This window comes from Leucopleurus acutus (genome assembly GCF_964270905.1).
Source record: "Leucopleurus acutus genome assembly, chromosome: 13".
NCBI classification, from domain to species: Eukaryota; Metazoa; Chordata; class Mammalia; order Artiodactyla; family Delphinidae; genus Leucopleurus; species Leucopleurus acutus.
The window spans coordinates 46255906-46327994 of NC_139155.1; positions in this window are offsets into that span (position 1 = coordinate 46255906).

Sequence of the window (72089 nt, forward strand, 5' to 3'; positions counted from 1 at the left end):
TCCTGTTTCCACCTCTTACATCATTGTCTCAGTATGAGGGTCCGGAGGAGTGGGGGGGAATCCACAGATGGTACATAATGCGTCTCACAGGAGACTGCCGACACCCACACATAGGAAAGAACATGAGTAGAGTCACTACACAGAATTACGGTTCCTGCCCACTTCTAAAACAAAGTAGGGACCACTGACTGTGGGTAGATAAGGAGTAGGTTTTTAGCATCACTTAGGTTTTGCCCACATTTTTAAAGGCAGTATCAGTCATGATTGTAGATTGTTCAAAGTCCTAAAATGAAAAGTGTAATGAACACAGGACTCAGAGAAGATCTGGGCTTTGCTGAGAGATTTAGCCCCTCTGGGTCTTAGTTTCTTCACCTACAAAATTAGGATAACTAGATCTCAAAACACCAAAAATACTATATTTTTGCGAAATTTCATTACAGTATATTTATTTTGCATATAGGTGATATATAGTTTTATCACAACTAATCTAAAACCCAGCCATGGCTATGTTTGTGACTGTGTTTATAATTTTAGGAGATTACATGTGTTTTCGTAACTAGTCAAAGTATCATTTTTCCTTTTCTAAGCAGTTATTTGTCCTATGGTTTTGAAAGGTGAAATAGTTTTGAAAATCATATATTCAGTTAACTTGATTAACTACCAAGAGTTCAAAATTGTGTCTGCAGAACATCTAAGATCATAGTCAATTTGCTTTTCAATTGATTATTTAAGATCCCTGTATTCACCTGTGAAAAGAAAATATCAAGTCAGAAATTCAGGGATTAGGGTTAATGCCTTGAAAATATGCAAGCGAGCACACCCACCATCACAGATACACACAAGGTTTAGACAGCTGACCACTATGGAAAGGAAATTATTATTCAGAGAGAGAGGATAATGATAGTACTGGAGAAAGATGACCTAAAGATTAAAAAAAGAAACTTGAAAGAAGGAAGAATATGGAACAATTGAGGATACAGCTCAAAATAGAGGCAATAGCTCTGATTTCTAGAGAGATAGCCCAGTGTGTGTATTTCCAGGGTGAGCGGGGTTGGAAAGAGAACAGGGGAGTGCAGAGGCCAATGATTCAGAAAAGAAGTACCCAAACAATATTCTAGGTTTAAGGGACGTGAAATGAAAACTAACAATCCAACATGAACACAAAATTAGAAATTGAGATTAAAGCTTAAACAATAAAAAACTGTAAAAACAGGAAATATAAAGGGAGAATGAGTAGTGGCGATTGTGGTTATTTCAAAGGATGTGGAAGGAAATAGCCAGATGGTTGGTCTCACTGTTGATGGGTAACATTGCTCAGACAGTACTGGGTAGTAAGAGACTGTGGGCCGGCCAGAAATCAAAACGTCTGATTGACCCTCAAAACTGTGACAGATTCTGCCCCCAGACAGTCTAAGAATAAATCCTTTGATGCAAAATATTGCTGGTCTGCTTCTCTCCTTGTGTAGGCTATAAGTGTGAGTGTTCTTGGTTTGGTATGCTAGAGTTTCTGTGATTTCATTGCAATTGTTAATTGTTCCCTGGAGCCTTGTGTCGGAATTTTACTGATTTCCAACAAAGGTTTATATTAAATCCCTCAGTTAAGAATGCTGTAAGGGTGATTTATACCACCATCTGTCAGTGCCCTCCATGTGACAGAGTAATTCACTTACATAATAGGGCTAATATCTCTTTCCTGATATGGCATTTCCTGCAGCTCTCTGTCACAAAGTTCTAATTTAATGCTAACGAGGAAAATCCATATTTCCTTTTTCTCTAGGTAACTGCTGGTAGGCTTCTTTCTCCTCTCTATAGATGCTTAACAGGCAGCAGAAGACAGATGGAACATTTTTTCCTGATTTAAATTGCCATCCTGAAAACTAGTCCCATTTTCAGGTGCTTCCTTTCTTCACATGTATGTCTAAGTTATTCATTCATTCCTCTACCCTTTCCATGTATATTACGTCAGTCTCCACACTTAGGCACAGAGACTTAGGCACCGAGAGCTGGTGGCCAGGCCCTCTTAGAGCTGATATTCTAGGACAAACACTGGACAGTTAAACAAATAAATAAACAGTATGATGTCAGTTTGTGACATGTGCTAGGAAGGAAGGATCTGGAGGAGGGGTAATATGGGAGTGAGAAGAATTGGCTGCATTTGATGGAAAACTCAATGAAACCTCTCTGAGGAGGTGATTTTGAGCTGAAATCTGAAGGATAGAGAGTCAGCCAGAAGCATACATGGGGTGAAAACCTTGTAGGTAATTTTGGCTCTCTCAACATACTGACTAAAATCTTCTTTAAAAAAACAAATTTCTGTCTTTTTCTTTTTTCCTAGACAATTGAACAATTTCCTAGACAATTGAACACAAGTAGATATAGAGTAAATGTATATTTAGATGAGTCAAAATATAGAATTGCTTTTAGGTCTCTTGTAATCCTCACTCTGGTAAAATAAAGTTTTGTTGTTATTTTTTAATTCCTGTAAATAAAATGGTTTTATTTTAATTTATTTTATTATTTGGTATATGGAGAAAAATGAGATATGTAATATGTACTGATGATTTAAAAAGCATTGAGAATTGTTGTCCTACTGAATCAGGACCTTGTCATTTCATTGGTCAACTTTGCAACCTCCCTTAGCAGGCAGTATATGGAGTCATAGAGGAGGGCCCAAGTTTTACTAGCAGTCCATGGAACCATAATCTCAATTCAGAATGTTCATAGAAGATGTACATAACTGACAATGTGAAGGGCGCTGTATTGTTTCATAGCAAAAAATGCACCATGGATTGTTCTTAAACAGATCGTCATAATCTCTAATAATATGTCTGGGTAACAAAGAAATCAACTTATTCTCTGAAAAGCAATCATGGAATTCGTAGGGTAATGCAAGGTATTCTGGCTTCTGTGGAAAGTGTGGCATGAAAACATCCACTCACAATTTTCATCTATGGACAAATGCAAATGGTCCACTCACAGCCAAGCTTATTTCTTTCATTCTTAAAGATGCTCTACCAACTGTGTTTCTTATTCTAGTGTCTTCTGTTTACTATCTACCATCTAAGCAGCCACCAGCTGATGGCAATGCCTATCATTTCTGCTTTAGATGACTTCGGTGGTATTCTAAGTGGTATTTTGGTTTGGTTTCATTTTGGTAGCTCCAGATACAGAGGGAGTTAAGAGTGGAAATCCCTTTGGAAGGGCGGGGCTTGGCAAATGTCTTGAGGCTGCATTTGTGGAAGAAGTGAAGTGTAACAAGCACCGAGTTTACTTGGTTCTCTGGTTTGCTTGGGGTAGAGGCAAGTGATTACTGTTGGAGAGGGGTTGTACTTAGCAAGCACTGCTTCACCTTCTTTTCCTGATCCCTCTTCCCTAACAAAACCAGGTTATGTTTCTGTTTTTTTTTTTTTTTCAGGTTATTTTTCTGAAACACAAATTGGATCTCAGTACTCACTGTATAAAACAGCTGAACTTTTTTTCCCTTTGTTTCCTGGAGAATGGTATCCAACCTCCTTAAATGGAGGAAAAGCTGCCTCTAGCTCACCTTCCAGCTTTTCTGTCCACCAGTCCCTCCCTGTTGTCCGGCCTCTGCATCCTAGATGCTCCAGCTGCACTAAATCTCCCACAATTCTCGAATATTTCATGTTTTCTCTTATGTCTTTTGATCTCTGCATGGTCCGCTTTTTTACATTCCTCAAACCTTGCCAGCTACTACTTTTCTTTCAATATTCTTTTCATGGCTGTTTCCTTTGCGAAGCCCCAACTAACTTTCACAGGGAGAGGTAATCACTCCCGAACATGTATTCCCACAGCACTAGTCTATACCTTTGAATAACACTTCTCATAGTGTTGTGGTTACTTATATCTTTTTCTTGCCCTTTTGTCTCTAAACTCTTCAATAAGATGTGTCTTAACTAATTTTCTTATTTCTTCCAACTCATAAATCTTTGTACTGTTTGTGGAACAAAATAAATAGTAAATTAAAATAGAAATCGTAATCATATAGAAATATTTTAAAAGCTTAAATATATCAATTAATTGACATGTTTTAAATTGTACTAATCTTTATGAAGAGGTATATAACACTAAATGGATATTTCTCGCCCAGTAGACAATAAAGAGGCCAAGTTTAGCAGGGCTACCCATGCAAGGACACTCTCACGGACGCAGGTTGACCTCCTAAGTAGGTGGCTTGCCATTCCAGCAGATGGACTCCCACAGTGGCAGCAAGAGAATATGTGTTTATCAATCCTTTTTTGTAATCTCTATTCATTTGCAAACTCTTTGCATGCTCTGTTCATTTTAAACTTTGGTGTCTGGGGTTAAGTGGTTAATTCTGGAAGTGTGATATAACAGCAATAAGTGTAGCTTTGAGAAGAACTTTGGAGATGTTATAAAATAAATTTTGGAGTCTATTAACATGTGTACTTGGGAACAAAATGAGTTACAAAAGGATGTAGCTTATACTCTGTGAATGACGTGCTCATGCATGTATCTTATATATTATCTAATATTACAGCAATGTTTGTTGCCTTCTCCCCTTTCATCCAACCAATGTGCAGATTTCAACTTACCAAATGAGGAAAAATGACATAATAGAGTAACTATGAAGCCAGGATTCTGAGAATTTGAATCATGGCCATGTTTCTGACTGTAAGGAAATAATTTAACTTCTTTGTTTTATCATTTGTATGATAAAGGATTGTAATTAATAAATCCTAAAAACTGTTTCCCACTCAAAAGAGAACTAAAGGTATAGTCTTTAAAAAAAAGTGTGTGTGTGTGTATGTGTTTTTGTGTGTACACTTCATACATCCAGGTGCGATGTATATTACTTCTTTTTACCTTAATCACTGCCTCCTGACTTAACATTTTATCATCACTAAGTTCTGGGTTCCCTGAGGCAGCATTATCTTACACAACTAACTTTTGTATAGTTACTCCTTCACCCAACTCCAGACAATAGTGTAAAACTTTAAAAATAAAAAATGAATAAATAAATAAAACACAGGGTGTGCCTTTGTAAAAATTAAAAAATGATGTGTTTCATAAACAGCAGAACCAGTAAAGTCATCAACATTTGTTTCTATGACATGTATTCAAGCCACTCCATTTCTTTTCTTTTTTTTAAATTTTATTGGAGTATACCTGATTTACAATGTTGTGTTAGTTTCAGGTGTACGGCAAAGTGATTCAGTTATACATGTACATATATTCATTCATTTTTAGATTCTTTTCTCATATAGGTTATCACAGAATATTGAGTAGAGTTCCCTGTGCTATATGGTAGGTCCTTGTTGGTTATCTATCTTATATATAGTAGTGTGTGTGTGTTCATGAACGTGAGGGGAGGGATAGATCAGAAGCTCCATTTCTGAACCCCTCCATTCTCTGCCTTCACTTTTTTTCCTTCCTGTCCTACTTTGCCTTCACCTATTCCGCTTGATAATCTCTTGGTTCTTGGTTTCACATTATCACAGATATGCTTCTACTCCATTACCTTAGAAAACTTATTTAATTTCAAAATTAAGCCCTTCGTGCAGACTGATTCTTTTGGCTCATCTCAGAGACCTGCCCTCAGTAAGTCTCTGTTCGAATTCCATTGCTGACTGAATGAACTCAGATTATTAAAATATCTACTAAGCAGTCACCCAGTTTGGTTATCAAATGAAGCAACACAGTCACCATTCTGTTTCATGATGATTTCCATAAATGTTCACTGTGTGAATAAATACTTTCAGAGGAAGCAACCGAATGGATCTCTGAATAACCAAATATCTAGTAGGTCTAAATGCTCATTTCTAGCTATTAAGAATTCTAGAAATAATCAGAGGGACATAAAAATGCACCTACTTTAATCTTCTAAAATATTTCAAAGTAATATATCATATACAATAACAAACTGCCAAAGTACACATAATATATCTTAAGAAATAAAATTCTGCATCCCGTAAAAACTCCTTGTGAGTCCCACAATTACACACAGTTTCCCTCCCAGCAAGAGATATGGTCCAATGAACATCATCACACAGCCAAAAATAACAATGAAAACACACAAAGCAACCAAATACCATAAGCTAGAAACAACAGAATGAGACCTAAGGTTTCAGATATTAGAATGAGCAGAAAAAATATATAATAATACATGTATTATGTTAATAAAGAGAGGAACTAAAAAGTATATGAGGGATTATAAAAATGACCAAATAGATCTGAATAAAACCAAAGATAAAGTTTTCATTGGAGAAAAATAAAATAACAAAATTAAAAATTCAACAAAGGGTTAGAAAGCAAACAAGACAGAGATGTCAAAATCAATCTACGGGAAGAATGACCTAAGAAAGTATACAAAGTGCGGCACAAAGATACAAAGAGGTGGAAAAAAATAAAAGAGGCTAAATGAATGGAAGATGGATTGAGAAGGTTTGGCATCTGTTTGTTTAAAATTGTAGATAGAGACAAGAGATATAATGAGAATGGTCAGGCCTGGTCCAAGAAGCCTTCTTTTCATAATATCTAAAACCATACACATGATTTCCTTAGGCAAGCAGCTACAAAACTTATGACATCTTTTAAGCTTTGGTATACTTTCTATTAAAAAAAAAGCAGCACATCTGTAGTTATGTTGATGTTCCTCTAAAAGCTAAACTAGCTGTAGACCTTAGAAAAACATGAAATCTTTCTCCATTATATTCAGCAGGGAGGCACTGCATTTTATACTAAATAACTCCTATCTGCTAAAATTATTAGTGAAGTAAGACTGTGGCTTTGCCATTATGAGGTCTCACCTCGAAGCCATTTTGGTCTAGCCTTCACCCCAAAACATAAGGGAATAACAAGATTTAGTGTGATGTCATTGGATTCATTCTAGTGGGTCACAAAGTACCCTCATAAAAATGCATTCTATTATCCTAGGTATCAGCATCAAACCATTAACCACAGTTAACAGAAAGGACAGCTGTTACCACTGCTGGTCACTAATTCTATCACCAAACTCTATTTTTTCTTTCCTGAGATTCTTAGCTCTAGAGGATTCCAGAGAAGTGTACACTGTCCTATAGTGAAGAATACCCAGAGGACACATAAGGAACCATTAAGCATAACCCCCATAGGCAAACATATCCGCACTGTTTACCATGCAATTGCAGAATATTTTAACATCCTCAAATATGGATAGGCACTGTTCACCAAGTCTTTTTTTGTTTGTTTGTTTTTTTGCAGAACGCGGGCCTCTCACTGCTGTGGCCTCTCCCGTTGCGGAGCACAGGCTCCGGACGCGCAGGCTCAGCGGCCATGGCGCACGGGCCCAGCCGCTCCGCGGCACGTGGGATCTTCCCGGACCGGGGCACGAACCCGTGTCACCTGCATCGGCAGGCGGACTTTCAACCACTGCGCCACCAGGGAAGCCCTCACCAAATCTTTTAGACACTCCTTAAAGTTGAAAGATTGTTCCCAAATTCTCTACTGTAGTCTCCCGGAATTTTATCACTCACAACTCTGGTGTCCAGCACAGAACCTGACCCAGTGTAGGTAACATCATGTCTGTTAAACCTGGAGCTCTGGAGGAAGACAGCTGGGATGGAGCCCAACACTGCAGCCCATAGCCATGGGACTCTGAGTAGTTAATACACATATCCAGGGCTCAATGTCCATAGTCCGTAAAATTGTAATCTGTTAGTTCCTACCACATAGAGTTGTTGTGTGGATTAAATAAGATGATGAATATAAAGGATTTACCACAGAAGCTGCCATTAGCATATCAAATTATCATTTCAATAATGATCACAACTGAATACTTACTGAATATTCAGTAATTGTATTAGCAATTGTATTAACTCCAGAGTGTCTACTTTCCTTTTGCAGTTGAGGTTAGAAAGCACATTTATTTAAACTTATATTGAGAATCAGTCATCCTTAGAAACACAAAAGACAATCTCAGAAATATCTTTTGTTTTCTTTTTACACGTATAAGACAAGATGAATTTCATATTCTCTTCCACATTGGCTGGTTGGCTTCAAGGTCCTTTATTATGAACCTGTAATAGGGAAGAGCAAATCTGACTCTATATTGTATCTGTTCCTTTTACTTTAACCTTTGTATTCTATTGCTTTTGCTCTAAAATAAGAATGTTGTGTATAGCCTAAACTATACAGGGTAATCCATTCTCAACGTTCTGACCTTTAAAGTGTAACACTTTTTCATTCATATAGAGATAAAAAGTTGCAGAACAGAGAATAATATTTGTCTTGTTGGAGGTTTTACAGGAACATCTTGACCTGACCTAGGTGGACATCTGCAAGAACAAAGGATTCTAACACCAAGAAGTCTGCAAGAACCTACCACATCCCCTCCCCTTTTCGTATAAAAGAAGTCTGAATTCTAATTCAGAGAAAATGGTTCTTGGGGACACTAGTCCACCATCTTCTCGGTCTGCTGGCTTTCTGAATAAAGTCGCTATTCCTTGCCCCAACAGCTCATCTCTCGATTTATTGGCCTTCTGTGCAGTGTGCAGTTCATAACAAGCCTTATGGCCTCATTTCCCTACCACTGTCAAATCACTTACCATGTTGTCTTGTAGTGGTCTGTTAGCATGTGGTTCAGCCACTACTTTCACAAAGGTTTCACTCATCCTTGTATTCCCAGCACTAAGCATACTGCCTGTCAAATAATGACTATTAAATATTGCACAGACAGGTAAATGATGTCTAGTAAACATTCAATTGACATTGGTTAGTTAGATAAATGGAGGTATGAATAGATGGATAGAAGAATGGATGGTTGGAGGGTTGGATGGATGGAGAGAAGAAAAAATACATTCTTGTGTTTATTCTAATAAAAAAAATGTAAAAGAACAAACATGCTACCATTAGGCTAGAGTCTGATATAAAGGTCACTTAGAAAATGATTTAAGAGAAGTTTTACTAATTTTCTTAGAGTAATAAATATAGCAGTTGCTTCTGTTGAAGTTGAAATGATTAATGAAATTGTGGACTGAATTCTTCCCCTCCCTTTGCCAAAAGTACTCCCTGGTAGTACGTTAAAGCATTTAGGGACATGCACCAGCTTTTTCAAATCCTCATTTAGTTCTGCAGCTGGCTCAAGCCAGGTTCTGGCACAATCACTTTCATCTGAGAAGTAATGCCATCTTTTAAATTAGAGGGTGCAGTGAACTGAGCACCATACCCAGAGGACACAAATAGAAATCATTTAGAGTTGCCTGATCTTTCCTTTTGCTCAAAACCAACACAAAACAAGCTAGTTCAGCAAATTGAGGCTATAAATAATATACAACACTTCATCATTTCGGTTACCTCTTTGTACAGCATCCAAGATGCCTACAGGCCTGGACAGAGCAGCCTTATTAGAACACAAAGGGGACGGGGTAGCCACTAGCCGGCTAAACACAATACTGTCAAATTGCTACATCAAACGACTATAATTCACTGAATAGGACAGTTATTAAAATTCCAAGCTCTCTCTATGATGTGACCAGAATGATAATGGCAATACAGTCAGCCTTCCTTGCAAACAATGAGACACATTAGGAAAGGCATAGGTCCTCCTATCTCCAATATCTGTTCCGTGAAAGCTACCCTCCAATAAATCAATAGCATGATGAGTTTCGCACCTTCTCTGATATGAAAGCGTTTGTGCAGAAGAAAATGTCCCAATTCCACTGAAAGCACTGACATACGTTAAGGTCTTAACGTTTTATAAATCACAGCACAGAACTCTGCACTAAAACCACCTTTCACAATTAAGAAAAGCAACAGCAAATTGGCTAATTAGCATAAGAATCAACAAACACTGTTGTCTCTTAAGTGCCCTTATTAAGCATTCTAAATATAGTCATTTCAACTGTAAAATTTACGAATTATTTTCTTTTTTCTTATAATAAATCTTGGCACCCTTGTGATAAATGCTATAATCCTCGCTAGTTAGAAAAGCCCTAAGCTAACACAAAATGAACTTTTTACGAAACCTATGAATATAGAAAAGAAGCAATTGAATTAGTCCTGGCACCAACCTAAAACACACTTAGATTGGAAAATTATCAAATTTAAGCCAGTGAAACTCAGTTATGGTTTAATGAAAAGCAGTTAAAATAAATTTTGAATTAATCATTCTTCTTGATCATGGAAAAAATACACTTATGAAAAACATAAAACTCCATAACAATGATTAGAGAATTATTTTGTTCTGAAAACAAATTAGTTGGAACATTACTACCTGGAAGCATAATTTGAAATCACTTACTAATGATAACTTCCATTCTCTATGAGGAGGCAGGTTGCAAAGAAATATCAGAGCACTGTGTTTATTCTGCACTGTTTCAACTATGGAAAATGGTATTAGTGAGAATTCTTGTTTACTGAAAAGGTATTTAAACTAATAAAATTGAATGTCATTATAAAAGTGGCAGTTGGATTTTCTTTTTTCTAAATTCTCCATTATGAATAGATAGATGATAGAAGATAAATAGATGATAGATGATAGGTAAGTAGATAGATGATAGATAGATAGATAGATAATAGATAGATGAAATATAAACATAAAATCATTAACTTCTAGATTTGGAAAGGCATCTTTTAATCTCTGTTGTATCAAAATTCAAACCTGACATGAGCTGGATTAAACCATCTCTTCAAGGAGGGAAATCCCTCAAGGCCAAGCATTTAAACAAAGGCTCAGGGGCACACTGGACCTCATCCCTCTCCCATCCCCATATAAAGTGCAACCCGCCAAACAAAAAACAGATTCTTCTCCGATGCAATTGTTCCCAACCTGCAGGATGTGGACCACTAAGGGTACTCTGGTTATTGCAAAGGGCCTGAAAACTTATTTGAATTTCACCTAAATAAACTGTATTTTATTTGATTAAACAGTGGTTATATATTTGCATATTAATGTTCTTTAAGGGTTATTAATAAAGCATATCCATTTGCAGAGGCAAAGACAATTTACAGGCTGGAAATTTCAATTTTGCAAAGGTGACCATTCTACACCAATTAAGCCATAACCATGATGCATTGCCAACTCAGACCTCAATAGACTTCTTTCGGGGGTAGCAAGGATCAGAGATTATCCAAATAATTCTAATGTCTATGTAGAACAGTAAATGTCTGAGAAGAGCAAAGAAGGTTTGTGAAAATGAAGACTAATGTGGAAGAATTCGCCCTGAATGAATTAAAATACATTAATAAAGATGTGGTGACTTGAAAGATATTACGGGAGTTTAAAGCTCATATAGCCAAGGCATTTCCTTCCTAGGATTTGCACTTTGAGCCCTGCTCGAGAAGGATCTCCCAAGTAAAGATTTTTTAAAAAAAGAGCTTCCATTTATTATTCTATTCTATAGTTATTTAATGTTTAATATTTGGTTATTTGGCCCATGCACAATTTATCATTGTGCAAAATATGATAAGAATATCACTATTTTTAAAGTACATATCCAGTAACCCCACTAATGGATGCTATATATTTGTTTCCCCATTGATGTAAAGCATCATCCTTATCATATATAAATCCTCATAAGTGTGTAATAATCAATGAAATTAAAGTTTTCTTAGTAGAAAACTGATCAGATATAAGAAGAAAATAAAAAATAAACTTACAGTCTTATTATAGAATTTTTTGCTGCCACTAAAATGATTATATAGGTAAATATTTATTAATATTCAATATCCCCTTTGTTAGTTAAAAATGCAAGTTTCAGAACAAAATGTATAATATCAAGTTTTATAAGATATTTTGGTGTGTGTCTGCATATACGTATTATTTAGAGAAGAATAGATGTCAAAATGGATTTGTACTTGAGCTTTATTTCTCTCTTTATTCTTTTCCGCATTTGTTAATTTTGATTTTTACTTTTTGTCAATAAATACTTCCCTTTGCTCAATCTCCACATGGTTTATCCCTGTGGATACAACCCCTTACAATCTATTTTAGGCTAACCCCCTCAAATAAAGTGGGCCCCTGGACACTTAGCCATGTGGTGATGGCGGAAACCACACACCTGTATTGTGCAGCTGAACTGAGTCAACCTGAGCTCTCCTACCTATCTATTAATCTATCTATCCTAAAAGAAATGCTTAGCAATCCCTTGAAGAAGACAGTTGGAACTTGACATTTTCATTTTTGCATTTGGCAAAATACTATGAAACGTAAAAATGTAAATGGCATTAGGACTGGAAAACGAGATTGCTAGAAGAATTGGCTTGGCCTCACCAGGTTTCTCATCTTTCAACATCATAGAAGCATTGATCTCCTGCTTAATTTTTAGATGATGTTTGTTTTATTAGATTATATCAGTACATTGTTAAAAACATTGCCAGTATGAGATTTTATTTTGCATTGTACAATAACCATTTGTACATATGGCAGCATTCAATCGCCAAACTCTATTTTAAGTAAAATGTTCAGGATTCATTAACTCAAAAATCCCAAACTCAAGTATTCTTCTCTGATCACAGCCTTCTTTCCTTTAATTTCTATAACATGATTTTCCCCAAATACAGCTGTTTATTAAAAGGGTCTCTAAATCTCCACTATTTGCTTTTCCTTGCCTTAGAAGCCTAGATTTTACTCTCCACCACTTCAGTCACTCCCTTGACAGTGTTCTTTGTTGAATCTTCATCCTTCCACTGTACTCAGTTGGCAAAAATCACAATGCTGGAAAATTCAAATAGTCTGATTTCTCAACTGTTATACAAGGAATGCTGAATAAGCCTAGAGAAAAAAAATTGCACAACCTTGAGAATTGGAGGTGTTACAAATTCATGGTTTCCAGTTCGAACTGGGCCTTCAGTGCTAATCTTAGTGTCAGGCTGGGACCCAAGCATCCTGCCATGTCGCTTCAATCACTGGCTTTCTTTTGCTCTATTTCATGCTTCCACAGTGGCTATTCCAAATTATCTCCACTTTGTTAAATATCCTACTCTACCACCTCCTTCCTTACAGCCAATATCATAGTCTCTTAACCAACAAAGAAGATAGGACCATCAGAAAAAGACTTTACTTACTTCTCACCTCACTTACCAATATTCATGCATGTATATTCATCATGTCACCATTTCTTCTGTCAAAATTTTCTTTCCTGTAAAAATAAAAAATCAAACAACATAAAAACAAATTTTCTTTCCTTTGTAAGCAACATACTGCAATTAATATTCCTTCTTTCTCCTGTATTAGAAACATCTTAATCTCTAGTTCCTTCCATTCAGCATTTCAACATGCTGTCTCTTTATCTTAATTTTTCAGTCCCTCCTTTAACCAGTGTGTGCAGGCTCTTTCTCCTCTTCTTCCTCAAAAACCTGTCTTGTCTCCTAAGCCAGTAATGACCCCAACTTCCATTCAGTTGTTCAAGCAAGAGATCTGGGTGACCCATTTGATTTCTCTCTTCCTTATGTCCTGTCAACCCTACTCTCTTACTATTTCTGTTTCATTCAATTCATTCATCTCTATTAGCACAACTACACCTTCAGATTCAGCCACCAATTTCTGTTTTCTACCAATGAATGAAATACTTTTCTAACAAATGTCACAGTCTAGTGTCTTGTCCTTCAACCTTTCCATGGCAACCAGAATTATACTTCTAAAATGCAGATCTGATTATATCAATCACCCTATTAAACTTCTTTGTATTTGGGAAATTTTCCAAACTCCTCATGATGGCTTTTAAAGCCCTTCCTGATCTTGGCTCTGTAGTCTCCTTGTTAAACCTCACTCTGTATTCTAAGCTGCAGACATACTAAATTACTGGCTATTCTCTAAATTGTACACTTAATATTGCTTCAGCGATTCTACACTACTGTCCCCGGTGTCTAGAAGGTACTTCCCCTACCCTATCTTTTAGTTCCAGGTTAAATATCAAAACCTCAATAAGGTATTTCTGATTCAGAAATAGCAACACAGCACTTATTGTAATGTATTTTAATTGACTGTTAACTTGCCGGTAACCCAAGTAAGACGGTTTGTTCTTTAAGGAGACACAATGTCTTTTTCTAATTGTGCTTCTAGGGCTCAGTGCAGTGCCTGGCTCCACCTGGATGCTCTATCAACACTTGTTGATGATTGACGTTGGCCAGTTGCCCAGAAACGTGTGAGATAATAGAGAAAAGACTTGTGACAATGGGGTAGAGTATTAGGCAGGTCAAAGCACCTGCAAAATGAAATTAAGTATAAATCAAGATGTGTTGTTGTAATAGATATATTGACCAGGTCTGGTGAGAAGTTATGGGAAGTACCTTGCTTACTGGGGATTTTTTTTTTTTTTTTTTTTTGCGATACGCGGGCCTCTCACTGCTGTGGCCTCTCCCGTTGCGGAGCACAGGCTCCGGACGCGCAGGCTCAGCGGCCATGGCTCACGGGCCCAGCCGCTCTGCGGCATGTGGGATCTTCCCGGACCGGGGCACGAACCCGTGTCCCCTGCATCGGCAGGCGGACTCTCAACCACTGCGCCACCAGGGAAGCCCCTGACTGGGCATTTTTAACAACCCCATATCTCATCATCATGTCCATCCTAAAGCCACTGGTCCCTTGTCAAGTGGCTCACTTCAGTGGCTCCTTCTCTACCTACTCCAAACAGTATTGAGAGGAGGAAAGGCATATCATATCTACTTATTGAATTTTTGTTTTTTATTAAACTAGCTAATTGAGGACATAGTTTGGACATATTCTGCTTGCATTTGGTTTTGCCAATAGCTCTGAAGCAGTGATTCTCAAGTACAGTTAGTATCATACTCACTTCTTTGGTAGAGAGGTATATCAGAATCATCTCCAAATTGTATCAAATTCCACCTTCATGAGGGTACTCAAATCCCATCCATCATCAGTGAGTGTCTCTGCCTTAGAAATCCAATGGTAGGGTGGGCAGAGTGTCAGATATCTATCTGTTCTGGGTGTTTGGTCATTACTGATTTAAAGTTATACAGATTTATGGTCAAGTAGAATGTAATGAATTCTTGTTATAGAAACCATGAATAAATGAGCTGTTCTGCTTCTAAAAAGTACAAATAATATCCTCTAGTTACTACAAAATTCATATTTTTCAAGAAAAATCACCATAAAGGATACATGTATAGAATTTCCAAATTATAGATCTAGAATGTATATTAGAGTTAACTACAACAAATAAAACACTTACTATAAGCCAATCACTGTTCTAAGTGGTTTTCATATGTTAACTCATTTTATTTTCAGAACAACTCTGAGCTAGAGTCTATAATTAGCTCTATTTTACATTCAGAAAGATAAATGCACAGAAAATGTACTGAAGGACACATATCTAATAAGTGGCAGAACCAGGGTTTGAACCAGGAAATCTGGAACTAGCATCTCTGTCTTAACTAGTACTCAGTTCTCATCCAATTCTCCCATTCTTTATATAATAAGAAACAGAGTTCTAAAAAGTTTAGACAAATTGTCTAAGAACTTTAATATCTCTGTGTTATTAATTTTATATATGTATATCATTGTGCTTATTTTATTGGTAAACATTACTAATTCTATAAAGTGCTGCCAGTTTCTTTAGAAGCTCTTTAAAGGAGAATGAAAATTATATGCATCTTAATAGATATAAAAAGCTCATTCAGCCCTAAATGTAACGTGGAACATAGCAATATGGTCTGACATTTTGAACTCTTTTTGACAATTATGTGGATAGCAATGGGAGGACTTTGTGATAATTCAATTTCTTTATACAGCTAACCAAGCTTGATAGCCTTCCATTTCCATTATAAAGAGTAAGATAACTATTTCCCAGGAAATGTTTTCACAGTTGAATTCCATACTACCTTTGTCAAGTGCCTTGTGACTAGCTGGGTCTCTGTTCTGCATTGAGTAAAACAGAGTATTTGGAGAGGCCATTTGATAAAGTAGAAAGGTCACGGGCCTAAGCATCCCGAGACCAGGCCTCTAGTATCAGCTTACTTATTAATGAGCTCAGACATGGCTTAAGCTTTTTGATTTTGCTGAGTCCTGGTTTTCTTACTGGAGAAATGGGTGAGGAACCTGGAGTTGTGTGAAAAGATTTAATAACTTCTGACCCTCCACTGCCATAAGGAGAGGTGAAGAGGAGGAGAAGTCAGCTTGCTTTACCCACATGACACAGATAGGCCAGTGGAATTCCAGATCAGGTCACAAGATACAATTCCAACTTCTGACACAGAAACTAAACATCTTTGGGGGAAAGAAAGGTAATTTCAAGGCTCCTCAAAGACTTGAACTGACACATAGCAATGTTTCACCAAAAGAGAGGTAGAGACACAGGGTTTGACCCATTGAATGAGCCGGGAGCTCATTATGTAGAAATTCTCACAATGTCCAGGGAAATGCCTTCTTAAAAATTTTCTGTAGAAAGTTGGGCTGCCTCTATCTAAAGCTGTTTCAAGCCCAGTGGCCTGGATCCTGACTCTATTCTTTACCTCCTGTTGCACTTCAGCCTTACTTGATCCTAGTGGTGAGTTCATTGACCCCTGATACCTGCCACTTCTTCCAACCTGCTTTCTACTTACCTTTAACTATCCCCCAAGCCTAGTCTGATCCATATCTAGCTTTACTTGACTAACTTCAAAGCTTTCCACTCATTTCCACTCCTATATTACAACCACTGCAGCCTTTCCCAAAGCATCTGGCCTGTCTGTATTCTACAACCACAAAGCAAAGCATTTAAACTCATTTTGCTATTTATATATGTCACTGAAAAACCTGGCACGGATTAAACATCATGACATTGTTAATATGACGATACGCTACAATTCATCCCTTCTTTAGGAGCTAAATACGAAATTTAAATATGCATTAGCACATTTGTGTTTTCCTTACCCTTTCTTTTTGCAAGGAATGTGACTTTGCTAGCGGTTGTCGTGTGATTGATTGTTACTTGTCTGTGGCTTTCTGGGAAATCGACCATCTTTGAGTGATAATGTCAGTGGGATAGAATGTGTCACTGAATAATGGTCTCCGGCTGCTGCATAAATGCCAAGGTAAGCCAAAGGTATTTATGGGGAAAAAGTTCATATCAAGCTAAGATTTTTATCTTCAATGCAAAAGAAACTGAATCTGTGGTCAGCTATTGCTAGCATAGCGTAAGCTAGATGTAGATTTAATGAATGTATATAATGAATATTCAAGGCAAACTATGATAATCAAGTGATCAGTTCTTATGTAAATCCAATATTCTAATCAGTTTTAAAACTTGATTTATTATGCATTTACCCAAACTCTAAATAAGATTAGTTTCTCAGAAATAAAATACTTCCCTAAATATAAATTTTTAGCAATTAGATTCTCTTAGATTACATTAAGTACTTTTGAAATCTATTTTTTTATATACTAAAAGTAGTTGGATAAGTAACACAAACATTTTGACACTACATGATCAATTTATTTTTATAATGAAAAGGTATAAGATAATGATATCAGGGCTTCCCTGGTGGTGCAGTGGTTGAGAATCTGCCTGCCAATGCAGGGGTCATGGGTTCGAGCCCTGGTCTGGGAAGATCCCACATGCTGCAGAGCAGCTAGGCCCGTGAGCCACAACTACTGAGCCTGCACGTCTGGAGCCTGTGAGAGGCCCACGCACCGTGATGAAGAGTGGCCCACGCTCACCGCAACTGGAGAAAGCCCTCGCACAGAAACAAAGACCCAACACAGCCAAAAAAAATAAATTTATATAAAAAAAAAAGATAATGATATCAGTGGGACACTGGGACATATCAAACAAAAATTTAATTTATATCACGTATACTGTGTCTTGTGAGAAAACATAAGTATATACTGCAAATATTTAACAGAAACTTTACAATTATGATTCATTAAGAAGACATTCCCTATAAAACATCTACTTAGAATGCATATGTGGTATATATAGGATAGAATAGGGGAGTTATACATTTTTCTTTCTCTGAATTTGGTAAAAAAGTCTTACTCTTAGTTTTGTATTATACTACCTTTTAAGATTGAATTTTCTCTGTAGGGAAAGCAGTAAAATGAAATATAGATCCATAATATAGAATACATTGGCCAATGAGAAGTGTAAGTTTGGGTAACACTGTTTCCTCAGAACACCCTAAGACTAGAAATTGCCCTGAAATATGTCGATACAGTAGCCCACTCTAAGTCTTTTGCTGGTGGCAGTCCTTAAAGTAGAAATTGATATATATATTTGGATATGTAACCAAATATATATATCCATATAAAAAACTATTTTGTGAACTGTCTGAAAGAGGTTAGTGGAAGTTAAAAGTAATATCATCCATATATACACACCCACACCATTGAGACGTGTGATTTTAAAACACCAATATTTCCACCTCAGAAATCCAAGATAGCTCAAGCAAGTTCCTTGCCCCTGATGATTTGAAGGCAATTAGAAACGTGACAGAATATGTACATTTTATTTGTTGAGTGTGTGTGTGTGTGTATGAAAGCCTTTCTGTATAGAATGTGTAGATACTTGACAAAGCACAAAGTTCCACGAAAACCACTTTGTATATCTACTCCGATATGTTTAAAGATTTATTTGTCATTTCAGGTAAAGATATTTGAAATTCTCTATTAATTTCATACAAAAAGTTTTCAATAAAGCTTCATGCAGCAGTGTCTCAATCTCTATGTCAATGTAAACTCGATAAGCCTTTTAAATGATATAGACTTTCTGTTAGTTGTGCCTTGTGGATTCCTACACTTTAAGTACATATTCTAACACTTATGCTAAAGTCAAGCTGTTTCCATCTGTTTAGGCTACACATTGCATCACTTAGTAGTACAAAAAGAGCAGTTTTTCTTCTACTCCTGGGACCAAAATCACACAGAATTCGTAAGAGAGCCAACACATAAAAATTCATTTCCTGAGTGGAAGCACTTCCATGCCATGTAGCAAAAACTATTACTTTTTTCATTGTATTTATAATAAAAAGTCAAGCAATTTTACTCTTTAAGGCTGGATACCTCACCTCACTTGAACACAGTCCCAGCGCTCAGTCATGGCATGTGGAGTTAATCACTCTGGACATTGGAACGCTGTGCACCAAAATGACCTTATTTGTGACTCTGCACTGTGTGCATGATGAAGCGATTCTTCTACTACCTACACACACAGGGACTCTAAATGGAGCGATAGTTCTGGCATGCTGGAGGACATACAACTTCCCTCTAAGAGGGACACTTGTCATCCCAGGTAACCATTTGATGGAGACTGACAAGTCTTCAGTCAGACTGTCATCCTTCCAGCTCAGTTGGTTTCACAATCAGCTGAAAGTTATGGGTTCAGCAAGAATCTCAGCATTGTAGTGGCTCCTTCAACATCCCGTGGATCTGTCGCATATGAGGCTGGGTCATTCCAGGAGCAATTTCTACTAGAACTGTGCAGCCGTGAAAACATGACACTATGCAGTTCTGTATGCACAGCAATCCTGGTGACTGTTATCTGCTGAATTGCAGGAACTCAGGCTTATTAAAATTCCCAGGAATCACTCACTGGCAAAGGGCTATATTTAACCCTTTCAAAAGTATTTTTGCAAATGCAGTTTGGTGGTAAAATAATCTTCATGCAGCAACAGAATGCATGTGCTTGGGAGGCCGAGGAAAAATGTAAAGTGGATGAAGTGTTTATTTGTTTACTTACCCCCACTTTTCTTACTGCCATCTCATCCCCATTATAGAACCTCTACTATTATCTCTATGCCTCTGATCTCACAGACGGAGATAGTGTGAAGAACTAATTGACATTCTAATATTAATGACGATGTGTTGTGGTATGTAGAGATACATATGTAGAGATATATGAGCCTCTTTATATTCTTTTAACTTGTTGTTACTTAAAAAATCTCCACAGTAGCCAATGAATGTTTTTTAAAAGGAGATAGAGGAGACAAGAAGGAAATTAAAAATATAAGAAAGGAATGAAGAAGGAGGAAGAGAGGGAGACAGAAAATATACTACACAGTATTGGTAGCATCTAGAGCTAAAAAGTTGGATGTGAATTGTGCTTTGTTACTTGACCATGGACTAGTTACCTAATCTCTTAAGACATCAGTTCATGTCCCAGTACACATATATTTAAATGTTTTTTCCAATTCTACTTACAGGGCTTTTGTTATATTCACTGGGAAAAATCCCAGCAAGAAGTACATTTTATTTAGGAAGGTAAATTTAATTTCCATATAGAGAGCAGAACTTATTTATAGGTTATTCTGATTATATAACAAAAAAAGAGGTTCTCATGTTTGCATTAGTATATGACTTAAATGACTGTCCCAATAATTGCTTGCAATATTAATCAAGATTTGGAGACCTAAACTGAAGATGGTAACTTGCTTTTTATTTTCAGTTATGGAGAAAGGGAATCACTGCAAGAAAATGAGAAAAGACAGAAGTTAATATATATCTGTTTAAAGTTAATACGATATAAAAACAAAATATTTTATGTATTTTATGATTTGAAATAACTAGTTATAATAAGCTACTTAAGTCAGAGAAGAAATATAATTCAATAACAAATGGATTATACAGGAGAGCATAGCTTAAGGCAGTTTTTTGGGTTTTTTTTTTTTTTTTTGCGGTACGCGGGCCTCTCACTGCTGCGGCCTCTCCCATTGCGGAGCACAGGCTCCGGACGCGCAGGCTCAGCGGCCAAGGCTCACGGGCCCAGCCGCTCCGCGGCATGTGGGACCTTCCCGGACCGGGGCATGAACCCGTGTCCCCTGCATCGGCAGGCGGACTCTCAACCACTGCGCCACCAGGGAAGCCCTATGGCAGTTATTAAAAGCATTAATCTAAGGGATAAAGAAGAGTAGAGAAAAAGAACATGGTGAGAAAGGTGATGAGAAAGAACTACAATATGTTTAGAGTTTTTTATATGTTCTTTCAACTATGATCTTAGAATGTGAATTTAATTATTGTGTTGATCACATTATTATTCATCAACTCTTTACTCCCCTCCTCCCACGGATGATGAGTTTGTGTGACTTGTTTAGGCCAATAGAACATGTGTGCCATGTCCAAGGATAGGCATTAACAAGTATGGCATCTTTTCACTCCACCCTTTGGGGAAGTGACCTTAATTTCCAAATATTGAGAATGTTTGAGGATTATTCCCCTTCGATATCAAATAATACATTCTCATGTCTGTTTTAGTATGGGATCTGGATTAGTAGATCAATACAATGTTGCAATGTAATCAGATCAGTTTCAGAGCCTTAGGGATGGGAACAGGTATTAAAGAAACTCTGAATGGAAGATCTGATGTGCTTATGTGTTTTTCCAAGTTGTGAGGAAAGAAAACAAGAAAATGAAGACAGAATGAGTAATAAAACACATCTATGCTCTCTACTTTATTTAATAAGGGAACTATGTTGTTATATAATGTACTGGGCCTAAGACATAAGCTATGTTTTAGTTATCTATTGCTGTATTACAAACTACCCAACCTAATGGCTTGAAACAGCAAACATTAATTCTCTCATATTTCTATAGATTACAAATTTGGGTGCAGTTTAGTTAGGTCGTTCTGACTAAGAGTCCCTTAGGAGTTGCAGTCAAGATGCTGGCTGAGACTGCATCTTCTGAAGCCTTGAGAATCCACTCTAAAGAAGGCAGATTCACATGGCTGTTGGATGGACTCCTTAATTCTTCACTAACTGGAAATCTTAGTTCCTCTCCATGTTGCCCTCTCATAGGGCTGCCTGAATGTCCTTAAGACATGGAAGAGAGATAGGAAGACTCCAAGGTGGAAGCGGTGACCTGGTGACCTTTATAACATAATCTAGAAGGGACATTCATCGCTTCTGCCATATTCTATTGGTCACATAAGTGAACTTTGGTAAATTGTAGGAGGGAACTCTGCAAGAATGTGAAGACCAGAAGGAAGAATCATCGGGGACCAGCTTGGTGGCAAGCCACTACAGAACGGTTATACAAGCAGTGGGGCAAGAAGGAATTGACTTAGGGTAGCGATGTCAGGTACATCAAAAGTAGAGTGGCTAAAGTTGGGTCAGTGAGCTACCTGAATGAATAAGAACAAACTTGAAAGCATATCTGTTCTTAGCTTCACAGGAAGTGATTCCCATGGTTATAGCAGGACAAGAACCAGACCCTAATATTATTTTTCTTATATGTTATTGGTCACCTACTGATTACCTTGCTCCATTTTCTGAGCTGATGCCTTTTTATGGATTCTCTAATATAATCTCCAGGTGAAAACTTTCTCTGAGCTTTTGGTCTCTGCAGAGCCCTTCCTTTCATGCCCACTCAGCAATGCATTTTAAAAGATGTTCTGTTATATTTGATCTTGCATTTTTTTAATTAATTAATTAATTAATTTTTATTTTTGGCTGCATTGGGTCTTCATTGCTGGGTGCAGGCTTCCTCTAGTTGCGGCAAGCAGGGGCTACTCTTTGTTTCGGTGCTCGGGCTTCTCCTTGCGGTGGCTTCTCTTACTGTGGAGCACAGGCTCTAGGCCTGCAGGCTTCAGTAGTTGTGGCTCGAGGGCTCTAGGGCGCAGGCTCAGTAGTTGTGGCACACGGACTTATTTGCTTCATGGCATGCGGGACCTTCCCGGACAGGGCTCGAACCCATGTCCCCTGCAATGGCAGGCAGATTCTTAACCATTGCGCTACCAGGGAAGTCCCTGATCTTACATTTTAATTGTTGCAGTTGGGAAGGACTTTCAAGGTAGCTATTTTGCTATACCCCCAGAACAGGAAGTCCACCTCTTTCTACCAGACAATATAGCATGTTGAATTAGGGTTCAGACACTGGAATTAAACTGATAGGTTTGAATTCTACATCTACTATTTATAAGCAGTGCAATTTTGAGGGAGTTATTTAACTTCTCTATACCTTTGTTTCTTTACCTCAGTAATATTAGGGTAGTAAATTATAAGTTATTGTAAAATCTAATTTGCCTGTCTATATAATCTACTTAGAACTGTATCTGGTACATAGTACACGTTTAATAAATAGCTACCTTTAAGGTTTTAAAGGCTGTTAAATGTTAAATATTACCATCTATGTGAAGCCTAATAAAAATTTTCAGGTAAAATCCTTTCTTTTTTTATACTCCTAAATAACTTTTGCTCCAATGTCAATTGTGGTATTATTTTTAAGTATAATTTATTTGTATACATGTCACTGTTCTCAACTTTATTATCAAGTCTTTCATTACAGGAACTGTGTTTTATGCACTTTTTTATGTGTTTCTTATATGTACATACAGTTTGCTGAATTGAAGGATGGATGGATTGATAGATGAATGGTTTTATACTGTGGATGAAAAGAATCAATAGATCCAGCTGGAAGGACCTAGTTGAAAACTTGGGACATATTGAAGCACTGAGCCAATAAGAAAAGATTTTAATAACAGGGAGAAAATTGGTGTGTAATTGTCCTTTGTTTAGGGAAGAGGGCCATAAACAATGTTCGAAGGCCACTAAAATCTCTGTAGTTTTTATGTTTTCTTCCTCTGTGTCATTGCACCCCAAGATACTGATTTATCATGCAGAATATTAACTTTTCTCAAGGCAGCAGAACTTTAATTCCTTACTTTAGTTACAGTGTCTATTTTGGAGAAAATATATATATATTATTTTAAAAAGAAAAAAGTTATTAGCCTTCACAAAGCCATCCTTCTGCAAACCAGTAATTTTCCTAAAAATGATTCAATTTCCAATAGTCTATTTACTTAGCTATTTAAATTTTTCTGAAAGAAAAAATATTTCTGTTGAAAATCTCCCCTAAGTGAAAGGATGACAAAGTAGCTAGAAACGTGATGACAGCAAACCTGGCTGATATGTTTGATCTTTATTCCTATTTAATTTTTGCAGTTACTTTTTGTTGCAACTTCCATTTCCCACCTAGGACCTATAGGTGGAGTTACCCTTGCCAGGTGGGAAATGGAACCCACAGTTGGGATTGTCTTTTGCTTGTGCCAGAGGCTGACCTCGGTGTTGTTAGTTTGTCCTTCTGCCATATTTGTTCTCACACCAGCTAACAATCCACTTCCAGTTATACTCTTTTTTTTTTTTAACATCTTTATTGGAGTATAATTGCTTTACAATGGTGTGTTAGTTTCTGCTTGTAACAAAGTGAATCAGCTATATATATACATATACCCCTGTATCTCCTCCCTCTTGCTTCTCCCTCCCACCCTCCCTATCCCACCCCTCTAGAGGGTCACAAAGCAATGAGCTGATCTCCCTATGTTATGCAGCTGCTTCCCACTAACTATCTATTTTACATTTGGTAGTGTATATATGTCAATACTACTCTCTCACTTCCTTCCAGCTTACCCTTCCCCCTCCCCATGTCAAGTCCATTCTCTAAGTCTGCATCTTTATTCCTGTCCTGCCCCTAGGCTCATCAGAACCACTTTTTTTTTTGATTCCATATATATGTGTTAGCATACGGTATTTGTTTTTATCTTTCTGACCAGATATACTCTTGTGTCACACCTTTCCAGATGTTTGTTAGGAAGAATTTCTTCTGCTCTAAATCTCCCAAGTGGCCCCAAATGATGCATTTTTTACTGCTGACTTCCATATTTAACATGCACTCATATACATACCTGTGTCAAACTCATTGGCATGATCATTGTGAAAAAAATAGCACTGAAAACCCAGGCATGACCTTGAATGGTTCATAAACTACTGTCAGCATGCCTGTTAAAGGAAGATGAAAAATCAAATGAAACATAAGCAAATGATAAGAGGCGGGCTTCCCTGGTGGTGCAGTGGTTGAGAGTCCGCCTGCCGATGCAGGGGACACGGGTTCATGCCCCGGTCCGGGAGGATCCCACATGCCGCGGAGCGGCTGGGCCTGTGAGCCATGGCCGCTGAGCCTGCGCGTCCGGAGCCTGTGCTCCGCAACGGAAGAGGCCACGACAGTGAGAGGCCCGCGTACCGCAAAAAAAAAAAAAAAAATTATAAGAGGCAAGGTCTCATTATTCTGAAGATGTCTTTTGGAAGAGTATTTTCTATGAGGAAAAGAAAAAATGGAACTAGTCTACCCCTAAATAATCCACAGGCCAAGTGACAAATTGATCCATAATTAAACCTGTACTTGCTGGTGCTCCAAACCTGATGCATACTAAACAGTGATGATTCTTTCACACATCCTCAGGAAACAATGAGCCGAAGAATGTCATGTTCTGTTGTGTGCCAGGTGTGTTCCCACTCATCAGAAGCTGCATGGAACATTTTTTTTTTCAACTTAGTAATTTTTCTATTTACCTCAATTTAAAATTTGCAATACCGCCTGAGATTAGCAAGCTTTTTCTAAAAGGAAGAAAATTAACATGTTTACGGAGCAGCAGGTTTTCCTAAGCTATCACAGAACTAAAAAGCAGCTGTCAACTCCCCTGAAACAAAAGCATCAACAGAATGGGGGAAAAATGCATTCCAGAAAACCCTATATTCTGTTAGCACCTTTGCTCTTAAACACAAAAACCTTAAGCATCAGAACAGACAGCCATGAAGGTGACACTTCAAGAAGACTAAAGGAGGTGAGATCTCAAATGGTTTTGCTTGAATTGCCCATTTATTGCATATTTGACCCAGACTAAAAAGAAAATATCAAGTTATCCTGACACAATTTCCCAAGTTGCTTGAATTTTCCTTTAAAGAAATTTGAGAAACATGCATCGCCTTAAGGTGGGACAACACATTTTTTGCGTGGTGTCAGGAATTTAAAAGGCATCTGTAGTATTAAATGTTTTATTTCCTACTAATTTCCAGAAAATCAAATCTATATATTTGAAAATAACACCACTTTTATTTTTACTCCACTCTCAACCCTCCTACTTTAGTTACAAAAGCTCAAGATTCTTGTCATTTATAACAGTGTCTGTTTGAGCATTTTTTTTGATTCTTTGTTTCCCCAAAGTTTATAAAGGAAAGCACTTGCCATTAATCTCTCTAGACAGAATATCTGAGGGTTAGATATTACTTCTGTTAATATTGGTCACTATTTGGAGAAAGAAGAGTGTTAGAACATTTACACCAATGCATTTACCACATCAATTCTATAAATGGTGAAAGGAAACACTTCTGAATTATGGAATAACATTATAAGGCAAACCATTCTGAGTGTGTTCAAACAAAGATTGAAAACTGACCAGTAATCTGTGAAATCCACGTTAAATGCAGCTGGAGCTCATGTGATGTGTGCATTACACTGAAATCTCAAAATTCTGTGCTATGTGTATAAATCAGTTTTAAGAGCATGATTTTCTTAATATAAAGCCTCTAATTTATTGAAGAAATTAAAATGTCCGCATTGATAGTCTTATAATAGAGGAAAATTAAAATTAGCAATTTGAAAAATCTTTCTGACAAAAACTATCTCTCGAGATTGTTGGTTTGTTTTTTTTTACATATGCACCAGGATGGAAATGTATTAGTCTCTTCATAAACTCACCAAAGGCTATAGATATTTTCTGAATAGAGATGTGCATTTCATGGAAAAGTTGTGAAACTCCTAGAGTACTATTTAAATTTTTCTATTTAGGACTATAGGTGAGTATATTGTTTTTATTTTCCCATAAATCTGGAAACTTATGCAACTATCTTTCTGGAAGAAAAATCACATGAAACTTGATCACAGCCAAAATCAACTCATTGATATTTCTCTACAATCACTCTACTTTGAATGTTGTATTTTGAAGCCAAAAGCTGAAGATGTGCATTGTCATCCATACTTTGCACACATATAGTCGTATTCCGTAAGTATCATATGTGTGAAAAATATTGGTAAAGCATCATTAAATTGAAATGTTGTGATTTATAAGGTGCTCAGGTGCCACTTTTAAATCTACCACATATAGAACATATATGTATGGAAATATTTCGAAGATAGAGGAGTTATCGCTCATCCACCATGTAATATAAAACTGAATGTTGCCTGACTTTAAGAAGACTGGCTTTGACCCCGTTCAGTCACCTACTGATACATAACAAACCACCTGCAACTTAAGGGCTTAAAATGACGAAAAGCATTTATTATGTCCACAAAGCTGCGATTTGGGCAAGGCTTAGTGGGAAAGTTTATCTCCACTTCATGTGCCATTAACTGGAGTAGCTCAAAGGCTAGAAGCAGCTGAAGGATGGAGCTAGCGTCATCTAATGTACAAGCTGGGAAACTACAGCCCATGGCCCAATTCTGACCCACCACCTATTTTTGTAAAGTTTTACTGGAACACACCTTGCTCTTTGTTTATGTACTGTTTTTGGCTACTTTTGCCAAAAAAATTTTACTTGTAACAGGACAGCTGAGTATCTATGGCAGACACTATATAGCCACCATGTAAATATTTATTAGCTGGCCCCTTACAGAAAAAAAAAATTGTGCTGACCTCTGAAATAAAAACTCACTCACTCACATGTTTGGAAGTTGATGTTTGGCTGTTGACTAGAACCTCAGCTTGGGCTATGGCCAAAAATCCTACACAGTCCTTACCATGGAACCCTCATGATTTTCTCATACTGTAGCAGGTGGGTTCTAAAAGTGACCATCCCAAGATGTAGGAAATAGAAAGAGTTAGTCTCCTAAGCTCTGTGCAGTAACATAGTCCAGACTTAAGGGCAGGGGCATTCATGCTCCTATCTCTTGAAAGGAGAAGTATTAGTGAATTTGGACGTTATGTTTTAAAAGCACGACAAACCCAGGACAACATTTCAGTGATACATATTCAAAATATTTATGGCATAGAAATTACTTATATAGTCTTCAAATATTTACTGAACCCTTATCATGTAGAATACATACATCTTTAACAAAATAGATATAATACCTGCTCAAAGGAGCACATATGTTAGTGTGGGTGAAAGGTGAATAATAACCATGTAAATGAAAAATGAACATGACAATTTCAGAGAACAATAGTACTACAATGGATTGAATGGAAGTATTAGGAGTGGGAATACTTTTGGTCATGGAGAGCCTTGCTCTACTGATGACATTTTAGCTGAAAAGAAATAGCCAGTTCTGGAAAAAGGTGATTGCCAAGCACAGGAGACAGAAAAACAGCAAATGAAAACACCATTAAAAAAGGAGACAGCAAGCTTGAAATATTTAAGAGGCAGAAAGAAGACAAGAGTGACAGGAGAATAATTGGTAAAGGACCAAAAAGAGCCCCAGGCAGAGAGGTAGACAGGGATCAGACCATGAAGGTCTTACAGATAACGTGGGATGTTATTCTAAGCCATTTACTGAGATGGAGAAGAAAAGAAGCAGCAGGTCTTATGTGTGTGTGGAAAGGGAGAAGTAGAATGAGAATTAAGAATTTCATTTGACCATGTCAAGAGTGATTAGCTTTTACATATTAAAGTTTCAGAACTTTACTGAAGTAGAGAACTATACTGACTCACAGAAGCTCCCAAGACGACTAAAAACAACAGAAATAAATTTAATACCATCACAAATATACCATCAGTCATCACGTATCCTCCATTGCATGTTATGAGAATGAGAGCTCTTGAAACAGGCTGGTAAAGTCAGGCAGGTAAGCTCACTCCTGGGCTTCAGAGCCTTTGATGGTCTCTGGCCTCTTTGAGCTCCCACCTGAGAGAGACAAAGGCACAATTTCTACCATGAGCTTTGGGAAGTGGTAGCCTTGGAAAGTAATCAAATTAAAAACAAAGAATTTGAGAGCTTCCCTGGTGGCGCAGTGGTTGAGAGTCCGCCTGCCGATGGAGGGGACACGGGTTCGTGCCCCGGTCCGGGAAGATCCCACATGCCACGGAGCGGCTGGGCCCGTGAGCCATGGCCGCTGAGCCTGCGCATCCAGAGCCTGTGCTCCGCAACGGGAGAGGCCCCAACAGTGAGAGGCCCGCGTACCGCAAAAAAAAAAAGGTGAGCAGGGGATATAAGAAAAGGGGCATGAGAGACCTCATTGTGGATGCTCTCTATCCACTCTGGATTAATGATCCTTAGGCACATGCTCGGGTTCTCCTGGGTTTTTCTCTTTATTCAGGAAAGGAGTAGGAACAAATCCTGCAGAGTGGCAAGTGGAGATGGGTGTGTAAGCTTACCTTCTGTCCATCTCTGAAATCCTCTAAGAGTGTTCTCTCACACTGAATTCAGAAAGGCATCCAAGCCCAAGGATAACTCCCATGGATTAAGACACATCCAACTATGAGATATAATCTTCATCAATTTGTTTTAAGGTTAAAATGAGTTAATTCATGGTCAAGTACTTGGAACATTCCTGGGCACATAGCAAATATTCAATAGCGGTTAGTTAACAGTATTATTGCTATTTTAGAATTGCCAATGTCCTTGATTTCAATTATGTTTCCTGTTAACTTTATTTCTTGACAATGATGTAGGCATTTACAACTGAAAATCTGGTGCCCTGGCCTGTAGGAAGTGACACTCCATCAGGAAGTGATTTTCAAGCTGCTAAAACAAAACTTCACGTTAAAAAAGAAATGTCTGAAGCCAAGAATTTGTACAATAGAAGACAGTTTACACACGTCTGAATTCAGCTTCTCCTCATCTCACTAAAAGTAGACACAACAAGTGCTGAAATAATACATTTGGATGCTTTACCCCGAATGCGCTGTGACAACGTTGCAAGTATGTTCAAAAATACTCTCTCTGCTTCAAGATATAGCTCCAAATTTTGATGACGAACAGAGATGCTAGTATGCTGGCTGGATTTTAGTCTTCACATTTTCTGAAACATAACCAAATGAGATTTAGGAAGACACGAGACCAAGTAACCTTGCACAAAAGATTTCAAATCAAAATGGCCCTGCTTCTACTTCCAGCTGTCTACGTGTACCTTTTTGCAGCTGTCAACTTCACTATTGCTTTCCTAAAAAGGGAGGGAGTCCAGTGGCCCTAATTCATAGTTCCTCAGGCCTCACCCCAGGAATTTTTCTTCTCTGGCCAAGACTGAAAGTGACTTTAGGGCCCTGTGCCAGTAGCCTGTAAGTGAACATAAATAATAACCCTGGAGAGATCATCTTCAATAGCCCGGGTGCCAGGAGGGCTGACTTCATGTTTCAGTGACATAGATGTTGGCTCATGTTGTATGGTTCAAAGGAACTAAAAATGACCTTTTGGGAATTCCCCAAATCTCTTCTACATATTTTCTGATCACAGAAATTTTTCATATAAGAAACAGAAACTTAGAGTTGACAACTAAAGAATTCTGATGGAAAACAAGCCTGCACTTAAATTCACTTTATGGTCATTTTACCTATATGTGTAATGTGTACATGTGTGTGTGATACTTATTCTATACCATCCAACAGAACTTCTCCCTTATATCAGGTATTGCTATGGGAGAGCGGAAAAGGGGAAGGCACAAGGGTCACACATCTCTGAGCTGGAGAAAATGGGGGCAAGACAGTGAATATCACATTGGGGGCTAAAGAAAGGAAGGGACAGAGCACAGAGAGGGAGGCTGGGAGCATAGGAAACAGATTTGGCTTATGTGGGATAATAGAAAATACAGATTGGTTTCTGCCCCTGGATCCTGGCACAAAGCTCCTGAAACCTTTGTAAATCCCTAAGTGATAAGAGCATCTTTTGTTCTAATAAGACAGGCAACCTGAAAAATCTTGTCATTTCCTAGGTAATAGGAGCATCTTTTGTCTCATTGAGGCAACTCTGGGTGAGATCCTGGGTGGCTCCCGGATAGGAGGCTGGTCACTGGAAAGACCAAACCATAAGTAGAAGCTTGGAATGTTCAGCTCCACCCCCATTCTCTTGAGGAAGAAAAAGGGGGGTTGAAAATGGAGTTAATGATCAATCATGCCTACATTATGAAGCCTCCATAAAAATTCAAAAGTAAGGGGTTCGGGAGTTTCCAGGTTGGCAAACACGTCCATGTTCTGGGAGGATGACACATCCAACCCATCTCCACATGGACAGAAACTCTTGTGTTTAGGACCCTCCCAGACCTCAGCCGATGCATCTCTTCGGCTAGCTGCTCATCTGTATCTTTTACCATATCCTTTAATAAACTGATAAACGTAACTGTTTCCCTGAATTCTGTGAGCCATTCTAGAAAATTAATCAAAACTGAGTAGGTGGTTCTGGGGACCTCCAATTTGTAGCCAAGTCGAACAGAAGTTGTGGGTAACCTAGGGACCTACTATTGAGATTGGCATCTGAAGTCGGGGAGAGCAGTCTTAAGAGACTGAGCCCTTACCCTGTGGGTCTGGTGCTATCTCCAGGTGGATAGTGTCAGAATTTAAACTGTAGGACACCCAGCTGGTGTTGTGGAGAATTTCTTGGTGTGGGGAAAGAAACCCACACATTTGGTGACCAGAAATGTCAGATGTAAAATGTTCTGTGTGAGGAGGAAAGGAGACTCGTAGGAAAGAAAAACTGTCAGTTTCTCTAATATAGACTTTGTCTTTTCTTTGGCAAAAGACAAGAATGTCTTTAAAGATTTGTTGAGTATCAGGACACTTTCAGATTATGCATGCTGTCACGTAATTCTCCAAGAAACCTATGAAATATATACTTTATGCTTATTTTACTGATAAAAAACTTAGGCTCAGAGAGATTGTTTTTACTATTAGTGAATGTAATATTTTCTGCCACTTGTTGGGTGCCTTCATTCCACCAATGTTTCTCATTATAATTCTTGGAAAACTCTATGATAAGGAAATTATTCTCATTTTTCATATGTGAAAACCAAGGCCTAAGGTGTAAATAATTTGCACACGGCAAAACTGCTAATAAGTAGCAGAGCTGGAGTCACGTTCAAATTTTGTGACTGAGTATTGTAAGTCGTTCACACTCATCGTATTTCCATAGAGCGGAATGCATTTCCGCTGCAGTCTCCAGAAAGGAAACTTACTAGAGAGCATTCCCAGTTTTTCTCCACCCCCTCATTCCCTTCCTTCAAGTGGCTTATCGGCTTGGTGATCCACGCTGAAGGAATAGAGCATGGTCAGGTCTTTGGACCTCCCTCTGTAATTTCAGAGCCTGCTGGACCTCTGTTCACATGCCTTCTGTCCTCTTCTAGTTCTAAGTCTACAGGGACAGAGTCACTGTAGCCAGTGAGTGAGGGGGATTGTAGAACAAGATTGTGTAGGGCTTTAAGCCGTGGGATACAGAAACGAACAGCTTTTCCTCTGGGCATGGATGGCTTGGTGGCTGAGTTATCTCTGTTCGTTCCGCATTGGTACTGTTCCATAATTGCAAAAGGGACTAGAGGAGAAAATAGATCTACATTCTAAATATATAAGGACAAAGAAATGGGACAGTTGCTATTTCACCTTTAGAAGAGCATTAAATGTAGAAGATAAATCATTGCACTCAGTCAGTGAAATGAACTCAGAACCAGCTACAGACGTGAAAGTGTAGCTAATGTGCATTACATATCTATTTTTAAATTTTTATTTGCTTGGATCTAGGTAAATAGGCATAGGGAGAGATGCAAAAGGAGTAACAGCATCTAACAGCAGGTAGGCACTTATTTTTTAAAACTTCCTCATCAGCAAAAGGGAAAAAGATGACATCTCTTAAGAGAGTTCATGACTGTTTTTCGCTATCTAAAGATATTTGCAATCTTTAGATCTGATCTAACCTGGAGAAAATATAATGTGGACGCTGATTGACAACAGCTCTAGAATAATCTTCTTTTAAATGATACCCTAATTGACAGATCCTCTAGAACAAGCTTTTCTGTAATAGCTGGCTCGACGACAGCTTGGAAAATTGGAAATTATTTGAACCCTGGATCAAGAGAGGTGGTAGCCGATTAGGAGGCCCTGGTGTGAGGGTCTCTGCTTCAAATGATCATAAACTAGCTTCCCATGACCACCTTTGACCACAGAAGTGCCCGTGAGTAAGAGTAACAAACCTCCTCTCTGGCCAGAGTAATTGATGGCATCTATGTTGCAACTTTACAGCCCCTTAACCTTTCCTTCTTTCCTCAGGTTTCCTCCTATAGGCATTGGAAACCTAGTTTGCAAGACAGAATTCCATGGCAGGGTATAAAGCACACCCCTTTTCCCACTGTGAATTCCTGCTGCTGGTAGCTGGCCCAAGTCAGTGAAGGGGAAAATTCTGACGGAAGTTCAGAATACTGACTGTATTGTACTGGACATAATAATTATTGATCAGGGTTAAAAGGACTTGGAGACCATATATTATCTGAAAGTGACCTGGGCCTGACCTTACTAGCCCAACAGTAAGGATATTAAGTGAATATTATCAGAAAAGAGTAACCTTGCTTTCTCTTCCATTATAAAAATTCAATTTTTTTTAACGAAAAATCACAACTAATTTTGTCTCAGGTTTAGATGCTGGTAGCTCACTGCCACTCTTTTCCTAAGTAGCTAATATGGGATCCACTTAAAATTAGACATATGGGCTTCCCTGGTGGCGCAGTGGTTAAGAGTCTGCCTGCCGATGCAGGGGACACAGGTTCGTGCCCTGATCCGGGAAGATTCCACATGCCGCGGAGCGGCTGGGCCCGTGAGCCATGGCCACTGAACCTGTGCGTCCGGAGCCTGTGCTCCACAACGGGAGAGGCCACAACAGTGAGAGGCCCGCGTACGGCAAAAAAAAAAAAAAAAAAAAAAGTTAGACATAAAACCTCTGTAAGAGAAAGGCAGCTGTGGATACACAGTTCCCAGGATGTTCCCAGCCATACACAGGATGGCTCAGTTCCCAGGGAGAGGAGAAGGCATAGGCAGTGGCCCTGTGCATCATCTTGTTGGGGTTGAGTAATATTACATGGGAAAAAAGAAATGTCTTCTTCAATGTAGGCTAAGAGAGACAGAGGGAGAAAGAATGGAAGCAGTCCTTCTAGAGATATCATAGAAAGAATCTACAACGTGACAAAAATTGTGGCGATTAAACGTGCCATGGCACCATACTCTTTGAACTAATGACAGCATCATACCAACTTTATATCTAGCAGTTACCACACTTTTTTCATTGCAGATAGCTGCACAACTAGAAAAGACAAAACAAAGTCCAATATCAGATAACATATGCAATTGACCATAATGGAGTAAATGCAACAAATAGATAGTTTGACATAAAACTGAAATTCCCACATATCCCAGGGCTGTGCTCCTTAAAGAACAGAAAAAGCCCTGATGACTTCTCGTCTCCCAAGTTTGGAAATTAAGAAACTTTGAGCTCTGGAAAAATATTTCTGACCCAGCTCAACTTATGGGTGTGAGTCCATTACGTCTGCCCCAAGCCACAGAGGCTAATCTGGTCATGGGGCTTCTGCTCACTTGTTTTTGTATTCAGCCTGCCAACCATGGATTGTCCTGCTGAGACTGAAATCCCATAAGCACTCTTCCCTACCTACCCAGCTTCTCGTGATCCGTATTACCCCCTGGGCAACCATTGCCATCCAGCCTTTCCCTCTGCCATTTCTCCTGACCAGCCTGCTACTTACAAATTGCAGAAGCCACTCACATGGCAATGAGTCTGACAAGCTTCAGCTCTGTCCACAGCTTCTGTCCTGGCCGTGCCTGTGAATAGAACAATTGCCTGTGTATGGCCGCAGGGTCTCTGAGACTTGTACATGTCTACTATAAAGACTGAATTGAAAAAGTTCAATCCTGTGCGATTTCTAGAGGGACACGATCTAATCACATTTTTCCCGAACCAATTATCTTTTCACCAAGGCAGGAATCGGATTCATTGCCAGGGGGCTTAACAATTTCTACCCAAAAGTATTTTTTTTTTCATTTCACATAAGTCTTAAAAGCAAACCGTGATTTTTCTTTGCAGACTCAGATTCATTGATCACGTGACGTCTATTACTGATGATGCTATTACATACAATGAGTGACGTGGAACCGATCACTCGATCTGATATGTGCTGGTTGAGTGGGATGATAATTCACACGGACTGGACTTCTGCATTTCCATTGCTTTATGTGTGATATGTGATATATACTTATCTAATCAGAAACACAGCCACTGAGGCAGTTTATGGGTTTTGTTGATTTTTTGAAGTAGCATTGGTTTTTTTTCCAGGCTTATTCTGAGGGTCTGAAAGTTCTTCCTTTAATCAAATGAAAATTCATGTCCTCTGATTGACACAAAATGTATAGATGTTTCTTTAAAATATAAGTTGGTAATTTCCTTTTAGTCCTATTTCTATGCATAGATTCAATCAGATTATTACCGTGACAAAGTTGAAGCTACATTATTCTTTTCACCTGGCAAAGCTTCCTATATTGGGAAGATCTAGTTTGTATCACTCAATTTATTGTTAACCTAGTTCTAACATATATGGGTTTCACATGAATAATTTCTTGCTCTCAATAATTTCTTGAGGCATCAAAAATGCTAACATAGCCTTTGGATCCAATGGAGTTAGATACAAACATACAAATAGAATTATATTTTGGTTTTATAGATATACAAAATACATAGATATACAAATAAAATATACATTAGATTAGATTTTGGTTTTGATTTTGCATAGAAAGTTTCCATCTATAAATCTCAAGACACTGTAGGCAATAAATTCTAAATAAATTAAACTGTCAAATGTGCATTTGAACACTTGTTTTTAACATATCTTCATTAGATTGTTATTTCTTAAAAAACAAGGAATTAAGTACTTTCCCATTCAATTTAAGTACTACCCAACAAGTATTTCTATATCTTATATGAAACTTGAAAACACATATTGGATCATAACAAGGATGGCCCAAAACAAATAATAATAATAATAATTGACCAGAAAGTATGTTTTCCATAAGTGAGAAACAAGAAAGTGAATATCCAGCCTCAGTCACTGCCCTGGCTGTCACATCAGTGCAGTGCCTGATCACATAGAGGGTGTGTCTTGAAAAGCCACAGGAAAGTGGCCCAAGACCTAAAATGCATTTTTCACCCATCAGTCACAGTCTAAAAATCCCACTCTTCAAGACTAACTCATTTAAGTTAACCCCTATGATTTTTTAATACCCCCTCTTAAAAATGCAAATTTCTCCAAAAGGGATAAAACCTTACGTCACTTATAATTCAGCCAAAATGAGTTTATTCAACACTACTCATTATGACAGGAGAAACATATGGGCAGCATAAGGTCACTAGCTGTCACAGGAGTGTAAGAAGATTAGACAATGAAAATTGGTACAAAAGCTGAAGATAAACCTTGCTAGCTTTAGTTTTTCCCGAGATGATCCCTATTCAGTTGAATATGCCTCTAAGGAAAAAATCACAAACCGTAATTTGTCTTAGTCTATTTTTATTTTGCTTACAACTACGTTCTGTCTTGACTTCTGGGCATGTTCATCCATGACGCTTAAACCCTAGCTGAGTTTTAAATGTAGCCCAGGCTTTGGGTCAAACCAAAAGGATTTGAATACCAGCTGTGCCACCTGAAGACTATGGATTTTGAACAAACTCTTTGGCCTCTTGAACTCCAATTTCCTCAGGGATAATAATATCAAGCTCTTTGGATTGTTGTGAGGATTAAATAAAATGAAGCCCATAAAGGGCTTAGCAGAGAACCTAGCTCACAGAAAATGTTCACGAACTGTAGTCATTACTAGATTTATCAGGGTCATAGACAGAATGGCTAGCAGGACAACGTAAGTGGTCAGGACAGTGACCTGTGAAATAAAGAAGAAAAGGAGGCGGAAGAGATCCTTGAAAAAGGAGCAGTAACATAAATCAGACTTGCCTACAGTGTTTGTCTTGTTTTAGTTCAGTCTCAGTGCTGAAAATGCTCTGTCTTCCAATATCCAAAGAGAGGAACTGGAAAAAAAAAAAAAAAAAAAGAATAGCAAAGAGTGTGGAAGGTAAGACAAAAGAGATTTTTCAAGGAAGTGTGGTGGAAACTTGCACCTGCATCTCTAAACCCATGTTTGTTTGTCTGTTTCCTGGAGGCACACTTCCCAGTCCTGCCTCACACTTAAATGTAGCCATGGAACTGAATTCTAGACCATGGAATCTGAGCAAATTATATATTTCATTTCCACACCTGGGCCGAGAAATCTGCCACCTGCATTTCTCCATGTTTATCCAGCTGGCTGACAACTCTTAGAGCAACCTTGGCAATTTGTTGAAGATGGTAAAGTACTGAAGATAGCAGAGCTGCTCTCAACCTAGGCCCTAGAATGAAAGTGTGGAGCTGAACACACAGCCCCAAATCCCCACTTGGATCCCCATGGGTCCATGAAAAGAATGAGAATTAAAATTCTACAGTGTTTAGCCACCACTGAAATTGCAGACTTTGTTTGTCACAGCACTGAGCCTTCCTTAACTAATATTGAAAGGCCATTTATAAGTCCTGACTGAAGAAGATGGGGGCTGAGAGGCCTGGAGATTTAATGTTCCACAGGGAGTAGTTTCAGGAAAGCGATGAGAAAAAAAAAACCTGTTTTTGTAAATTAAAGAGCGATTGGGAAACGTAGAAATGAAGGCAGTGAATGCAATTTTTTTTGGAAGGTGGAGAGATTTCACGCAGGATAGAAAGTAAGAGACGGTACAATAACCTGAGTAGAACACAGGGTGAGAAAAGGCTTTGTATATGGTTATGGATAAATTACACTATTTAAATATTAGACAGGAGGAAAAAGTCCATGGAGATGGAGACATTGACAACGCAAAAAGGAAGAAAGATTGATCAAGCAAAAAAGGAAGAGAAAGAGAAGACAGATGGGTGGTGCGTCCATCGTTTTAAAGGAAGTAGCACCTTTCTTATTATTATAAGAATAAGAATATCCAGGAAGGAGACAATTTAAGAAAAGTGAGTAGATTTTTAAAAACCTGGGATTTACCATGTAATGAGCGTTGTGTATGCATAATTCAATATAGCAATAAAAATGTCAAGCTATGCTTTATTTAGCTTCTGGGACTGTGATGGGGGAGGAGTTCTACTGTACAAATAATAACTCTAGAAAAAGAAGCCTTCATCATGTTGTTGATACTTTGGAATATCTGCATAGGTAACGTAGATCTGGTTTTCCTCTCTAACCTGAAGTCTACTAAAATCTATGTAGATAGCACAGTTTGACAGTTTCACTTGGAATCCTTAGTCATTTCACAAATATTTATTGAGTGTCTACCATGTGTTAGCACTGCAGGCATAGTTGGGAAAGAAAAGCAGCAAATAAGGAAAAACATGAATAGTTAGAAATTACAAATGCTATGAATGAAAGATCTGTTAACTTAAAGAAAGATGAAGAGGGGTAGTATGGGGAAAGTTGATCTTTCCTTCTACCCACCGTCCTATATCAAAACTGTTTTTACTTGTAAATTGGTAAATTATGAAGGAGGAAGGAGGAAGGAGGAATTATGAACTACATGTGAAGCTGTAATCATTTCAATAATTTGTCCAAAGTGATACCATACTGGCCATTTATCCTAATTTCTGGCATCATCTTTATGGCAAATTTAATTTTAATTAGACCATGTTTGAACCTATAGAGTTTCAGAAAATAAAAAATACTAAATAATTAGTTTTGCAGTATGTGTCTTAATAAGGTATCTTAGTAGCATTTTATTAAGGTACTATCCCATTCAAACAAATTGATAGCTTTATTTTAAGAATTTTGTTTTGATAATATGTATTTAAATTACACGCATGTACACACATATGCATATATAATATAAACATGAATATATATTAATATTTAATAATGAATTTAGAAATCGCATAACAACATTTCTTGGACTGTTATTTAACATGCTTTGTTTATCTTTATGAAAAACTTCTTTCAAAAAGGTGTAATAACAATAACTCTTTTTCAAGTACCTTGCTCTCAATGTATGTGAGTTTCCGAGAAAATTCTTTAGTGAGTCAGTTTCCCAACATATTTTTCTACTTCATTTGCAGAAATAAATTATAAGAGATAAATCAAAAAAAAGATGGAAAATAAATAAATAACATTCTATATGTGATTGATTTACTTTTTATCTCTAGAAGCACTATTTTTCCTTTATCTGCTGTGAAGCTGTAGTCAAATGGCCAGTAATGTAAAGTGTTTATGGTTTTCTGGGTTGGAATTACAGTTTCTTGACCTATCTGATTCAGGCTAGATCCTTGTCACAGTTTTTTCATTTTAATGAATAGAGAAAACTTTTGAAGATGCTTAGATTCCGATTTTCTTTTTATACTGGAACTTCAGACAGCTTGAAAAAAAATTCCTCTTCTAAACGTAACTACAATTTCACAGATTGTATTCATTTCCATAAAAGAATACAGTACATTTCAAAGTAGCCTCTGGTTTTCAATGGAATAAAATAATGAGTTATTTTCAGAATATCTTCAATTTTTAATATCATAAACTTTACTTCCTTACTCATTCTTTCAAAATAATAGATGAAGTATTGAATATGTAAACAACTTCATCTACTCTTTTCTCTTTCCTATAAGAATCTTTGCCCTGATTTTGAAATTCTGTATTGGAAGAAAATAAATCATTCCAGATTTATTTGCTTTTCTATATTTATTATTCTCATTTATACACAAATTCTTAAAATAATGTAGTTTCACTTTGCTATCTTGTTTGCTGTAATTTCAACCTGCTCCAGTACTAATTGTATACTTCACAAAATGACAGATATAAAAAAACGTAGACTTAAATGAAGAGTTTTACCAAATCTTAGGCCATAAAATGGTTTTAATTCTCAGTATATTTTGCCATCTCTTTTTAAAATGTTCTCTAACTGAGACATCAAAAAGAATGATTAATGATAAAAGATGGGAGTCATAAATTTTAATAAAATATCATGTTGATATCAAATATTATGTTTTTACTAGTAGTACCTTAAATTATTTTGTAGCAATTCTTATTACTCAGACTGGTATTATATATGTACATATATATATGTGTGTATATATATATATATATATATATATATATCCCAATCAGATAAAATTCCTGTAAGCTTTTCCTAAGGAAAACCAGGAGCCACTACACATAAAGCCCTAAAAACAGACAGGGAACTGTCTTATTGCAACCTCTATAATTTGAGGACTAAAAATGAATTTGAAGTGGGGATTATCATACACCGAACTTTCTTTTCATCAAGTTTTCCCTATTTGCTGACCTATCCTCAGTGATGTCTATAAGCTGGAGTTTAAAAGTATTTCATTAACTGCACAGTGTACGATATATAAATAAAATGCATATTTAAAAATAAAATATTGGAAGCCTTTGAAATTCTTCCCTACACTGGATGACAACTGCAGTAGACTGGATCACCACTAAGAAAATATTTCACCCATACACTCCACCTCTATACTCCCCTGCTTTTTTACTTAGGAAAGGGTCATACAACTCTCTCATTCAATAAAAAATTAGCAAGATTGAAATAAGCTTGCATGTTTGAGCTTGTCCTCTTGCCCTTTTACCATTTCTGTAAAAAGAACTTGCCCCAGATATCTTGCTGGTTTCAGAGTTTTGAGAAACATTGGAGCAGACCTAAATCCAAGCAATCAAGTCCAACTTAGATCAACTGAACCACAGCCAACCTGCAGACATATGGGTGAGAAATGAGTGCTTTATTCTGTCTACCACTGAGACTTTTGCTGTTGTTGATTATGCAGCAGTAGCTATTTTTTAAAATTTATTTATTTTATTTATTTATTTATTTATTTTTGACTGCGTTGGGTTTTCGTTGCTGCGTGTGGGCTTTCTCTAGTTGCGGTGAGCGGGGGCTACTCTTCGTGGCAGTGCGTGGGCTTCTCATTGCGATGGCTTCTCTTGTTGCGGAGCATGGGCTCTAGGCACGCGGGCTTCAGTAGTTGTGGCTCACCGGCTCTAGAGTGCAGGCTTAGTTGTGGCACATGGGCTAGCTGCTCCACGGCATGTGGGATCTACCTGGACCAGGGCTCGAACCCATGTCCCTTGCATTGGCAGGCAGTCTTAACCACTGAGCCACCAGGGAAGCCCCAGATGTAGCTATTGAAGATAAGAACATTTGGGGAAAAGTGACTGACTCATACATTTCAAAGGAGAATAAAATAGGCAAACCTATTACTACTGATCTTCTATGATCAGAAGTATTATTTCAAGGTACCCATATGAATGTTTTTGTTTCTCATGTGTCACTGCCTCTATGAAGGGGAGTAATGTTATTACATATGCTATCTCCAGTCCTCACAAAACTACTTCATACAAAATGGCATGACTTCCATTTTATAGAGGAGCAAATTGGCCCAGAAAAGTTAAAGGAATTTTCCTCATCCACGCAGGTGATATGACACACACTGCTGCCTCAGCTGATCCAGAACCTGGTGGAAATGCATGTCAAAGAGATGAAAAGAGACATCTGAGAAAGACACGACAGTGAGGAAAGAAGAACTCTTCCAGATACTTATTGTAAAACAGTGCAGAGCAGACAAACATCTGTAATCTGACATTTATCTTTCAGTCTAGAGTGACAAATGAGAATATTTTTTCGAATTACTTCAGTGTTCATCATGCAATCGTTGTTCACGATAATCTCTATATATTTTGGTTTCAGAAATGAAAGTCATGCCACGTACGATAAGAAAAATGATATCACTGCATAGATACCTAAGGGGCAGAAAGCCGTAAACACATAAGACAGTTCCAGAATCCACTAGTCTCACGGTCTCATTCTATCTAACCGTGCATCTAATTTTATCTGAAGTTTTATTCCTTGTTCCCAACTGCCCAACCCATCTTGAATTCTCTAGTCAAAATTATGGAAGGATGCATTCTGTTTGCCTTAGTAAATTGCTACTGTTTTGTCTTAGAGATCAGAATTTAGAGCACAGAATTATTATGTAGGGCTATTTTACAAATGGGATACCATAGGGTCAAATCAGGTCCAATTCATAGCAACTGTTGATCAAAGAATAGTCTAGGCTCTCTGTCCAAACAGGATGCTGTGGACAGTGCAACCAGGAGGGCTACTGGACATCACAGATGTTGACAGACGTGTCTAGTTGAGGAGCGACAGTGATGCTGAAGAACAGACCGTTCTGAAGAAGAGTACGTGACATTTGTTTCCTGACACCTACATGGGTTCAGGTCTAAGCAGGTTCCTCTAGCTCGTGGTACTTTCTATATTTCTAAATACTGAAGAGCATAGAGAAAATCAGAAAACAAATGTCTTACTTTTTTTTTTAAATTTTACTTTTATTGAAGTAGAGTTGATTTACAATGTTATGTTGTCTTACTCCTAATAACTTAATTTTAACAAAAAATATGCCATATGTAAATCTTAGCTCCTGTAAAATTGGGATTTCAAAATAGAACAATTGCTGTTCCGTTTTGATTTCCAACAACTTCCAAAATATGCACATTTCCCCCAGAATCAGGACATTTTCAACCTCTATGGTAAACAGAACCCTTTGATGAGCAGAATCACCGATCTGTGAAAAAAGGGACTCTGTACAACAGTCATGTCAACGGTTCTGCTGCTGTTCCTTTAAGTCTTCTTCAGATGCTCCAAGATTAATTTGCCATCAGAGCAAGTGGCAAGCATTCATTTACCAGATAATGATTTTCTAAATTCATAATTTATCATGTTATGTGATGTCATTAATTAGGTAAAACTATAATTTACAAGGGTGGAAATTCCTTTCAGCTGTCATTGATTTGAGTAGTTGGGGTGGGAAATGAATATTTCTCTAGACAATGCATTCTATAGTTGGAAGCCTGGGCCAAAATAAAAGCCAGGGTCACATCTGTCTTCCCCATCATCATATAAACTGCATTATGAAGGACTTATCTATAAATCTGAGACTGTAAGGAATATTAAGAAAAGTATAAATGTGACCCATATGGGTGTTAGGAGAGTGTGCATAAACATTGTAAAATATGCTCTGGAAGGCAAGATATATGAGAAGAAAAATAATAAAACAAAGAATGTTGTGAAAAGTCAATTCAGAAAAGGAATCGGAGTGGTATTTTATCTAAAAGAGTTTTAATATGTTCACAGCCCATGGTTCATCATATTCATAGTGTGCCTTTTAAAGCCACAAACAAAGGCAGTATGCTAAGAAATCTAATAACCCGTGTTATAAAAGTAAATCTCAACCCAGACTGAGGGTGGCCTTTACATAGTCAAAAAGTTCTGAGTTTTAGAATGTTTTTTTTTTAATATACTAGTTTTCTGTGAGAATATAATCAAAAGTTGTCACCTCCCAAGGACATACATTGAGCTTATGCTCCATATATCATGAAAAGAAATGATTATATTAGTACTGATACTAGATTTCTGATAAAACAGTAAAGCAACACCACTAAGAGATGTTTGAAAACATTTTAAAGAACAAGTGGCTGCTTCCCTGGTGGCGCAGTGGTTAGGAATCTGCCTGTCAATGCAGGGGACACCGGTTCGATCCCTGGTCCAGGAAGATCCCACATGCCACGGAGCAACTAAGCCCATGCGCCACAACTACTGAGCCTGCGCCCTAGAGCCCGAGAGCCACAACTACTGAGCCTGCGCGCCTTGAGCGTAACAAAAAGAAGCCACCGCAATGGGAAGCCCAAGCACCGCAGCGAAGAGTAGCCCCCGCTTGCTGCAACTGGAGAAAGCCCACGCACAGCAAACCCAATGCAGCCAAAGATAAATAAATACATTTATTAAAAAAACAGAACAAGTGAAAAAAAATATGATTGCTAAGTGCATAAAATGATCTTTCTTATATCATTTATACATACTAATTCCCATTTAAGAGGGGAAAAGCCACTATGTATTTTTCCCAAAATTGCTGGAAAATGTTTTTAACCTGCTACATTAAGATTTGTATGGACATTTCCTGAATAATAAACTCCAAATGCATGACATTCATGTCAGTATATAGTTCAGGGCAAGTGAGAATTATTTAATTCAATCAAAATATTATATGATAAAATTAATTTGATTCTTTAGGACCAGATTTTTTTATATTCTCGGTGGTATTTTTTCAGAGGAATAATTTGTAACTTTGTTCATCAGTTCTATTTTATGGGACCTTAATATGCCACCAGAATGGACCTGAGCTTTGTATTGTGTTTTCTTACTGTTACAGCCTTTGTTCCTTTTAATATGTTTAGTTAGTGTATAATACACATACCTTGAGAACTAACTACATTATTAAGTCAACATATCAGAGACCTTCGTCAGCTTAAAAACAGATGCTTACCATTTATATTCTCTAATTAGTATTCTAATTAGTATTCTCTAAATAGTATTTTCCCCAAATCCAATTCATACGAATAAATTGGCCAAGCTGCACATGTTACTAGTATTCTGATACTCGATTTCCTCCAAGGAGAGGATTTAACTTCACAGCTGAAAACCGCTGCTTGGAACATTGTGCAGTGTTAAAGGTCCATCTGACTGAGGAGCATTTATGCATATCACATCTAGATTCTTAAACGTTTTTAAGTTAAATTATATACTGTTAGTGAATAAATTAACCACAGAACATTTCTGGGTGCCTGCACTGCAGTAAGTTTTATGATGAAAACAAAACAACACAGGGAGATGCAACATACATTAACTCTGGTGAGGAAAACAAGATGGCTAAATAAATAATTATAGTACAATATAATACCTTTTGCAGACAGTAGACATAAGACACTGTAGAGCCCAAAGTTGGGAGCCTTCATCTGGTGAGATGGAAAGGAAAGATTCGTAGGAAATCTTCACAGAAAATGGCATTTTAGCTGAGTTGGGAAGGGTAATTGTAGTTTATGAGATAGATAAAAAGTGAGGAAGAAGAAATTCCCAGCAAAGAGAACAGCCTGTGGAAATGCACAAAGACACAGGGGATAGAAGTATTAGCTTTGTCTGAGGAAGATTTGAATTTTATTCTACTCTCATCCACGTATTCTTTCTGCCACATTGGATACCTTATGTAGCCTCTCAAAGCCTCTATTTTTCCTTTTAAAACGGGGATAATGATTATACCTCCCTCTTAAAGCTGAGCAAAGATTAAATGAGATAAAAATGTAAAATATTTGACTCATCCTATGAGTCTACCTTCCAAATATTCCTTCCAGCCCCCATGGAGGTACTGAAGCAGGTAATGTAACTAGAAAACTACAAGGTAGTTCAGTGCAGGTAAGTGTTGCAAGAGATGAGCCTGAATGATAAGAGGTATTTTGATGTTTGTGGTAACAGAGGAGTGCCAATGTAAACGTCAAACAGAGAAGAGATGTGACCAGACTTTTGTTCTAGAAGTCTAACGCTGGCAGTGTGAAAAATGAACACGTGAGGGAGGTGAGCAAAAGCAAAGACACCACAGAAATAATGAGGGAAATGAACAAAGGATATACACATCAGGGTAGAGTGAGGTAGAATCTTCTTGAAACTTAGTGAATGATTGCTTGGAGAGAGAAAAAAGAAGAGAGAGAGCACAGCAGGGAGAGTGGGCGTCCAGAAGATCTCCCAAATGTCTGAATCTAGCACCTCATTAAAGTAGGAAGCAGATAATTATACAAAATAGAGTATAATAAACTACAAACTTTTATGCAGGTCTAACTACCAAATCTATAGGATCCAGTCCTGGAAGTGGTTTCTGGAAGCCAGAACAATAACAGTGGTGACCTCATAGAAGAAGATGGTCCTGAGTTGAGTTTGCTATATGAATGCGATGCACATGGGTGACCAGAGAAATGAAGTCATAAAATGGATTCACAACATAAATGTGCTAGGCTGGATTGACACGACTGCAAGTAGAACACATGCTTATTTGTATGTTTAATTCTGTATTTATATTTAATTATGTTGCACTTGATTTCACAGAAGTTTGAAAACAACTAGTTCCTGTACACCAGACCATAGTTGGAAAGAATTAAGGATAACCTAAAATATTGTTAAAACAGAAATGTCAAATAATATAGTACAGCAGTACTACGTTAGTTTGCCAACAGTTGGGAAACAATTAATTTGGCACTGGTCACTTTGAGCAAAGGTACTTGGCAACTGAGAGGCAACCAAGCAGGGCAACCAAGAAATCAGGACTTGGAATAACAGGTTCACTAGTCAGTTCTATCATACTCAAATTATAATCATAGATCTATTCTTTAAAATAAAATTACCTACAGACACACTATTTTTCCACGCGTTATATTTAACATGACAGTGGTCACTAAACCACATTTTACAAAAAGTCCTATTTATTGTGTTTGCTATTGTTTTAGCTTAAATCGTATTCTATTTTTACTAATGGAGATTCTGTGAGGAACTAGAGTACTTAGAAGAAGTTAAATGTCAACTGATCCAATAAACAATCCAACCAACCACAATGAAAGTAGTAACTTTTTAGTCTACATCACAAACACTAGAAGTATGAGGGATTCAAGTCATATAATATGATGAATGGTGAAGCAACTAGAGACATTACACCCAGGTAGAAACGTTTTTCTAAGGGGACATGGTAGTTGACCTAATATGTTTGAAACGATTTAACCAGAAATTGGGACTATATGCTTTATATGACCCCAAAGAGTAAAATAATTTTGTGGTTGGAAATTATACACTGATTTGCTTCAATAAAATATGGATAAGAACCTTTTAAAAAAACTGTTGTCTATGAATGAAATGATTTGCATCCTATGGTACTCATGTCCACATTTCTGAAAGCTCAAGGAAAGCTGAATGGCCTCTTTTCTGCATGTTATAGAAGAAACACATTCCAACCCGATCCAAGGAGCTCCACCACTCACTAGCAGGAACACCTTAAACAAGCTCTATTCTTTTTGAGCTTCTTACTCATGGTAAAACTGAAAAAATACCACATATCCTGCAGGGTTATTGTGAGGAATACATATGGTTAAAGAATCAGAAGTTTCCTAACACATAATGGGCCCTGAAGAAATGTTAGCGGAATATGAATCTGAAATATTCAACTGAGTTTATAGCAGGCACTGGCTAGAAGATAGCTCGAGGAACAAAGCAGATAGCTTTAAAAGTACTTATTAAAACATTTGCAGATGGAGAGATCTGTATGTGCCTATTTTATCAGTCTTTTACATCTTTCATTAAGCTTTGCAGTTTTATCATTACATATATGTATATAAAACTTGCAGGACAAATCTTTCTTGCTTCACTTCAGCAGAAATCTAGAGCAGAAACAGTATAGTTTCAGTAAGCATTAAGTTCACCAGAGAGAGCAATAAAACTAATAGTTAATCAAATCATAGCAATTTCTTTCTCTCTTAGTAAAAGAAACTCCTACTAAACAGTCCAGCTGTAGTGTGGCAGCTCTTTTTTCATCAGTCTCCCAAGGTGGTCTGACCACCTATATAGTATATTGTCTCATTTTCTGGTCATAAATTTTACATTTTAGGAAGGAAAAATAAAGGGATTCAAGAAGTAAATAGTTTAGAAGTTGCACACAATGCTTCCAGTTACAACTTGTTGGCCAAAACTTGGTCACTGACTATATTTATCCACGAGTGATGCTAAGAAATAAAATCTTTTAGCTGGTAGGCAAAATGCCTACCTAAAACTCGAGGTTCTCATTGGAATAAGGGGGCAAAGAATATTCGAACAGCACTTCTGCCATGAGTGAACACTCAAAATGTAGACTTTCCTTTAGGAAGGAACTTTGGACCTGTTTTAACACCTGAACAAATGAGGACGAATTCACAGTTTCATATGATGAAGTATGGTCAACATTATTTTCTCCTGGAAAACTTTCAAAACAAGAGTGATCACTAATCCAAGGAGAGAGTAGAAAATATCAAGACTCTCAGTTTACCCGATGCTCAGAAATTTGATTTGCCACCATACTTACTAGGATGAACTATAGTTTACAAATAATTTTAGATAGGAATTATTGAAGTTTTTAATGGTATCCATCTTCAAAACAGCTTCTGTTTATTTCATTGAAAGTGTATTTTGTTTCAAAATCCAAAATTAATCAATTGAAAATACTTACAATTAACAATTATAAGTAAACATCCTTAATCATTATCTCTCCAGAAGACTTCCATAACAGTTCCCAATGGGTCTCCCACCTCAAACTCCCTGCAACTGACAACAAAAAGGATGCTGACAGGACAAAATCTGGGGACATTTTAGTGTAAATTTTATTTGAATGTGTCAAATTAGCCAATACCATTTTTTGATTTATGTGTACACTGTTGAAAAAGAAGTTATTTTTTTCTGTATGCATCTTTATTCACTATGTTGAAATTCTAAGCCGAGAAAATAACAATCGCCATCATTCGCAGAGCACATACTAAATTCTGCTTTCAGTATTAATAACTTTGCTACATGATTTCACCTTATTCTTACATCACTATAAGAAAGCCACTGCTCTTCTAAAACAGAACCTTACAGAAGTTATTAAACTGGCCTGAGCTTTTGTTGCTAATAATTAATGGCTGACTGTGATTCAAAGCCAAATACATGATTCCTAATGATGTTTTCTTAACCATAATACTCTACTGCCGTGCAGATATTCTTGACAAATATAAAGATTAAAAATCAATCATTTTAATGTATTTCCATATTCTGTTTTATAACAAGGTTCTTTTGTTTTTAATTTTATATTTAATATTTCTAACGATTAGAGACTTTTAAGGTGTTAGGTGAAAGGGAAGTAAATTTGAAACTGTTTCCTGTGAAGTGACTAAGTTTCACATGTTTAAGACATAATGGATGGTTTCACAAAATAAGAGGCTCTTGAAAAATATACTAAACAAATAAAGATGATACAACCGTGCGTTAATAACCTGAATTGTTCTCATTACAACATAGCTTCCTCTTACAGATATATGTTGTACCAATTCTACACCAGAGAATATCCATTCCATCTCTTATTCTTCAAATTTTGGAATATTATGAAAATTACTAGGATTTTATAGATTTGCCACTTCCAATTAGAAGATCGGGGTGGGTTTAAGGTCCCCTAGGGCCTCAAAAACATTTGTGTCTATCGTGGTCCTCACCTTTTCAATCTTATGACAAGAGGTTAAGCTTCTTTCTTTTGATTAAATTTGAAGTGTCAGTCTCCATCCATTTTTATTAATTTGGAGAAAAAAATGGATGAAAAGGATTCTGTGATTTGGCTTTATTTTACCACCCTTTACTAAGCAATCTGCTAATAGCATTTTAAACATGATGAAATATGACAAATTTATATTCCAAGTGATTAACAAAAGGAGAGAGGGCAAGCTGTAGGCATAGCTAGGATCCCATTTCTGCATTTTCAGCTGTTTCAAAGTAATGGTCCAATTGATCATTATCCTGAGAGCAAGTAGGCTTGGGTTCCAGTTACTCTGCTATTAATTGGTTATGTGTCCTGTAATAGAGAGTCAATCTTTTTGGATCTTAAGTTCCTTAATTATAGATAGAGTTATATAACTGACATATGGGGTATCTTCTAGTTTGGAAATCATACGAATAAAATTTTTTCTCATGCTTAAGAATAAAATGATATTTAGTGTATTATCCTTTATAGGTTGAGTTTCAATTCTGTTCAATAAATACATGTTGATCACTAACCAGTTTACCAGGCGTAATGGAGAAAACAAAAATAAGGAACTAGAATTCAAAGCCTTTCTTAAATTGAAATATGTGTTTCAAGAAATAAAACACAATGATTCCATTGAAATCTTTTAGTTTTTCTCATATTTTTTGATAAAATTAGAGGGATCTACAGGAAATATTTATCAAAATATTTACAGTTTCTTCAGTTTCTTTGTTAACTTTAATAACCAAGTCAAAATAAGTTGAATAATCTTATTAGAAGAGCATTCATAGTATGATCCTATTCAATAACATTTTTTTCTCTCTATCAAATGATCTTATTATGTATCTATTCTTCTAACTGCACATTTGAAGAGAATAACATCTAAAAGTTGTTAACTTAATAATAACAATGGTTGTTTTGGGACTGTTGTTTATTTCTTTCTTTGTATTTTAGTCTACTGTGTGAATTCTTTATAATGAAGCTGAATCATATATGTCTTTATATTTAAAAAAACAAAGAAAAAGAAAATCTAGTAACCAAAAAGTTCTCTCAAAGGAGAGTAAGAGAAGAAACACAAATACTTATTAATGTCAATGAGGATAACCCAATCCAAGTTTTCTTTTGTACACGTTGACAGATATTTTCCAGAATATCTGAAATCCACTATATCCTCAGATTAGTGTGAGTTAGGCCCCCGAGCTGTTTCTCTCAAATGTTATCACCTCGTCCTCTCTCTGCTCACTCTTTATATGACAGGAGGACTGTGGTCAAGTCTAAAAGAACATCTTGTCCATCTCTGTACCCTTTGAATTCTATCTTTTCAAGATGCTTATCCTCTTTTTCCCTTTACTTGATTTCTCAGTGTAAGCTACAGTGCCAAATCTGACTGTATGCCCAGAGTGGTCCAGGCACTTTTAGTTTATCCACTTCCATGAAAATCTCCAATATTTATCCAGACAAGCTCAATGTGCCCCTTCCATTCCACTGTATCTTTGCCCTAGTGTTTTCTAGATTGCAGTCTCCCAACCCACATCCCACAACTGTCATATTAAACTGCAGATTACCTTCTGATCACGTATTAAGGTCCCCTTTGATGTGACAAGCAGTTTGACCTAATTCTTAGCATACACCACACACTTGATTCTGGTGTCCATCCTGTTTCTGTGCCCTGGTGTATCTGGACAGCTCCACTATCTCTCCTCGCTTGTTCCCACTGGCATAAGGCACTGGAGGGCAATTCCTGAGGGATCTGTGAGAGAAATAAAGATCAAACAAATGTTATTCAAGAGTGTTGTAGAATTAATAATCAAAGACAAAAGTAGTAGTCAAGAAAAGGAACTAAACCAGCAGACCAGGTGAAAAGACGTTAAACCATCAGAGTAAAAAGGCATAAATAGAAGATGAATGAACAGGTCACTAATAAGGGAGTTGGTATAAGCCTTAGAATGAAAAATAATTCCAGAGTGGCAATGAATTTAGGTGGTTAAGAATCTAAATGGGAGGACTGTTGTAAGCCTTAGAGGAGCTGACTCTGTGCTTGTAGGAAGGAGTGCAGAATCCTTCACACATTTAGGACTGACTGTGTGAACCTTAAGCTTAAAGCATGGCTCCTGCAGCTCTGAGTCTGGCTTAAGATGCTGGTGTCCTTAAATGGAACCAAGTCTGATGTCTGGTACAACTTCTAAAATGCACAAGATATCTGCTATAGAATGAAGCACATTAGAAAAAGCGTGGTGTGTAGCCTTCAGTCTTTGCTCCACTAAATGAGATCTCAGAGCCCCTGTGTCACCTAAAATAGGGCAACTGAGGGTCTAATTCCAATTCTTTTAGCTGTTTTATTTAAGTAAATTCCTGTCTGGAGAAGCCCAGGATTCCTTTCAACCTTGCTCTTCAGATGGGCCCAAATGTAATCGGGGCTGCTCTAAAGCCCAGGACACGTGCCTCCCATAGACCCTTGGGTGTTGCTCACAGTTGGTTCCCGACACTGAAACCAGCACACCAAAGCTTTTTCTCTAGTAAGAAGAGCTTTTTTCAATGTCTATGATACGGTAAGGCCACAGTCAAGAAAGCAAGTGGGATTTCCTTCCTCTGACTGATGGCTGAATTGTCTCTCCTGGACAGTTCTCCTGAATCCATCTCATAGATGCCTGGTACACAAGTCCACCTCTAGATAGATAAATAGATTGATAGAGATAGATGATAGATAGAGAGAACTAGTTATATATAGATATACAGATATTTGAATGCAGACAAAATGAGGAAGGGTCTTCAACTGTCAGGTGACATGAAAACCACTGCCCCTAACATAAAATGGAACTCTGTGTGAACTGGTTTCTAGATTTTATGTGTGGATGTGATATTCTCGTTCTTCCATTCAAAAGACTGCTGCATCCCACCTGCAGTCTATTTGTGGCATTTACTGGGATGCTTTCCCAGATTTCCAGAAGCAGAGGATTAACAAAACCTTCCTGGTGGCAGGGAAGAGATCTCTGAAAGACAGAAGGCTTGAAGGGGACTAGGTAAATAACAGGCAGTCAGGGACAGCATTCCCAAGCAAACACAGCAACCACCCATCTCTGAGGCAAAGAGTAGACCGGATTCTGAGACAGCAGCACACACCAAAGGCAATCTTTATTGACGTCACTACGAAACGTACGGTATTTAGCTTAGTGGTTAAGAGCACAGCTCTGAAATGAAGCTCAGGAATGACAGTGACTCTACCACTTACTGGCTGTATGAACATGGGCAAATTGCTTAAACTCCCTGTGCCTGTTTCCACATCTGTAAAAAGTGGCTAATTTTAGTACCCATTCTAGGCATGAAAGAATGTTAAATTAGAAATTCGTACAGAAAGAAATGTAACTGCAGTCAAAAAGACTCATCAGAAGAATCGCAGAGAACCCCACATTGTACGTTACGAAAGAGTCAGCTTTATACACCAGTTAGGCTCAGAGAACATGAAGCCAGTACCGGGGAAGCAGCAATCATCCTAAACCCCTGTCCTACTATCCTCCCCAACCAAGGAGAGGTCAGAAAGCAGACTGGGGAGTAGCGGACATAAATGAGAATCAGAGGAAAATCCAATTACACCCTCTTCCCAAAGGCGGGCAGCTCACCTAAAAATGGCCATTAGTGGGGAAGGAAAGAGGTTGCCTTAGCTTTCACTGAAAAATGAAGTGTTGGTTAATAGAATGGAACTGTCATTCTATGTCCAATAGAGACGATATTTTGAGAATTAAATGGCCAAATGATTTTATTGTCTGAGAGTTACCAGAAAAATGACGGGACCTCCTGCATTTTCATTCAGTGGCTAGGGTGAAACCACTCTCGTGGGAGATTTAAATGGACTGTATGGATGAACACACAGATGATTTCTGTTTTCTTTCCATGGGTCCTGCTTGCTCCCTACATGGAACGCTGTTGTGACGATTAAATTAGTTGATCCATGTGAGCTGCTTAGAACAGCACAAGGCACAAGTAGGAGCTCAGGAAGCTAAGACACAGCACCATCGTCAACAACATCAGCTAATACTTACTATAATAGGACACGTCTATGTTATGCATTACAAAGCTTAGATTCCGCAACTTTTCTCCTCGCCAACCAAAGTCCTGCCCAACAAAAAACCATTTTTTTTCAAGGTAGACAATGTATGCAGACAGTTTTCTCTACCTTCCTTAAATCCAAGCATTTCCTCCTTTCTTTTCCTCTTAATCCATATTCAGGTTTTAATCTTGGTTCTGTCATCTCTGATCTGAGAAAGACGTTAATCAGGTGGCTTTACCTCTCCGAGCCTTTGTCTCCTCTTCTGTAAAATGGGTGTGTTAACACATAATTTTACAGCAGAGTCATAAATAGTTGAGTTACTGTACTTGAAATGCACACTGCCTGATAAAATACTGGTGTTTCTTATTTTTGCTTCTTTAACTTGCTCAGATCTCTAATCTTAGCTTTTATTGAAATCATGAAAGAAATAAACATGTTAAATAATCAAAAAAAAATACTGGTACTTCAATGGCCTAAAAGGCCCCAGGGAGACATGGCCATGAACATATCTTCTTCCTGCTCATTCTTCTATAACAAAGGAAAGGTGAAATCATGTCACTCTTCTGCTCAAAACTGTCCTGTATTTTCCTGCCTCACTCTGAATAAAAGCCAAAATTCTTATAGTGGCCTATGAGGCCCCACAGGATCTGGCTTTGTATCATATGATCTATCATTATAATCATTCCCTTGTATGCAGGTTCAACGCCCTTGTCCCCCTCCCTCCATGATACTAGCTGGGTCAACGCCAACCCTGGGAAAAGCTAGTTCTCTATTAACCCTTGCTGGTACCTGAGCAACTGAACATGGCTAGAGAAAAACACACTCATGGCGACTAGAACACAAACCTTAAATGCCTGTTCTCAGCATTCTTAATAGAGAGCCTCTAGTCAATTTTCTTTCCCTTTCTTTAAATATCTTCTTCACACTTCTCTTCTCAAAACATCAAGAACCTCTGGCCCCTTCATCACTCTCAGTAAACAAAAATGAACTTCCTTTCACTTCTGCCCATCAAATCTACCAGCCTGTATGTATCTATAAGGTTTGCCTTCCCTTTAGTTATAGCAGACGAATGCCTTGTGTTCCAAGACCCACCTTTCTACTGAAATCCATCCCCACTCGCTTTCTCAAGGACTTTACCCCTATAATCATGCTCAGTCTCCTCTGCATCACCTCCACCAGTATAAATGCACACTGCAATTTCTCCTACATTAAACAAAAAGGTTGAGCCCACATGCTCATCTAGCTCTGAAATCTATCTGCATTCCTATACAGCAAATGCCTCATAAGAATAGTTTGCACAGATAGGCTGCATTTCCTCATCTCCCATTCTTTCTTGTGTCTAATCTACTGAGGCTTTATTTTCAAAACTCCACAGAAAGCATTTTCATCAAGGCCACCAACACCTTCATATTCGCAAATACAATAGTCAAGGGACTCCATCATACATTTTGAGATTTCCATCTGAAATCTTTTATATGAAATTCAATGTGAATGGTGACTTCAGAAGGTTTACAACAGAGTAGGTCCTGATATCATTTTTTAGGACTTAACTTTTAGGGTCAATATTATTGTTACATATAGTTAGGTGTATTTACTTTTACTGCTGAATAATATTTGACTGAATGTAACTGTTTATTCATTCTTTTATTGACTGCATTTTTTCTTGTTTTTCTATTAAAGACATTTCTAAATGTCTAGTGAAACATTCTTGAACATGAATTCTGGTATATATGTGTAATGTTTTCACTTGGGTGTGTCTTAGGAGTCCAACTGTATGGTCATTTGGCATGCGAATGTTCACCTTTACGAGCTCGTGACAATGTGTTTTCCAAAATGATTATTTACAGCAATTAACAAGACATTTTTAAGACACATCTTCTCCAACATTTTGTAGCATCAGACTAATCATATTTTTGTGCAAATGGAATGGGTATAAAATATTTATATTTACAATCTTGATTTGCATTTCTCTGATCCCAAAAAAGATAGAACCTCTTCCCACATGTTTACTGACCAAATGCAATTTACCTTCTGTGAAATGCATGATCACATCTTTTGCCCATTTTTCTAGTGAACTGTTGATTTTTCCATTAATTTAAAGATTTTATTTATATATTCCTGATATAAGGGTTTGTCAATCATATAAATTGCAAATATATTATCTCAAATTGCAAATATATTATCTCTTATTATATTTTTTACTTTAAGGTGTTGTGATAAATTACCCAAATTTTAGAAATAAGGCTAAAATATGGGCAGCATAACCTTCTAAAATCATTCAGGGGCAAGGACCACCCAATGATTATTTAGGAATATATATACTTAGTTAAACTCACAATTTACCACTATTTAAATTCCTGAGATTTTGAGAAGTTTCGTGTTAACCTGTAGATGTTGGTCTTGTAGAAATGAAAATAATTTCAGTGCTCAGAAACTGATAACCCCAAAGATTATAGTTTATTGCCCTGTTGAACATTAACCAGTTTTTTTATCTAATTCTGCAATCTTACCCTAACATGTCTTTATTAAATTTCATATTGGTTTAGTAAGGTTCAACCAGAGAAACAGAACCAGTAGGGGACTGTATATATAATATATATAATATTTACACATAGACATATATACAAATACTTTAAATGTCTTTTTGATTGGTTTTAACATCATAATGCTTTTATTTTACTTAATAAGGTGAATTAAATTTTTGAATGAATTCATTTTATATTTGAATAAAAATAATGATGTTACTACTTTAAAAATTATACTTTACTGGTTTTTGAAGCTTCCACTAAGATGCCCAAGTAGATTCACCTGATGCAGCCCAGTAAACTCTCTTGCCAAAGAAGTGCACACACACAAAGAGCAAATGGGTATTTTCTTCCTTTCAGGGTAAATGCTGAGCTTCAAAGGAATTTTAATTTTGTTATTTTAGTTATGTTTTTATTTTAAATGTACTTTTGTGTTTTATTTATGTTTTTGGCTCAAACAGGTGATAAATGATTCCCCATTTGTGGTAACAATAATTAAGGATTTGGTTTTATAGGTGACTGTTTGGTGATCTTTGTTGAATAGATGATTGCAACCATATTCCTTGGAGTGACTGATGACAGAGAATCCAGTTTGTTAGTCATTTTGTTTGTATATCTATTTATGATTTCAAATCAATTAAAAATTTATGTTCACTGGGAACAGCCATCTTTGAGATCTAGACTGGAGATTTTTTTGTGAGTCTATGTTTACTTGTAATTTGTGGCTAAAGTGGTAAAACCTGCACGGCGTTTTCTGTAGTTTAGAGAAGACTTCACATCTTTGTGAAAGTGTAAAATGTTTTTCTACATCTGGAAAGCTCTAATAAAATAAATTATTTATAATATCTCTTAAATTGAAGGAGCTCTTTTGAAATTGCCTTGTAGAGATTAAACAAGTGCTTATATAAATCATATATACCAAAAATTCACAGAAAATACAGAAATTAATCTATTATTTTAAGCATGCTAGTTTTTTTCTTTTAGAATTTAAATTCTAAAAGAATTTAAATTCTTTTTAGAATTTATTTTTTAGGGCAGTTTTACGTTTACAACAAAGTTAAGAGGGAGGTACAGAGATTTCCTATATATCCCCATGCTCCTACACATGTATAACCTCCCACATTATCAACATCATTCACCAGAATGGTACATTTTTTTTTTACCAAGAATGAACCTGCATTGACATATCATAATCATGCAAAGTCCATAGTTTACACAAGGATTCATTCTTGGTGTTCTACGTTCTATGGGTTTGGACAAATGTGTAATATATTTATTCATCATTATAATATAGTAGAGACCATTTTCATTGCCCTAAAAATTTTTGCTCCATCTACTCATCTCTCTCCCCCACCACCCTCCAGCAACCATTGATCTCTTTATCATCTTCATGGTTTTATCTTTTCCAGAATGTCATGTGGTTGGAATCATACAATATGTAGCCTTTTCAGATTGGCTTCCTTCTTTTGGTAATATGCACTGAGTGTCCCCCCATGTTTTTTTATGGCTTGATAGTTTATTTCTTTTTAGGGTTGAATAATATTGCATTGTTTGACTGTGCTATAGCATATTCATCCATTCACCTACTGAAGAACATCTTGTTTGCTTCCAAATTTTGGCAATCATGAATAAAGCTGCTATAAACATCTGTGCATAGGTTTTTGTGTGGACGTGGATTTTCATCTCCTTTGGGTAAATACCAAGGGGTGTGATTGTTAGGTCATATGGTAAGAGTATGTTTGTTTTTTTTAAGAAACTGCCAAACTGTCTTCCAAAGTGCCTGTACTATTTTTTCAATCCTACTAGCAATATATGAGAGTTCCTGTTGCTTCACATCTTTGCCAGCATCTGGTGCTGTCAGTGTTCCAGATTTTAGCCATGTTGATAGGTGTGTAGTGGTATCTCATTTTCATTTTAATTTGCATTTCCTCGATGACATGATGTGGGCATCTTTTCATATGCTTATTTGCCATCTGCATCTCTTCTTTGGTGAGGTATCTGTTAAAGTTTCTGGCTTATTTTTTAATAGAGTTGTTTGTTTCCTTACTGTAGAGTTTTTGGTATATTTTGGATGCCAGTCCTTGATCAGATGTGTCTTTTACAAATATTTTCTCTCAGTGTGTGGCTTGTTGTCTCATTTTCTTGACACTGTCTTCTGCAGAGCAGAAGTTTTTTATTTTAACGAAGTCCAGCTTATCAGTTATGGCTTTCATGGATTGTGTCTTTGGTATTTTATCTAAAACGGCATCACCATCCCAAGGTCATATAGGTTTCTCCTATGTATCTTCTGGGAATTTTATAGTTTTGCATTTTACTTTTAGGCTTATGATCCATTTTAAGTTAATTTTTTTTTCTGTCGCTCCAATCTTAACGGGAGTGGTTTGCCCTGCATCTTCCCTTCTGTTATGGATCCAAAAAGAGTTCTTGATTTTTCAGTCTGTTCAGCTTTTCACTTGCTGTTAGGATGGACTGAAGACTTCCAACCTCCTTCCTTGCTATGCTGGACTTCTAAGGGAAAAAATATCTATCTTATAGAACTGCTTTCTTAGAAACATCTTAAGTATGTAAGTTCACACAATTAGGGCAAGTCTTTGAATGAATTAGTTAATCTATGCTTCCTGAATTCCTCTATTCATTTATGGATTAAAGAAGATAACATTACTGCTCAATAATGTTTAAGATTATGAAAATATAAATTTATGTTCCATTAAATCGAATAGAACATTCTGACCAATGTTTTTATAAAAGTAATTGTTTTCTGTTAACTTAAACATAATTTCTAAAATCCTTAGGAAACTTTAAAACTTGAATTACTATTAAATTGAGTTAAATAATGAATGAACTTTGGATACCTGGATGATTTCTAAAAAAGATAAAGTATGAAATAATGATGACTAAGCATATTTCCATCTTGTATTATGCTTATACTGCTTACATGCTATAGAGTGTTATATCTTTGGGTCATGTCAATAAAAGCATTAACTTCTGTCATTTTAAGAAGGCATAAAAGAATGCTGTCACCTGTGGAAAGTCATGATATAAGTCTCTTGAGTTTTGCTAATCTGCAAAAATGTTTGTACAGGAAACTGTTCTCCACGATCTATCTTCCAGTTTTCTCCATGAAACAGAAATTATTACTTAGATTAAAAGTTAAAATTAACATAGGTGGTTGTGACTATGCTACAATCTATAAGTGAGACACACAGTTGTGAATAAAAGATAATGAGATAGTTTTATTTTTCAAGGGAAGAAGAGAGTTGTTATACTATAGTGAATTGTCAGTTTGTTCCACAATACGAAAAAAAAAATTGCTGAACGACAAACCTTAAGAAAATTTTAGAAACTTCAGCAGGTCTTAGAAGGATTGAGCAAAGGGAATTCTTTGTGCCTTAGTTTTGTACTCACTGAGTCTGAAGAGAAGCTATGAAAGATATTACAAATTTAGCAGAATTCTCTCCATATTTAAGGCTCATTTACAAAATAATTTTTCAGAGGAACTCTTAAACCTATAATGCCAAATAATATCGTCATGCAAAACTAGAAGTTGGCTTTTTCTTTGTTAAGAGAATAAACTGATTTTAGAATTCTTAATAAGGGATAGTAAAAGGTTATTTTTTTAACATTCAGTGTAACTTGCTTAGAGAGCAGATTCCATATTTCACCAGAATAATCTTTGCTGCTTCTTGCTGATTTTATCATGCTCTTGCTTAATAAACAAACAGCTCCTTACTTATATAAGAGCTAAAGCTTCTCACAGTTGCACATTTATCTTCTGTGTTTTATTTTAAAATTTACTACACTTTAATCATTAAGTATTGTTTTCCCAGCATCCAAGAACCTGACTTCATCAAGTGATCAAGTCAACTCTGACAGCTCCTTTAGATTTTGCCTTTCCAAGATTGAATCACAGAAAAAGATAAAGTAAAATTTTAGGATAGCCTTCACACCTCAAACTATTTTCGAGCTTTCCCCTAGCAGCCATGGACACAATCACAATGATTTGTTATAAAAGGAGTAAGGCTAGAAATAATTAAGATTATTTTCTCCATATTTCTTAATTAGCTCATACCATTGTCAAAACAAACTCAGACTTCCCAAGATTAAGTTTGTATATTTAATGGGAAGGCCTTGGAGATTTGGGGGGATTTGTCAATGCCCTTGTTTTAATAGGTTCTTAAAGGAGATATTGATCAAACTATTATGAAATAATTATATATTTTACCCCAATAAAGATTTTACTCTCCTCAATTCTAGGTTACTGTAATAAATTAACTCAGTTTTTAGTCTTATTATGAAATGTATTTGCTTCTCTCTGATATTTGCCTGAAGTATCTGCTAAAAGTTATAGAATTGTGTATCAAGCTTCAAAAAAGGATTATGCTAGGTACTATGAAATTATTGACGCTTCAAAACACAGGCTCTTGGGTAGAAGCTCACAAGCTGACATCCCTTAGATAACTTTCATACCATACCAGCAGACTGATTCAGAATTTCTTTTAGTTCACAAGTAATCATTTAGATTTTAGTTAATTTAACAGGTATGTAGTGGTATCTCATTTTTAAAATTTGCATTTATTCTAATGATTAATGATGTTGGGCAAGTTTTCATGTGCTAATTTACCATCAAGGATCTTCTTTGAAGTGTTTATTCAAATTTTTTGCCTTTTTTATTGCATTTTTTTATTATTGAGTTTTGAAATTACTATACATATGACCAGATCCAGGTAATTTGTCAGATATATGCTTTACAAATATTTTCCCCAAATGTGGTGCTTGTGTTGTCATTCTCTTAACAGTGATTTTTTTTTAAAGTGTTTGACTTGATGAAATCCAATTTATTATTTTTTTCTTTTGTGGATTGCGCCATTGGTGTCATATGTAAGATATGTTGTCCAACCCAAAATTACAAAAATTTTCTTTGCTTTTGTTTTTAAGTTTTAGGTTTTACATTTAGATCTATGACCCATTTTGAGCTAATTTTTACATTGTGCATGATGGATCAAATGTCAGTCTTTTTGCACACGGTTATTTAATTGTTCCAGCACCATTTATTGAAAATTAACTTTTCTCCACTGAATTGAATTTGCATGCTCGTTAGGTTAGGCTCTGATAAAAACCCCAGTAAGCTCAGCTACGGTAAAATAACTTCTTTTGAAGGCAAGCCTTGTTAAGAACAGAATGCCATGGCGTATTTCAAAAAGGTTCTTTATTTTCTCTTGCTGCTGGAAACATAGGGGGTTTTTCTCTGACATTCACTGTGAGGACCTTGTAGAGCTCCTGGAGGTAAAACTTACAAAAGGGTGGGGGTCTCTCTGTGACTGGGCCCCTGGAATTTTTAACTCTCAGAGTTTGCCACACTGAGGCTCCAGCAATTCCCCAGTTACAGTTCAGATGTGCCTAGCCAGCACAGGTACCTGGAAGGTTTCTCCTCGTGGGTTTCTGCTCCAGTAAGTTGTGATTCTCTGCCTCCAAATGTCTGTCTCTCTAATGTGGGGGGCAGAGACTTGCCCTGTTACCTAATTTCTCTGACGGATCTTAGCAGAGTTGTTGATTTTTCAGTTTGTTCAGCTTTTTACTTGTTTGTAGGGACTGCAACTTCCAGGTTCCTTATACGCTGGACCAGAAACTGGAAGCCTTATTATCATTTTAATATCTGTATTATCTGTAGTGTTGTCACTGCTCGCATTTTTGATATTGGTAATTTTTCCCTTCCCTCCTTTTTCATAGTCAGTCTGGCTAGAAGTTTATCATTTTATTGATCTGTAAATTTTAGCTTTTGTTTTCATTAATTTTCTCTAATTTTTTTTCTATTTCATTAATTTCCACTCTGGTCTTTTTATTTCCATTTATCCGCTTACATTGGGTTTTATTTGCTCTTTTTATTTTTACTAGTTTCTAAGGTAAGTCTTTGCCCCTTTTACAGACAAAGGTTTTTCTACATTTGTCTAAGTATGATCCAATGTCTCTGTTTCCATGCTAGTAGCTTCCTCAGTTTTTTGACCTAATTAGAAGATGAAAGCCAGCTATTTCCTAAAAGAAGCCTAGGTTTTCCTCAGTTTGGAAGGTAAATATTTCCCTCCTATGGGTAGAGTTAAAGCCTTAGACAAATCTCTTCCCATGTTTTGCTTTTTGGAACCCAGTCGGCAACTCACAGAGAAATAACAAGAGGAAGAGAACCAAAGTGCTTCTATTTACAGAGCACCCAGCACCAACTGCAAACCATGTGAAGAGCCATCTTTGACCTTCTAACTCAGTTCATTCCCCGCATGACTTGGGGCAGAAAAACCATCCAGCTGAGCCCAGTCAACCCACAGAGTCAGAAGCGATAAGAACATGCTTGTCATTTTAAGCCACTTGAGTGATTAGAATTGCTATCCAACAGTAGAAAACTAAAATATAGGCTGACTGAATATAGGATTTTAAATTTATCATTAGAAAGGTTTCAAATAGAAATTCTAAAAATTCTGCTTCCTTCTCCCCTACACAAAACATAAGTTAAACACAAGAGTTCTCTCGAGATTTTTTTTGAGAGTCAATACATGTGAGATTCTTTATGAACAGGCTAATATTTGTCATAATTATCCATCACACATTTTAAGATAAATACTTATTGTGTGTTTATTTCAATTTTGGTTTCCAAAAATAGACCTGGAGATGATGTTTTGGGTAAAAGCAATTTATTTGGGATATGATTCCAGGGGACACTGTGAAGGAATGGGGAAGCCAGACAAGGAAGGTAAGGAAGCCGGTAAAGCAAGTGATGACAACCTTGAACACCTGGGGCTCAGTTTCTCTTAGGAACCTTCTCACAGACTCTGTGGAACTCACCTTAGAATTGTCTCACTGAGGGGCTAGAAAGTTGGGAAGTTAACCAAATATTGGTCTTCAGTATAAAAAGAAGCTATGAATGGATATATTATAAATAATGTGAATAATAAATAAATATCTGGGAATATTTACTCCATGAGAGAAAGAAAAATGAAAAACAAGAGAATCAATAATAGAATCCCAGGGAACACTGACATTTATGGGACACATTGAGAAGAGATTGACAGTGAAAAGGGTTGAAAAGGATGATCACAAACATAGAAGAACATGGAGAAAGTTGAGTTCTGGAAGTCTGGGGGAATTTCAAGAAGAATTGGATCAATAGCAATGAACATAAATTTAAATGTTTATTAAATGGCCACTGTGCCCTAGATTTCATTGTGGCAGTTGTGGATATGATTAAAAATAAGTTATGCCCCCTCCTCTACAGGTTTTACCAGGAGGATGCACCAGAAATGTAGGTATATAAGGGAACACAGATTTTGGGATAGGGTGTCTCAGAAGACCAGACAGGAAATATAACCACAGTAGGGAAAGTTAATGACCAATACAGAGCCAAAAGATTGAAGAAAAGAAGGGGACTGGAGGTATGGATATCTTCATGAGAAAAAATAGCAATTGAATTTTGAGTGTTGAGATAGAATATCACAAGCAGTAACTAAATATATCCACTCATTTGTTGTTTAAATAATTGAATGTCTTCTATAATCTAAGAACCATATAAAGCACTGAGAAAAAACAATGACAAATAATTGTACAGACTTTCTGCCCTTAAAATGCTTTCTTGGCACTATCAGAATTATCTTACTTCTACCTCATGCCATCATGTGAGGTAGAGACTATTAAAACCCTGTTGCATGAATGAAAAAACCATGCTTAATGAGTGGAAGCAACTTGGTCAGTGTCACTCAGTAAGTTGTTTGTATTTTAAAAGGTCATTCTGACTCTGGTGTCCAATCTTCTAAACACAGGAGAGACTGCCTGTTAAAAATATAAATGCACCAAATGATTTCAACTTGATATTTTTAACTTATTGTTTGGTGCTTCCTGGATCTCACATCTGGATAACCCTATCATCTGTCATGAAAAATTATCTGTAATTTTATCAGTCACAAGTTGGCAGTTTACCATGATAACATTATGTAAATAGCAAACATTTAGCAATCAAAGTACTAAATAAAATGTAAGAACCTAAAATAGAATTAAGAAAGTGCATTTTGACTTTCAAGGTAATGCCTTGGATCGTAGAAAACTAAGATTATATCTTGATATTTCAGTGAAGCCTTAAAAGAATATATTAAGTGGTATTCTCGGGAAATACACACAATGAGTTTGTTATTTTACTATTTGTTGAATTTCATACAGTGGACTTCTATTTATCTCCAGACAGTATCCTATCTTGTTTTCTCATCCAATTCCAGTCTTTTATTCAGCATACTTTTGATAAAAATGTCTATTTTTTTCGTTCATACTCAGTTACCTGACTGCCAGAGATAGACTACAAATCATAGCAGAAGTCAGACCGACTCATCTGTGCGATATTGCACAACACCATTTTGCATCTAAGAAGCCGCTCACCAGCTGTGTGTCTGAGTGTTCACCTCCCATACAACTCATGTGCTTATTTGGACTTTCTCCAAGATCCTACTGCCCCCATGGCTTTCTGCAACATCCAGGGACCAGCCACAGGTCTGGGTCATTGCCTTGCACCCTCTGGCTTAGGAATGAGGCACCCCACACAAAACACTAATTTAACTTCTGGAGAATACACTTTCAGATGTGTGTCCTGAGTGTTTTTATAGACTGCATATATTTTTTAAGTGTCTATTTTTTTAAATTTCCATGTTAAAGCAAGTCATACTATTTGCTTTATAAAATTCTAAGTCAATTGGGAGATATTTTTTAAGCTAAACAGTTCAAAGAATAGCTAGACCAGCACTGTAACTTAGAGAACTTGATTACTGCATGCACAAATTACTGCATGCACAGATTACTGCATGGCCAAAATAGTTATTTTGCCTCCCTTATTAAGCAGTCCAAGGTCCCTCATGATTACTTAGACTTTAGTGATTAGAAATGATTGTGAAAACAGCTGAAGTTTTTCAGTCATTCTGCCTACAATTTAGCCTATGACTTGTTACTGTAGTCATAAATGCCGTAAGTCCAAACAGTTTCACAAATAATCAACTGTTTGTTCAGTAGCAAATATTTATGATGGTCAGATAGTGAGAACATTAAGAGTCTGAGTGCCCATGGTGTAGAGAACACCAGACGAGACACTGCCATGCAAATATTTGAGAGATGGGTGAGAAACATATGTAAGAGACAAGATCCCCATCCTTACAGTTTCATCCCGTTGACAACTGGCTGATTCAGGACATTTTCTCAAATAACCTAGAAACTATTTATCTACCTTTTTGACACTATATGCCATGATTCAAAAGTTTCATCCGTTACAATTATCTAAATAAAAAAAGAGAGTGTCAATGACTGGAGTCTTTATACATATGTGTGTGTTGCGTGTATATGTGTGCTTGTTTGTATTTACACAGTGGTTCACATGATCATAAATAATGTGTGGCTGTATCATATTCATTTTCATTATTGTTTGAAATTTTGAGTTGAAGAGTTCATACAATCGAAAAGTAGATTGACGGAAATGTGAATAATACACACCTCCGTTTTGGTTTTTTTTGTAGTACTTTATCGAACTTTTATAAGGCCTGCTTTCACAAACTTTAGGGAATTAAACTTAAATAGCTAAATAAAAGAATAGACTTTATTCAGCTTCAATTAAAATTACTACATGATTAATTCTGTGAGACAACTGGCTAATAATGGTTACATGGCAAAGATCAGGTGAAGGATGAGCTTAGATTCATTGGGTAGGTTCAGGATTTACTGATTCGTTGATTCTTTGTTGCTATTAAGAACTAACACATTTTAAAAAATAATAATAATTCACAGATGAACTGAAACACAGGGTGCAGCAGATTGTATTTGGCTAAGTCTTGCCTGTTGATTATGAATGTAGGGTTTACGTACATTACTCAAGTTTTCTTAACTTAGAGACTGTATGTTTCTATTTCTGTTGAGGTGCACTTAGCTTATTTAAGTTTCAATTACAACTTTGTTAAAAAAAAGTTAGGAGCTAAGGTACAGAAAGGTTAAAGAGAAGGTATTCAAATTTAATTCCTTCCACATGGCTATAGTAAAGGAGTAGAATAAATTAAACAAAAGTAATTTGCAAAAATCCATGTGTTTACATTATCCACACCATTTTCTCAGTCTCCAACCCAAGAGCTAATAAGACATGAAGTATTATGGATTTATTTATTATGGATTATTATGTCTCCCCATTTCCATATGTAGCCCCTCCTACCTCTTTTTTTCCACCGTAACAGGAGATTGATCCTGACAAGTTGGGGAGATGCTACTGCCCAGGTATTGCCCTTTCATTTCCATTTAGCTAATTCTGTCTCTGAGCATTTAGGGCCCAAAAGATACTGAGGATGCTGCATAGTATTACTGTGTCTTAATGATTTTCTGCCGGCTGGATCTGTCAATTACTGAGAGAGGGGTGTTGAAACCTCTGACTTCATGTCGGAGGGCATATATGATAGGGATTGTTTTTTCTTCTTGAAGAATTAGACCTGTTACCATTATGTAATGTCCCTCTTTATCCCTGATAATTTTCTTTGCTCTGATGTTGCTTTGTCTGAAATTAACAGAGCTACTCCAGCTTTTTTTTTTATTGGTGTTAGCATGGTATCATTTTTTCCATTAAAAGTGGGTTTCCGGTAGACAACGTAGTTAGGTCTTGTATTTTATCCAGTCTGACAGTCTCCGTTTTAACTGAAATAATTTAACTTTCACATTGAAAGTGCTTATTTTATAGCTGGATTAATGTCTACCATTACTGCCTTTGCTTTGTATTCATGGCACTTGTTCTTTTTTAAAATTTTACCCTCTTTTGCTTTCTTCTCTGATTTTAATTGAGCATTTTTTTATGATTCCATTTTTTCTCTAAGCATATCAAGTTTTGTTAGTCGTTTTCTTGAAGTTTGAAATATACATTTACAACTAATCTAAGCTTGCTTTGAAATACCACTTCATGGGTAGTCCACGTATCTTATGACAGAGTAGTCCTAATTCCTCCCTAACATTCTTTGTAGGAAGGGAAATTGCCCAACTACAGCCCCTACTAGCTTTCCTGGATCACTCAAGGGAGGGGAGGGTGAAGCAGAGAAGCACTTGTGAAGGTCACAACTCAGGGGTACAAGCCCTTTAAAAGACCGAGATCTAATTTTTCCCTACAGCTTAACATCACATCAGCAGGGCTCCTGAATAATAACAAGGGATCATAGCTGAAAGAACTGAAAGGCTCAGATTCTATTTAACAATAAAAAACCTAAAAATAAACCCAAAGACAATAGGGGAGATGAAAACAAGGACATTAGAGGAACTGAAGTCTCTGACACATACAGCTACAGTAAACAGTAAATGCAGTTTGACTCCTAGTCAGACAAACAGGAAACCTCACACTAAAAATCTAGCTACTTCAGTTCCTATTACTCAACACAATATGTCCGTTAACAACAACAACAGCAACAAAAAATTACAAGGCTTCCTATAAACATAAGAAAAGTGCATTCTAAAGAGGCAAAGCAAGCATGAGAACCAGACTCAGATGTGACGGATATTTTAGAATTACCAGATCAAGAATTTAGAGCAACTATGATTAATACGCTAAGAACTGTAATGGATAAAGTAGACAACGGGGAAGAACTGATAGGTAATATAAGCAGAGAGATGAAAATTCTAATAAAGAATCAAAAGGAAATGCTAGAAATCAAAAACACTGTAATAGACATGGAGCATACCTTTGTTGGAATCATCAGTACACTGGACACAGCCAAGAAAAGAATCAATGAGCTGGAAGTTATGTCAATAGAAACTTGCAAAATTGAAATGCAAAAAGAATGACAAAAATAAACAAACAAATAAATAAATAAAACAGAATATGCAAGAAGTGTGGGAAATTACAAAATGTACAACATACGTGTAATGGGAATATCAGGAGTAGACACACGAGAGAAAGGACCAGAAGATATATTTAAACTGACAAGTACTCTGTTGTAGGTCTGATCGGTGTTCCTCTATAGGTAAGGTGTTTTACCCTCTGGCCTATTTGAATAATTTCTCTTTGTTTAAACATGACATGCCTAAATTTAGGTTTTCAGTATTTATCCTGCCAGGTATTCTCTGAGCCTCTTGATCTGTGGTTTGGTTTCTGTCATTAATTTTGGAAAACTCACAGCCATTTTTCATGGTGACAATGGATAAACTATGCATATAATTGGCACACCAGTCCTCTTATTTCAGAGAAATATTGCTATATTGCTCCAATAAATTAATATTTTCATCTCAGGGATCAGAGTTAGCATAACACAATTTTTTATAACTTAAATGATGATGTTATTCTTAATCAAAAATTTTTATTTTTATTTCTATTCCAGGTCTCTAATAACTACATGAGCAACCTTTTATCATAAGCACACCAAACCCCATTGATCCTAATTTTCATATGACAGGATTTGAGAATTCAGAGAAGGAAGGGAACGGGTGGTAACGGGTAACCTGACATGTAAGTTTCCATCATTGGCTCCTAATTCTGATATTATTGCTACCCATGAGAAATAATTCCAGATAAAAATTCCATCCAAAGTTGGGAACTAGTAGTAGCTAGATAATATAATTAGTAAAAAAAAAAAAAATGAAGGAAAAATATCCTCTTTTAGAACATCTTCCTAACCTTCACAAATATTTTTAATGGTAAAACAGTTTGTTTTATTTCATTTTATTTTATTCTAATTATTTTCAGTCTCTATTATAAACAAATTCTGTCACTGGTGAACATGAAAATAACCAGTCAGAGAGAGATGTGTAAATATTCAGGACTTAAAGCACACTACTCCTTGTCATTTCAACTACAGGGCAAAGACATGACAGATGTTGTTACCAGGAATTGTTAAAATTGTTGCCATGTTGGTCATTCTACGGAAGCATGAACCTCCTTTTAATCTAGGTATAACAAAATTTTTGTGAATCCTGTTATTCAAGTGGATAGCGCAATTCATCAGAACTAGTTCAATGCAAATAGCTTTAAAGTAGCTTAACTAGGCAGTGATTACAAATAATATATTCCTTTTCTACTTATAATATGTATACCTAATAGATTGTGGTTCATTAGACCTTTTAATAGACAATAAAATAGTTAGTGAATGCTGTAGAAATTCTACAGTCACACATTTATACAATATTAGTATATAATGGCTTAATGGTGCTCCATGAGCTGAGTATCAAATACCTATTTTTAAGTGGTGTAATCACAGTTTTATACAATAGATTCTAATGACATTAATCAATTGTGTGCATGCTAGTTGGATTATTTTAAGGAACTATTAAAAATACACATATACCGACAATTCAGGGAAAGGAAGTGTGGTGATATGAAAGGCCTAGAAAATCTCAAAAAAGACAAGCTATTGTGAGATAAGGCTAAAATTCTGGGCATTGCTCCATTTAAGATATAATTATATTCATGCATATACAAATATGCAATATTTGCCATATCACTTACCATGTTATATTCTGTGGCCATATATATATATATATATATATATATATATATATATATATACACTAAATTGTTACAACTAAGCTGTTTTTTAATTGAAATATAATTGACATATAACATATCATTTTCAGGTGTACAACATAATGATTCAATATTTGTATATATTTCAAAATGGTCACTACAATAAGTATAGTTAACATCCATCACCACACATAGTGACAAATTATTTTTCTTGTGATAAGAACTTCTAAGATCTACTCTCTTAGCAACTTTCAAATATAAAATATAGTATTATTAACTACAGTCACCATGCTGTGTGGCTTTATATTTAAAACCATATGCCATCAATCAATACAGTTTACTGTATTTACTTGAAACATAAATGGAAGCGTCTTTCTGACTAACAAAAATGGATTTATCAAATCTTATTGCTCTCATTTGTGGATGAATCCAAGAAATCAAAATTTGAGCTTAATCAATTTTTATAAAATGTAGACAATGAATAGTTACAGCCTCTCTTTGACTTTGGACACGAATCAAGTATTGTCCATTTTAACCTTGGAATTTTTTTTTAACCATAAAAATGGCTTTAATGAACCATTAAAGGGATTTTAACCATGAAAATGGCTTAAGGAATCCATGCCATTCAACTAACAATGTTAATTAAGCACTTTTCCTGGAAAATACCTGTGATAATATAGTAAAATAAATGTTCTCTCAATTTTATTTTCATAACCTTAACATAACTTGATTCTGTTTGATAAATAATACAGAAAAATCATCTGGTAGCTAATACTCAGGTTTTAGAATCAGCCAAACACACAGTTCTTAATAATTACTAGAGAGTGATATTAGCAATAAGAAACCTCTTTCAAAACATAAAAAAAGAAATCTCTTTCAGACTGGTTTCCTCATCAGTAAACTAGGGTTAATAATAGGATCTAATTTATGTAGCTCTCATGAGGATCATTTACATATCATAATGGATATAAAGTACCTAGCATGGTGACTGGCATTCAGTTATCATTACCTATTATATGATCTTGATGCTGTTATTTATAAACACTTACTAAAGAACTGGACAAGTAAAGTATAGGTAATCTTGAAGGAAAATGCACAATAGAGTCTTGTTTAGTAAGCATGATCAGCCATACACAAGAATGGTTCAAGTGGGAAACTTCACAACTGAATCTTCATGCACTTAATTTATTATGCCCACATGCAAACTCCTGACTTCACCCCTATGGTGATACCAGTTATATGACTGAATTCACACCCAGGTTCCAAGAGGAGAAGAATGGATTGTAACTATGAACTAGGACACACAGCCCCTTATGCAGACTCATTGTATCTCTTTGTCTTCCCACACAGTGGAAACACAGTCACATTTAAGTTTCAACATGCTTTCTCCTGAGGATCCTCCTCAACATTCAGCAGGAATCATGTTGGACTAAATGTGCTCTGGAAGCATGCTTGGAGGAGAGACATTAATCTCGGCTGGTTAGATCAGAAAATGCTGCCTAGAGAAGGGGGCACACATCATACCTTGAACAATGGTAGGAATTCAAAATATAATAGGTGGGAAGAGAAGGATTCATGTAGGGATTCACGTAGGGGGATTATTGTAAATAATGGAAAGAAGGCTGTATGTGTTCAGAATGTGGTAACAGCTTCAGTGCAGCTGAAAATTGGAAATGATGACTGAGTGGAGTGAAAGGTCTAGAAAGCCTAGAAAAGTAAATTCAAGGAGATTTGAGCAACATACTAAGAAGATTGATCTGTATTTGATGGATAATAGGCTGACTTGGAATGATATCCATCAGCAGAGGTAAGTGACCAGATCTCACTTGGATCCTAGGAGGCCCTCAGTCACCTGTCCTCCACCAAAACTTACTCTCCGAAATTATACACACTGGTAATTTCTACCTCAGAGTGAATGAACTTAATATACCACTTCTCTAATTAGGGAATAAAAGCTCCATTTGCCTGTTAAGATTAAATAGAGAATTTTTGTTCAGTTGAAGACCTTCACAAATTAATAGCCAATATTTGTGAGATTTGTATGCAATTTGTGAATTATCTTGTGATAAGATTTTTTTATACATGTTATTTTATTTTGTCCTTTCAGTAACCCCATGAAGTAGATAATGTTTTTATTCTATCTATAGTTGAATAAACTAAAGTTTAGGGAGGTAGTGTAACTTTCTCAAAGTTATCAGCTAACAGTGGTAAAATCATAATTGGATTGCTGGCTTATCAGAGGCCAGAGCCCATTAACCCATTATGTTTACTACCTGCAATCTGGTAAAGATTTTTCATTAGTGCTTTTTTATAAGTGGATCAGAGAGTTTGACTTTAGAATTAATATCACTAAACTTTTGTTTCAGAGCCAAGAGTCTGGTAATTTTTTATCAACTGGCATTTGGTACCTAAAAATGAATTTATCATAATCCTCATTCTTTCATCTGTATATATACTGTACATTCAGTATCTCATGTCTAAGTCATAGTGTTATAGATCTAACTTTACTTAAGAGTAGATTTTTCAAAATTGTCTCCAAAAAGAATTACTAAGACAAGTACATTGTTTTATGTTGAAACACATTTTCCATTTAAAGCCAATTATAATTTTAAAAGAATAAAAAATTGACTATCTTGAAAAATCTCATTTGTTAAAATTCAAAAAACAGCAGGGGGGAAGAACTTTCATTGCAAACACATTCCCAAGGCCTACAATATTTTCATTTGATTATGAATTGAGTTAATTTCCATTCACTTTCAGCCATTTTTTTTCTCTAATATCCAAGTATCAATTAGTCATATTGAGGTATATCTCTCTTTTAAATAGTTCATTTCACTTGTTCTGCTGCTTAAAAATGCATTGTGTGCTGGAACATATTCTCAGTATGTGAATCTTCTCAGCTTCTGTGACATCACATCCCTTTCTCATCCTTACAGCCCCTTTCTATTTGATGTGAACAGGTACTTTAGGCATCTTAGAGGTGGCTAATCATATCATGCAGGGTGGGAGACTGAATATCAAATGGAAAACAATTAACCATGTCAGCATTAACTTAAGCCAGTACACATTCAAAACGTCTTCAATTAAAAAATAATAAAAATATATTTTTCTAAAATGTTAATTGCTAGTATACTGTTTTCATATACCTTCAGCCTTTTTTCTCTTGAATCTCAATAAATGCTACT